Here is a 58,122-nt window from a genome sequence, read left to right as displayed (position 1 = left end):
TCCGTCGAGTGTCCCTAGGACTCCTCGAAGGATCCACGACGTGTCTCATAGCCATACATCAGGATAATATCCGCGATGGGATAATATCAACAAACATTACATTTTTACATACATAATTAAGAGGTACGAGTTATTACAAGACATAAGTTGAGGCAAACTTAGTGGTGCAGTGTTAGACAAACTCTAAGATTAAACATAAATTGTTCAGGAGAAGATGCGTCGATAAACTGTTTTCTAGAGTATTGTGAGACTCAGGTCAATACTCTAGGTCTTCGGGGTCTCCTCCTCGGTAGCCTCCTGTGGAGCTTCTGAAAGATAACCACAAGGGGAAAACCCTGAGTACGGGGTACTCAGCAAGTCTTACCCGACTAACCAATATAATAGTTTTTCTTGGAATGCATGTCAGCCTTTAGGTGTACTAGGTTGACACAATTTTGCCAAAAAAGCTTACTACGAGTGAGGCCTTAGTTTTATCTTTTATTTTAGTTAAGTCATTACCTAATCATTCTAGATGATAACAGGAGTAAAACAATCATAGTTGTTAAATCATACATTACTTGGCAACAGGAGATTTTATATCACATGAGTTTATACTACGATGCTCAACAGTGATCAAGTGCATTCATAACCGAGAATTGCGGCGATCCGGATCAATTTACATCCTGCAGGAGAATACCCCGATCACCAGCATTATACGACTGTCCAGGTCGTACTAACAACCTCTCGATTAGCAAAGTCAATGATTAGGAATACAACTACCCGGACCCAGGGATGCACCCCCACATATATGGGACCCCACGTCTGGCCTGATCTCCATGTGAGTTTCAGGCTACACCCCTGCCAATCTCCAGCACGTCAAGCGTGGGTACGAAGCATTCCTGATCATAGAATTTACTAACCTACTGGGCTTTACTGGTCCCACACCCAGTAAGTGATCAGATGTTTATCACTTGATCAGCGGTTAAGACACGAATCGGGCCTTAACCAGATTAATCTAGCAGACAGAACTACATCTCTAGCTTCTGTCCGTTTTCATATTCCAGACTATCCTTCATAAGCAACATGTATGACTTAAGAGTTTTCCTTAAGGTTGGTAAACCAATCATGTAAGCAAGTAAGCAATTCTAGACTTGGGTAGGTTCTAGGATTTGAACAAGTGGCAAAGATGTCCTTAAATCAAGGTAGGATCATACACAAGCATAGGTTTCATTCAACTCCTAGACTTAGTGCATGCGATAAACAAATAACCTATAACTAGTTACATGAAATAACGACTCCAAAATAGATAGGTATAAATGCACCGGGGCTTGCCTTGATCGTTAAAAAGATTAGTAGAAGCCGACGGATTTGCTTCACAGGGAACAAACTCAAACACTTCGTCGGACTCCAAGGGTCCTTCTGAAAATTCCCAGTAATCTTCTTCCGGTGCTTCTGGATCTACGGCAGATATACATGCAGGGGTTAGAATGCAACTTTTTAAATAACAGACTATACAACTTTCCTTCATGATAAAGTTGCAAGCCAACAAGGACTATACGACTTATCATGATAAAGTTGTAAGCCAAACACATCAAAATCTAAAAAGATTAACCTATATTTTTTTTAATTAACCCTTCCTATAGCTTTTCTTTTAATTTCAGAAAAAGTGGTAAATATTTTCTAACTTGAAAATCTAATTTCCTATGGGTTAAGAATTATTTGTGATTGATAAAGTATTATTCATATTTTTATACATTTTATAAATAATAAGTATTTATTTAATTACCTTAAAAGGAAGGCATTAAATAAATACCCTAATTTTTATTATTTTCCTAGGGTGTAAAAATTTTAATGCATAAAGAAAAATAAAACAAGCCTAACAAAATTGGTTTCACTAATTTTGGACACTCCTACAAATTTCTGTGATTAAAATGATGTAAAACGGATTTAAACTAATTACTTTTCTAAAGGAATCTAATTTTTTTTCCCGAAATCGCCCGGAAATACTTTTCTCACTCAGCCCCTCTCTACCCTCTCTCACGCGCACTGGGCCCCACGGCGCGGACCCTACTTTTCCTATTCATCCTACCCGCCGGCCTCTTTTTCCTCTTAACGGGCCTCGTGGGCCGATTCTCTTCCCCTTCTCTTTTTCGGCCCGACACCGGCCTAACGGCCCGCTTCTCCTTTTCTTTTCTTTCCTTCACGAGTCGGCCTGCTAGCTGCGCCGGGCCTCAGGCCTTTTTCTCTTCCTCTCACCCGCGCGCGCCACTGGGCTTCCAAGCCGCGGCCCAGCAACCGCCCGCGCCCGGCCGGCCTGCTTCCGTTTCCCCCCTTTCTCTTCACTGACGTGCGGGCCCAAGCGCCCAGACTCTTCTTCCTCCTCCCGCCAAAACGCGCCCGCGACAGGGGGCGGCGCGACTCGCCGGCCGGCGCCCCACCGGCGGCGAAGCTCGATCAGGACAGCACCCTTACACCTTCACGCACCCGTGCGCAGCGACAGCTCCCCGGGAGATGGCCGGAGCCATCCCCTCCACGGCGACGGGCGGCGACACCCTCGGCTGGTGGTGACTACTCACGACAACGGCATAACCTACTCAAACATCTACCCCGACACCATCCTAGGACCCTAAGGACTCGACTACGACTACTCAAGAAGGAAGAGAGACAGCACGAGGTGGTTCTCACCGTGAGCGGGCGGCGCGACGACGGCGGACAGAAGTGGCGGCGAGCACGGCTATTCCGGCAAGGATGTAGGACAACGACTGGCTCGGGGTGTAGCTGGGGTGTCTGTGGAGGAGTGGGCGAGAGGAATCGACGGGAGGTGAGACGTGGCGGTGGAATTTTGCTTGGCGGCGGTGCTCGGGCAGAGGAGAGCGGGCGGCGGTAAAAGAAGATGGTGAAACGGCGGCGCGGGAGCAGTAAGTATATGAACGGTTTACCGCGCGGATGGCTGCCACCGTGGTCTACCCCTAGGCTTGCGTGGTGAGGAGGTGGCCTAGTCGTCGTGCTGGCGAGCTATCGGAAGCGGCGGCGGCGACACGTCCTGATGCTCAGTCACCGCTCTTCTGGCGCCCGCGATCTTCAGAAGCAATTGATGGTCGATCCTCAATCCGACGGCCTCCCGTGCTTTAACAGAGTCGGAAGATAATCTCAAGCTTGGCATCTTTTATTTTGACATCGGCTCGAGATAAACACCGAATTGGCTTGAATTTGGAATTGTTTCTTGGTTTCTCCTGAACTTTAACTGAACTGCCATTCAGTTTCGTCAGTATCGACAGTGGTGTCGATCGCACTTGTGAACTTAATTCAGTGGCTTAAACCTTATTTTTCCAATCCAACTTCTCCCCAAACGTGTTCTACTATGTCCCAATGTTCCATTTTGTTTATGAACAAGTACCTTTCTTTAGCTACATTGCTCTGAATTCGGGCTCCAAGTTGATGCATTCCTGATATTCAGACTTAGTCAAAATTCAGAGTTTTCAGTTAACTTGTGGTTTTGTGCTGACTTTGGGCTGGAATTTGACTCCCTTCCTGTTACTGATCCTGGCCAACAACACCCAAATCTTGTAGTCCAAAGTTCACACTTCAATATGGTATAGTTTTCATAGTGCACTTAGTTGAAAAATTCTCCAGAAATGAATTTTGAAAACAGACTCTATGGCTGTTTTTTTTCCTGAATTGCTGTTTTCGGACGGTGAACAGTAAACAACAATTCTTCTTTTTCTTTTTCTTTCTCTAATTCTTTTGTGATGATTAGCACTAATCTGGTTCCAACTTCTTGATCCCCTTAATTCTAAATACTCTTACACTTGTATTCCATATATTCGACAAATTTTGCTGAATTTCAAATTTGAAATTCAAATTTCGGTCAAAATTTGGCCGAATTTGGAATTTTTGCCAATTTCTTTTCTTTTTCTTTTGGATTTCTTTCTGAATTTTCATGGTCACTGTATTACTTCAAACGGCACTTATTACAGAGACAACCGGAGGTAGAGGAAGGGATGGCCGTCGGCGTTCTGGTGGTGGAAGTGGAGGAAGGCAAGGTGCTCGTTGTGAGGGTGTGGAGGTGCAAGGCTCGCCTCCCCCCCTTTTATAGGCGGCGCACGGGCGGGCGAGGGCCGAGGCAATGATGGCGGCCGGACCTTTGGTCGGTGGCGTGCCGGGGTGGTGGAGCTCGTGGATGGCGTGGCGGCGTGGTCGACGAGGCCACAGGAGCGGTGACCGGCGACCGGCGACCGGCGACACGACGCGACGCACCGAGCCAAGCGCTAGACGCCAAGGCGCGAGCGGGCGTGGCACGGGCGACATGACGCGGCGCGGGCGCGCCTCGGCGCGCGTGCCAGGCAGGGGGGGTGGGGTGCAGGCGCAAGTGGGAAGGTGGCAGGGGAAGTAAAGGAGAGAGAGAAGAAAGAGGAAGGGAGAGGAGGAAGAAAGAGAAGGAAAAAGGAGAAGGGAAAGAATAAGGAGAAAAAGAAAGAAGGAAGAGAAGGGAGAAAATTGAGGGGAAAACGATGGCGAAAATTGCGGGATTCGACTGCGCGCGGTGATGGACTTGAAGGGCACGCGGCGAAAATTACGGGGAGCGGAAAATGAGAGTTGACGAACCGGGGTCAGGACGGCGGGTCCGACGGAAGGGAAGGGATTTGACGGAGCTTGGCGGTCGGAAAATTTTTGGAAAGCATTTTTAACGGGTGATTTAACTGGGTGTATTTTACGGGCGTTACATCATGCCACATGAGCTTTATGCTTATCCTTTCGCTCTACGTTTACCTTGGCTTGCAAGTTCCTACTACACACATCGTAGCTCTTGGAGGCCATGCATCGCGCCGCGCGCCCATCGCCGCTGCTGTTGGCAACTTCCTGCCGCTAGATGGCAAGCTCCTGCTGTCGGGCATACATCCCAGGCCTACGAGTAGGTCCTGTGCGGCCCACTAAGGGCCGTACTCGGACACAATCAAGACTAGGGGGCTACGCGGCCAGAAGCGTATCCCACTCGGACTAGTTAGGTGTGCATATGGAAACTACGCGGTCTACACATCGCCCGACCCCTGCCGACGCATCGCCGAAATTGGCCGCCGCCCGCCGCTGTGCACCGCCGAGGGCACGGTTGTAATCGTGAAAGTTGATTTAGGGTTGAAATGTTAAAACCAAGGGTATATGTGTGAAGGCTTAGAACTCTAGGGGTCTCTGTACAGTTTTGTTAAAACCTTTTCACGATTTCTAGAAACCCCGAGGGCCCTACTGCAAGTTTACCCGAGGAAAACAGCGCGAGGACCTATCTGTGACTCACAAGGGTATGGTTGTGATTTCTAAAAGGTTTAGAAGGGCCTCATTGTAAATCTGTTTCGGTTTTATTATTTTAAATCGGTAGAACATAAGATAAACTTTGTAAATGCACCATAAATTGTAGAAAAATCATAAAAATGTCAAACCACTTTTGTTGGACTCAGTGAACTGTCTAGTTTCATGCAAAAACAATCTTGTCCATGTTACTCTTGGAAATAATACCCTATGGTTTTATTTCTTTCTTAGGTTTTTTAAATTGTAGAATCGAAGAAAAATGCTAAAAAGGTAAATCCAACTCTGTGGTGTATGTTTCAGTGAGTAGAAGCTGAGAAAAATACTTAGGGCCCTGGAGTAGAACTTAAAATCACTGTTTTAACCTTATATTTGAAATCTAGTGTTAAATCTCCTTTTTACATAAGTTTTAATCCAGAGCTAAGAAAAATGTAAAACCACTTGGAGTAGCTTGGTTTGGAAGTGTAGTGGGTAGGAAAAATATGGAATATGGTCAGAAATAGAAACAAACCCACCTTCCTTTATAGAACAAGATAAATAGGAGAAAAATATGAAAAATAGATGTCCTTCTCTAAAAATCATGAAAAACTCACCAAAGTCTCTTTTACATGCCTTCCATCTACGGTTAAAATTTCACCCTCAGAATCACTGTAGGTTTTGAGATAAAAATGTTTAAGTGCATGCTACCCTTGGTGGTAAAATACTTTTAATTCTTTTTGTGGTAATCCAATGGATTCCAAATTTTTACAGTAACTCAGTGATGACATAAGTAAGGTACTATAATTTTCTCAGTGCCATATATTACTGTTTGCTTGTGGAACCAAAATTTGGATAAGAAATTGGTTTAAGTAAATAAAGAAATGTAAGTCCTAATAAGCCTAATGGGAAATCTTTGGAAGAGATAAAAAAAACATTCAGAAATAAATAACTCCCCAAATGAACCCCGAACAACCCTAAAAATGACCCCACCTTCCTTATGCAACTCTAAGTTGTAAGAATCTTATATGTACACAATCACCATCAAAGTCAAACTCGAGTTTAAACCACAACCCACCTTACTTTATGAAGTTAATGAAAGTTAGAACCTTGTTTAGGTGAATGTGGCCAAAATACAACTTTCTTTCTAGCAATGAGTCATGCCTTGCATCATTCGTACAAAAGCATGAAAAAAAAATCTAAACTCTTTGCATGTGCATGTCGTGTAGAAGCTAATATCACCGACGGAACCTACGAGCTCCACCCTACGTTGGAAGAGGAAACCGTCGCGGAGCTACATCACGCGGAAGTTGAGCCTGAGATAGATCAAGACCCCGAGGAACCACTAACTTTTCCTGAAGGCAAGCCCCGGTGCATGCTTCCCTGTTTTAAATTATGCAATATGTTGATGCTTATGATTGTGCATTTACGTTTGTAGGAGTTGATTGAAACTGTAAATGCATGAGCTTAGTACCTTTGATCTGAACACTACTTGCTAAGGTCGAGTAGTTGCTATGCTAAATAGGGCTCGATAAAAGTCGAGTGATTGTCTGTCACTCGTGAGTTATAGGAGTTGTTTTTTTACTCATTCTACAACTATAAGGATGACGGACGAGATCGGGAATGGTTCCAATATGGTGGTTTGCCCGTCTGTCTAGTAATGAATTTTGCTAAGGTCGAAATGTGTCGGCGTTTGTGATCAAGTGTTTGAAAGTACTAATCTCATACCTAGTATGGGATGGGGAAGCCTAATACCTGATTGAACTGGGGCGTGGCTTATATTCCTGCTATCCTTGGAACGTCGTTCCCATGGTGCATCATGTGGGTGCAAGTGCGGTCACAGTACAGCAAGAGGCCGGGACTATGAAGCATTGCATGCCAAAGGAAGTTTGGCCCTGACACGTGCCTAAGGGATCGATGGGGACGACTGACAAATGAAGTGAACCTTCGTGGTGCGCGGATGTCGTGAGATTAGGTTCGCCATGCATGGTTAATAAATTCGAATTGATTTGTCTGCCTCTCACAGTTTGGGACTGCTTGATCGATATTCTGCACTGAGTAAAGATGAAACATGAGGATATTAATCTTGATGCTTGTTCTTTAATTGTTTGGAAACAATGCTTGCTTAGTATAAGATGCCAACTTAGACTGGTTAATGAACTTAGAACTTGAGCTAAAATATTGAAAGCAAGGACCCACTCTAGGCGTTTTTGGCAAAAACAAACCCATGGCCAAAAAGCCTTGCATGACTAGGCGTTAGTGACTTAGTTATCACCTGTCGGGTCAGTCTTACTGAGTATTAGTTGCTCAGCCTTGCTTGTGGCTATGTTTTCAGGAAGTGCTGAGCATGAGGAAATGGTTGCCAGCTTGACTTGGCCGACCTGACTTCCTCCGGGTTGGTCGGTTGAGTGGACACCGACCTCAAACAGCGTGGATCGTCGAATGGATATCATGCTCGGTTTCGCCATGGTATTATGTATCATCGTGTAGCTTCCGTTATTTTTTCATCTTTGTTGTTTACAACCTTGCAAACTTGTTTGAATTTCGAAAACTCTGATATAATAAATTGTTGAACTATGTTAATGTGATGGGAATGTTGTAACCTCTGTGCCCCTCACCTTTATGTGAGCAATGCTTCTCGATCCTGAATAAGTGGTTTATCGGATGAAATCCGACGGACGACCAAATTGACTTGCTTAAAGTGCATGATCGCGTATCAGGCGTCTTAAGTGCATTTTAGTCAGGTTAATTTGGGTGGTTCCGCCACAACTGCATGAGACGATCTCTGAGACCGCTTACGTGTAGCAATGTACATATCCTAAATGGTCCAAATTGACATCCTTTTATATTTTTTATGGATATAAGTTATTTACCATTATTTTTATGCTAATTACACTATTTCTTTTGAAACTAGAGTCTTTGTTTCGGGCTATTTGGCTAAGCAAACTTTCCGGACCGAACCATATTTGGCCCAACCTATTAACTCCCTCACACCCGTGTTTCCACCTCCATTGAGGAGCTCCATTGTGACACATTATGATACATTGGGAGGCATTGCTCGCCTCTTAGCTCGACTTAAATCCTAGACATGCAAGGCTTTTTGGCTGAGGGTTTTATTTTGCCAAATGCTTCTAAAGTAGGTCCTTACTTTCAAGTTTTAGCAGCAGGTTCTAGTTGGTTTAACCATTCTAGGTAAGCACCTATTCTAAGCAAGCATGTTGAACAAACAATTTAATCAAGCATCAGTATTAATCATCATCCTTTGTTCCACTTTTTACTTAGTGCAGCATAGTGATCAAGTAGTCTCAAACTGTGAGAAGTAGACGATTCGAATCGAGTTTTTTAAACCTTGCAAGGTGAACCTGACCCCACGACATCCGCGTACCACGACAGGTCCACTTCACTTGTCAGTCATCCCCATCAATCCCCAGGCACGTGGTCGGGCCCACTTCCCTTGGATATAATGCCCCACGGTCCCGAAATATCGTTGTACCGTGATTGCGCTTGTACCTACATGCTGCAGCAGGGGAACTGAGTTCCAGAGACAGTGGGAAGGTACGCCCACATCCCGGTTCGATCAGGTACTAGGCTTTCGTATCCCATACTAGGTATGAGATTAGTACTTTCAAACACTTGACCACAATCACCATCACATTTCGACCTTAGCACATTTATCACTAGACAGATGGGGCAATCCACCAATCCAGAACATATAGCCCAGCCCCGCCCGTCAATCCTTATGATTTCAACATAACTAAACATGCAACTCCTATAACTCGCGAGTGACAGGAAATCACTCGATTTTTACCGAGTCCCTATTTGGCATAGCAACTACATGACTTAACATACTAGTATTCAGCACATAGGTACCTAGGATCATGCAACTCAGGTTTCAGGCAACTCCTATGAACTTAATGCAGAGACATAACTAGCATAAGCAGTGCATAATTTTAGAAACCAGGGTTATGCTCTGGGGCTTGTCCTCTTGCCCTAACTCAGCCTTGGGCTCTTCCGAACTTGGTTCGGGCCTTGATTACCTTCAGCTCAGCAAACACCCTCATGCTTCGCGTTCCAGGCCGAGCTCGTACGTTCCATCAGTGAAGTTAGCTTCTACACGAGATGCAAATGCAAGATTTCAAAAACAAGCTTTTATGTGTAGGTTGCATTTCATTAACGTTGTAAAAGGTTAGGGTGCATTTCGACCATATTTATTTAGATAAGTTTATAAACATTTCTTTTCTTTTAGCCAGATTCACTTAGACAAGGTTATAACAATTTATTTTCTTGTAAAGTAATGTGTGTTGCGATTTCAAACTCGAAGATGACTTTGATGGTGATTGTGTACACAACTAAAGTTTAAATCATTTAAACTTCACAAAAGAAGGGTGGGGTCACTTTAGGGTTGCTTAACACTTATTTGGAAAGTTAACTTGATTTGCTTAACACTTAACAACTTAAATATTGCATTCACTGACTTGTTTACTTAAAAAGCTCTTAGCTTAACTTGCTTCATGTGTTAACTTGTGAACTTTTGGTTGTTGCAATTCCTATACACTACCCAATTCTTGTATCCAACATTACCTATTATGTCCATTTGTTTTAACAACATTAAAGAACCTTATTAGTAAAGGTGTTGATTAACCTATGATCGTTTCTTTTACTAAGTGATCATTTTATCACCCACATGCAAGCTATAGTAACAATTTCATTTTAAAAGTAGGAGGTAACAAACATGCTTATTGGCTTGTCTTGGTTTTCTTCGGACTCAAACTCAACTTTTATGCCAGCCTTGGCTCAAGGGTTCAAGGTCACGTTCTCCGGCAAATTGCTCTCTAAAAGAATGAAATGTGTGCATGCATTAGAGATGATGAGATGAGTGCAAATGTTCATGAAATGCATGGAATGATAAAAGAAACAGTAAGAAATCAACGAGTAATAGAACAACCTTGCTAACAATAACACGAAATCACACAAGAACGATGAGAGAAACTATTTTGCACGATAAGTGAAAAGTAAGAACTAAATTTCAAGATTTAAATCATATGTTAAGAAACAACTATGAAATAAATGGCACAGACAGAAGACAACCAATACAAAATCATGATAGTTGGATTAACATCAAAATTAATTGTTAATGTGGAGAGATAGATTAAACAATTTAAACTACCATTAAGCATATTAAATCTAAAAAGGCTTGTAAATCAACTAGACAAGTATTAACAACACTTTACCTAGATTCTATGTGGAACACAAAGGTTAATAGACGTGGTTTCATCGTTTTATCAATTTTTCCACTATTTATCATGCAGTTAACAAGATTAACACAGCAGGTAAGCATTTAAATCTAAAACAGTAGGAACACCATGGATTCTACTAACACAAGTTCTGGATCTAAAACATGCATGTTAAAAGAATGTTAACAAAAGTAATTTCACAATTTTTAGAGCACTATGTGATTTATAAAGCCTTTAATGGTTTTCACACAAAATAATTCATAGCACAAAATATAAAACAACAATATGCACAAAATTATTTTTTGAAATAAACTAGACTTCACAAGGAATCTAACAAAACAATACTCACATTTTTAGCATTTTCTTACAAGTTTCTATGTATTTTGCACACTTGCAACATTTTAAATCTAGCAAATAAAGCACAACCGAAATAATTTTGCAATCTACCCCCGGAAAAAGATTTCCCTTCTCAGATCTACCCTTTCCTTTTCATCCTACCCCCTGCGTCTAATGTTTAGGCCCCTGGAAAACTTCCTACCTCACACATAACTCCAAATTTTTCCGTAGGACCCCCTGAACTTCTCTCTTCTTCTCCAGCCAGATCCACACACAACGAACAGATTAGAGGCATAGGACTTGGCCGGCCAGGGTCTTGCCGGCGCACGACAGCCAGGAGAAAGGGCAGCGGGGCGCTAGGGGGAGGGCGGGCGGCGCCATGCCCGAAGGCCAAGGGCCTTCCAGCAAGCCGGCGAAGGGGGAAAGGAGCGGCGCATAGGAGGCTCCACGGGTAGCCGACGCACACCGACGACATGCATGGGAAGGTGCACGGAAAGTTGATGAACGTGGAAGATAAATGCGAGCACGAGCACCAGTGAATCACCTAGGTTCCATTTGAGTCGTTGGTCGATGACGAGGGTGGCCGGGAGATATGGCGCCATGTTGGGGTAGACGGTGGTGGGTGGAAAGCTTCTGGTGGTTGGGGGAAAATTTGATTCCCGTCGATTCTGTGGACTGCAGGTGACGAGGAGGAGTTGATGGTGTCACTGGGTGAGTGAGGAAGGTTCAAGTTTGAGCTATTGAAGGGAGGCGGCTAGAGTTGGGAGGAATCGGCCGGCAAACTGTGGTGTCGCAGGAACTAGGTGTTCTGGCCATTGGCACTGGAAAGCTTGGTTTGGAGGGGCAAAAGCTTGGGGTATGGCCGATTTAAGGGTCTGGGCGCAAGAGGATGAGGATGGGCGAGGCGAGGATAAGGATGACACAACACACAGGCCGTGGATTGGCGGCGAGGGGGAGCTCCGGGCATGTCGGTCACGTGGTGTCCATGCCGTGTGGGAGGAGCTGGCCAATGGAGGGCGAGAAGTGGCGTGGAGTAGAAGGGGAGGCACATGGGAGATGCTCGGGCGACCAACCGGGTGAGAAAGAGCCCTGCAGGCGCTAGGGAGCTAGCCAACTGGTGATCTTCAACGTCCATGCCGGCCATCTGACGTGCGTGTGTTGACGGAGGAGGAAGAAGGTGACTGACTTGTGGGCCCTACGAGAAAAGCAAACAAAAACAACTAGCTCAACTTTCTCTCTTCATTTGACCCAACTACACTCATCCAAAAATTACCCAAAAATACTCGTTGGAAAGATAAAATCACAAAGAATACAATGCAATAAAAATCACTGCAAGAGCTTATATGGTTTTTACACAATTGACAAAACAATACAGCCAAAATTGAACTTTAAATGAATTTTTGGAACAATCAAACACTTTTGAAAAATTTGGTAAAAATATTGTAAAATCACTAAAGTGTATCTAGTATTTGAATTAAATAAAAGGAGGCAAAGTTATGTAAAATAAATTGGGGTTGCTTTACAAATTTGTTTTTTCAACAATAAACAATTATTATGTGACTTAAGCAATGCATGGTAAAAATACTTATTTATGCACAAGTGATGCTCATGATGCTTAATGATGCACAAAAGGATGTTCATGATGCTCAATAATTTCCAAAGATGCTTGTGATGCATGTCGCGCAAAGGTGTCGCGTTTAACGTGTGTTTTCTCACCAAGTTTGATCTTTGTGCTTGCATTTCCAAAAATAAAAGTTGGAGTTCAAGGTATGGGCTATAACTTTTATAAAGGCTGACATATGAGGAACTTGATGGATTTGGAATTAGGATTGCGGGAATTTTGGGCGGACGCCGATCAAAGCTGTTTTTGGATTTGACTTGAAATTTGACCGAACTTCTACTCAGTTTTTGGAGTCTTTCCACTTCCAAATCAAGAAAGTGCATATTATTAAAGTTGCTACATTTGAAAAGGTCTATCACTTTTGTATTGGCCAAAATTTTAGTTCTTATATAAAATTTGTTTTTATTGGCCTCGCTAGTGATTATCAACAGAAAGGAGTTTTAACACTTGATCAAAATTCAAGGTGTTTTTTTATCTTAACTCTCAGCAATTTGGAGTTAGTTTTAATTTGCTTCTTAATTACCCTATTAATTATTTGATTTAGATTTTTAATTACTCGGGCTGTTGCAACCACGACCTGCCCGACTGAAGTCGTGCCGCCGGCGACCGTGGGCTCGGTCCACGCCGTGGCCTCCAGCGAGGGGCTGGGCCTTCCCGACGGGCTGGACGAGCGCATGGAGCGCCAGCACCGGCGGAAGGAGCGCGTGTCGCTGGCGGTGCACGTGCGGGTGCACGAGATCACCGGCAGCCGCGGTTCGCCTCTGCTGTTGTGGTGCACGGCGATACTACACGGGCGACCGAAGGGCCCGTTTCTCTGCGAAGTTTTCGGGCTACCACGTCATGACTTTATAATGCCAAGGGTTTAGAAATATGTGCGTGGCATGCACGCACCAATTTCATATATATATATATATATATATATATATATATATATAGTTGCATTTAAATAAGAGATTGCCTACCACTGTTCGAAATTTGTAAAAGGGGCTAAAACTGACATGCTTTTAGAATTTTTTTTTTAAAAGAGAGGCCTTGTTTAGTTCCTAATTTGGGAGTGGCAAAATTGACATTTTGCTATAAATGCGCAACTGTAGCATTTCGTTTGTATTTGTGAATTATTATCCAAACATTGACTAATTAGGCTCAAAAGATTCATCTCGCAAAGTACAACAAAACTGTGCAATTAGTTTTTGATTTCATCTACATTTATTACTCCATGCATGTACCGCAAGTTTGATGTGATAGGGAATCTTCTTTTTGCATAGTGTCAAAGTTGGGATTTTGGAGGGAACTAGACAAGACCTAACTAACTAGTGTTTTTTACTGGAAACGACCTAGAGAAAACGTCTGCAGAGAGGGAAAAATACACTACAGAGGTAGTAGATTTTCCTTGCAATTGATGACTGCAATAACTACTTCGTCGCTGACGATAAGGTCTGGCAACCGCTAGAAGAATTTCGACAGGGGATCCACCCCAAACAACGCAGGCCTGATCAGAACAGAAGCGTATTTCACGGCGCCCCTGTGCATTTTTAGAGGCGTATTTCTAAATACTACATGTGTTTTGTTAGAGGCGGTTAAGCCTTGTGATTGATACACTCGATAGAATTGGATTAGCAAAGATATAAAATTAAACATGGCAGTAATTAACTAATTTGGCAGTCACATAAGTTGTGTTCGACTGTTCGAGGAGTCAGCTGGCCGGTGCAACTAAGACGTCTCAAAAACAAAAACACAAAAAAATACATGCGGCTACTTGATGACCATTGGGCAGATGAATGGCACTTTGGGTCATGTTTTGACACTATGCAAAAAGAAGATTCTCCATCACATCAAACGTGCGGTACATGCATGGAGTACTAAATGTAGATGAAATCAAAAACTAATTGCACAGTTTTGTTGTACTTTGCGAGACGAATCTTTTGAGCCTAATTAGTCAATATTTGGACAATAATTCATAAATACAAACGAAACGCTACAGTTACGTATTTATGGTAAAATGCTAATTTTGCAACTTCCAAATTAGGAACTAAATAAGGCCTTGGTTGCCCACGCAGTACTGTCCATGCAGCACCACAGGCGATCCGACGATGCTGCCGGTCAAGTTGTCTATCCGCACGCGCACCGCCAGCGGCACGCGTTCGCGCCGTTGCCGCTGGCCCTCCATGCGCTCGTACAGCTCGTCGGGCAGCCCCAGCCCGTCGCCGGTGGCGACGACGGGGACCGAGCCGACGGTCCCCGCGGTCACGCAGAACTCGGGGAGGTCGCCGTGCGCGATCGGCACGCCCGCGTACGCCACGTCCACGCGGCCCCCCGTGCCGCAGAGCGGCCAGAGGCCGTGGTTGCCGCGAAGGTCGTAGTTGACCCGGAGGGTGATGTGGAAGGTGGGCGCCGTCACTGCATGGGTGCTCCGGTCGAGCCCCCCTCGACGCCGGGCAGTTTCACCCAGAACTCGGGCGGCGAGAAGTCGTAGAGGTAGGTGCAAACGATTAGTATGTAGCAGGAACGGTATGAATAACGCGAGGGGTAACACAGCCTGGATGTTGTTCTTGTGCCTCTCCACGAAGCCGCGCTCATCGTCGTCTATTAGGCCGGCGCCCACGGATATCGTCGGGAAGATGACTAGATTGAGGACCGAGAAACGAAAACAAGGGGCAAGCTAATGACTGGTGGACCTGGTTTCGGTGGATATATACAACCGCGCGTTTTGAATACGGCCTGATGCAAGTCTTTCTTGCGGACTAGCTAGTAGAGTCTGAAACCAGATTAATAGGAGTCCTAAGTACATTGGTGCCATCTAATAGGCGGTCTCATGCATTGACACGTAATCTCGAGATGATCTAACAGACAATCTGTACAATAAATTATCTTTTAAGTTGTCTTATAACTCCTAAATTTATGTGTGAGCTCAAGTAATGTTGTGATCTACTACACTTTTTCACTTTGTAACTCGTTTGTATCACCATATTGTGTTCTGACGCTATTGTATTTTGGAATAAAATATGTTAACCATATATGACGGCCAATCATATGCAAAGTAGTCACGAGACTGGAGTTATATTCAAACGGAATATTTATTGCATAATACTTTCTACATATTACCAAAAAAATTACATGACAATCTCACTTAAGTAAGTTTTAATAACTATTCTGTCTATTGCGAGAGCGATGCGAGATATGTTCAACTAAGTCATTCCTAAGTTTGGTATGTGTCTCTCGTGATTGCAGCATTTCTTCGAAGTACTTCAGCAAAGCTCATACTGTTTCCTATACTAACTCCTGGTGGTAGAGCATATGATAACCCTGGAGTTGAGTTTAAATCAAATTAAAGAAGTTGCGCCCGGTTGTCTTTGGTCTTCAATAATCATATTGTGAAGAATAATGCAAGCCTGCATGATTTTTCCAATACCTACCTGTTTCCACTTGCGTGCTGGACGATCAACAATGTTAAATTGAGATTGCAATACCCCGAATGCACGCTCGATATCTTTCCTTGCACTTTCTCGTGCTTGTGCGTACAGTTTGTCCTTCTCACTTTGAGGGGCTGCTATTGACTTTACAAAGGCAGCCCACTGCGGATAAATTCCATCGGCGAGATAGTAACCTGCATTATACTGTGTTCCGTTGATAGAATAGTGCACTTCAGGCACTTCACCCTTCAACTCTTGTATGAACAAGAGCGAATGGTTTAATACATTGATATTATTTTTAGCACCAGCAACATCAAAATAACCATGCCATATCCTAAGATCATGTGTAGCAACAGCCTCAAGAATCATCGTAGGAGCACGCTCTTTACCACTGGTGTATTGTCCCCTCCATGGAACTGGATAGTTTTTCCACTACAATCAATGCTTCCTGGCATTCCAGGGAATCCACGATTCTCATTGAATTGTAGTCTGCGCTCTTCCTCAACTGTAGGGAGTTGCAGAAATTCTGGACCAAATGTTTCAATCACTCCTTGCGCAATCATTCCTAAGCACTCCAATGTCGTACTTTTGCCTATTTTTAGGTTCTCATCAAGTGAGTCTGCGGGGGTGCCATATGCTAACATACGCATTGCGGCCATACACTTGATCAACGGTGAAAGTCCTTTTCGGTTAGTGGCATCTGTCCGTTGAGTGAAATATTGCGACCACTTACCTAGGGCATTATAGAAAGAGCGACCTTCTCATCCGAAACCTTGTGCGGAACATGAAGTCGGTGTAGATGGGATCCTCTGAGAAATATTGGGACACAAGATCCTCATGGCATGTTCTTGATCCCTCAATATGTATATCCTAGTGCTGCTCCTTCAACATCGAGCCGATTTCTGCTTCATGTCGTGACTTCAATTTTGACCCAATAGCTTCAACGATAGAGTCAAAAGCTTCTTGCTCGGCCATGAAATCTTTTAGTCGTCGTCTGTCGGTGCAAAATCTGACCCACAAGTAAATATTTGTAGTTTTGCCGTGTGTTAGAACGGATATGACCTAGCACATAATGACACAGGATGTATACTAGTTCGAGCAACACGCCCTCAGTCGGTCGACTTTATTCCTGAGCCCAGGTGCTCAAAGTTTGCAGTGGGGGTACAAATGAGAGGAGGATGAGAAAGGGTGCCTGAGTCCTGGCCTTGTTCTCGTTTCAGTGGAAGAGAGTGGCAGGAGCTCAGACATGCGCTAAGTGTATGAGAATGTGAAAGCGTAAGAGTGAGTACGTGGGTGTGAACATTCGAGTCTATAGAAGTGGAGGGTCCATCCCCTTTTATTGTACAAGGGAACGGCCTTACAAGTTGGAGAGGATAAGAGAGTAAGTGTACAGGTGCTGCCTAGTCTTGTCAAAGCCCACGTCATCTGGTGCGGTATGGCCTCCGTCCTCGGTCCCTGTTCTCCTCGCTAGGCCATTCCGTCGTAGCGAGTAGGTTTATGGTGGCATTGTGCAAGGAGCCGACTAGGCTTCCTGGTCGAAGGAATTGGCCGGTGGCTAGATCGGGGCCTCGGCCTGGCTACGCGTAGCCGGGCCAGCCCAGGTGTTCATCGTTGTTGTGCCCTTCGTTAGGCCAACTGCTGTAGGAAAGCAGTCCTGTTAGACCCGTCATCGTCTAAATCCAACGACTCAAGCGACTCATCAGAATCATCGGAGCAGCTTATTAGATGAACCTGATTGATGCGACATACTGGATTATGACTAGGCTTACGGTTGTGCTTTGTGCTTTTGTTCGTCGCACCGGATTATGTGAATAATACGTGGCAACAGCCGTAAATTATAGGATAGTAGCTAGCGGAGCTTAATCGACTCGGATGCTAAAGTTGTATTGCAAAGTGAAAATCCAACGTGTATGCTAGAGTCCAAAGCCGGCAATCAATCCTGACTCAACTTGGACCTGACGTAAGTGCACAAGGCACGGTAGTCCGACTTGGACTTGACTAACAAATAATGCAGCAACATTGCTCCTAGGCCAATCAGATTAGTACTGAACTTGTACTGAACCAAAACAATTGAATTGTCGATAGCTGATAATTTTTTAAAAAAAATATCAAATGGCCCAACAGTGATAAAACAAAACATATGTAAGCTCATAGCTGCAACAATAACCTAACCTTATACGAGGCTGCCTAAATGTGCAGCTTTATTTTTAACTCGTACCAAAAAAAAAAGTAAAATAAGCCCTCCAAGGCACTAGCAATGCTGGACCATCCTCTCAAACAACCTGAAAAAAAGAAGGCCTGCTTACATAAGACTTCAAGCAAATTGGTTTCTTAGCCATAAATTTCAGTTCGAAAAAGAAAACATACCTCCTATCATGAAGCAAAATTAGTAAAAATCCTCTCCCTCGTACTCTTCACAGCAATCATATGCTCAGCTTTCAAGTCCTCAAGCATATGCCTTGTGTCAAAAGTAAGAAGTGATTTATAGGTTTCCAGCAATTTGGATTCCTTATCATGCATTTTCCCTTCCTTTTCAAGTAACTTTGCCTCCTCCTTCTCTTGTGCTGCAAGGTGGTTCGGTCTTGCTGATTCCTTCTTATCCGCGGCAATTTGTTGGTATCTCTCCAGCACCTCAATGCGATCTTCCTTAGATTTGGCTTGACCTTCTCTCAGCTTGTCAATCTCATCCAAAGTTGATGATGAACCCTTCCCCTTTCCTTTCCCTTTGCTTTCATCTTTAGCTTTCTTACACTCTACTGGACGCAGCAGATCATTGAGAACATCAGGAGATGATGTCAGGTCCACAACCTCTGACTCGGAATTCTTTGTTTTGTTAGATCCATTAAGGTCCTCATTGTAGGCATGCCACTTTGGTTGATCTCGAAGAACCTTCCAACAAGCTATGAGTTTGAACTGACCTTCTTCGAAATCCTCTTCATAGAAAGCCATGGCTTTGTCCATTACCTGCTCATCAGACTCTCCACTAGCACGAAGATGTTGTGCTTTTATCCAAGAACTTTGAAAGGCATTCACAGTTCTGTTCACACAATGCCATTGTTCTTTCAATTGCTTAACTTCTCTAATACGATCAATTGGGGTCGTGCTATTAAACATGTCAGTTACTGCTCCCCAATATTGATCATTTCTCTTCCAATTCCCTTTAATTGGATCATTTGAATTTTTCAACCAAGCACTGACCTGCATTGTATATATAGAAACTTAGATAATGTATAAACATTAATAATATTGGATAATAATTTAGAGAGATAATTATAGAACTAAATGGAAGCACAAAGATAATTTACCAATCTCATGGTCTCATCAGATGTCCATATCATCCTCCTCCCAGTCCTACTTCCACCAGCATCTTTTTCGATAACGTGCTTGATTGACTCCATTACCATCAAAGTTTTCAACATCGATAACAGGAGCAGCTTGTGAGCCAAGTGATGAATGTGTAGTGACTTGTTTGGGGGCTGATTGCGATGTCCTAGCTTTGGCCATCCATGGTTTTGGTGCCTGGAATGGAGCATATGGAGTAGGGCCACTAGCATAAACAAAATTAGGTGACATGGATGTCTCACGTTGAACTTCTTGAAGATGAGAGTAGTCTGATGGTTGAAAGTAACTTAGGAAACCACCAGGTGGGTGAGAACCTAGTTCAGCGTTAGTGGCATTCGGATCCGATTTGACGATTGGGGAAGAACAGTTAGGTACAAAAGCAGGAGGCATGGACAACCATGTAGGGTTAGTGGCGATTGAACTTGCAGTTGCCTTCGATGCTTGTGCCGATGATGGAGATGCCCCCTGGGGTGCTGCAGCCCTCTTTGCTTGAAGAGGCATGATCGTGGGCAGGGACGACGAGGGGTGTGCTACGTTCGACAGTCGGGGACGCGCTATTTGGAGCAGCAGACATCGACGGCACCAAACCTCACCGGTCACCATCGGCGGCACCGTGGCCTGGGGCGTCAGAGAGCCGGAGAGGGACGATGTGGGTTGAGAGGAAAGGAGGAGATTCAGATGATTCTTTTTATATGTCAGGGAGAGGCGGCAGATGGATAAGCCAAGAATGAACAACATAAAAAAATAGCGCGCAACTTCACGTTATGAAATCGATTTCACGCGTGGAGGGAAAAAGGATTAGCGCAGGGAAGAGGAAACCGCGCGGGAGATCCGACGAGGAGAAAAAAATCAGCTTCCCTTGCAACGACGCGGTTGTGGCCATGTCATCCCATCGAGCGAAAACTTTGTCAATGAGCCTGTTGTTTCCCGAGACAACAACTTTTCTCTCTCTTCTTTATCTCTGTCCTCCACATCAGCAAAAATCCTACGTGATTTTACATGAGACAACCTACGAGACTGTCTACGTGTAGCAATGTGCTTGCCCTTAACAAATCAAGCAAATTCCCAACGTACAGCTAGGAGATTACACATGCATGATGCATGTCGGAATCCAAAATGACATGTATTATACGCGGCAAATCTGGCAAAATCAAAACTTTTCCCTTCTTTCTCTGGTGATCCATCACCTCGCCTGCTGTTCTGACGAGTAGTGCAGAGATACTCGGGAATGCGGGGCACGGTGCCAGCGCGGAACTCGCGGTCGACGACGACTGGACGACCATACCTTCTCCAAATCTCCAGGCAGTGGCCGCCTCCATCTATCCCTGCCCCCACGTCGCCATGGGAAGTTCTGGAAGCTAAGCTTCTGGAACGAGGCTACCACGTCGTCAACGCAAGAGCGAGCTAGCGCGGCGATGTCTAGCATCTTCTTGTCTCACTGTCCTCTCCAGTCAACCGTTGAAATGAAAACTACTAGATGGGATGCACGGCTGCAAGACAACGACGCAGGGACAGCCGCAGGAGGGAGACGTGAAGGGAACGACGCGCTGCCCTATGATGTCCACCCAGCTCTCTAGCTGCTGCGTGCCGGCATGCACGAGCATGTGCCATGTGCACCGCCTGGCCTAGATCCAACCGGCACGAGCGGTGTGCTTGTATGCGCCACGGCAAGGCTGCGCGGGAGGCAACCAGTGGGATCGAGGGGCCAAATCATCGTCCAGCGTTGCGTGGGGTAGGAGGCGATGGGGAGCGCCACGACAATCTGTCGCATATGCAGAGCCCACCTACCAGCTCTCTCTTCCTCCTCTGCCTCCGTCTGATAGCCTCCTGCCTTCCTCCTCTCCTGTTAGGGCTTCAGGCTGCCGCCTCCGCCGGCGAGGTTAGGGCTTCAGGCTTGGGGTTTGGGGCTACCAGGGGAACCCTAATTGCCGCCAACCTTAGAAAGGAGGGTTGGGGCAGCAGGTAGGCCTGGCGACAAAGGCGGGTCGCGGGGCAGTGCGGCACAGCAGCGGGGACGCTGCCAGACAGGGTCAGGACAACCGGTGGGCCATGGACGGGCGGGGGTAAGGGTTGGAGGTGAGCTCCTTGACAAAGCTGGATTAGGGTGGTGGATACAGCGGCGGGAGCTGCCGGAGCCAAAGAAGGAAGGCGGCGTGGGGGCGTGCTGGGAGGAAGGTGGTGGCGGCGGTCTTGGGTTGCGTGCTCATTGTCGCCTTTAGCGGCGTGTCTGCGACGCACAATTGCGCCTGTTGGGGAGGCATTGTGGGATTGGGATTGGCGAGGTGGATCAAGGGTGTGGGGTGTCATCGTGCGGATCAGATTGAACGAGGTCATTTGCAAAGATGCTACTGTAACATCCCTACTGTCGAGACCACCACCACCTCCCCGGTCCATGTTTTTGTGCCCCCTCGTGGCTTACCTCGCCCATTGCTTGCTTTGCCAGCCATTAGGGTGATGTCATTCGGCATTGATGCCTTCACCTCGGTGTACTGCCACCACGTTGCCATTTTGCAATGCCTTTGATGCATCTACTTTCTTTCTCCATCTCTCTCCCTTTTCCTTTCTATTCATCTCGTTGATCACCTGCCGTTGGGAAATGACAAGGATCATAAGAGGAAGGGTCGTAGCCAGAGAAGTGGGGAACAATCATGCTAATGAAGAGGATTGAGGTGGCAAGCAACAGCTCTCAGATAGGATGTCCCAGCCTCCCAGGTGCCGACTACGGCAAGTAAATTTCTTTTATGCGCGTAAGGCTTCGGATGGTGGCGTGAGAAGACACGGGGTTAGACTGGTTCGGGCAAGGAAAGCCCTACATCCAGTATGAGGAGCAGCTCGTCTTACTCACGCGTGGTCTGTAGTAGGGGTTACAAACAGGCGAGAGAGGGAGCCGGTCCCAAGTCTCTTGGGTGTGCACTGATGCTCGTGAGGTGAGTGTGTGGGTTCTGTTGGCTTCAGAGTCCTCCTGTCTCGGGGCCCCTGATTCTCCTTTTATAGCGCAAGGAGGGTTCAGGGTTAGAGGTGAGCCGGGTGTGTGGAGAAGTAAAAGAGATAAGCTAAGTAAAATATAATACAAGGAGAAGGACCAAGTCCCCGGATCGCTGCCTCCTGCTCCGGCCTTTGGCTCCTGTCAGCGTGGCCACCGGAGGAGGGCGGCTGTCATCGGATCCTGTCGCTGATCCTCCGAACGACCGTTGCCGCCGAGCATGATGATGATGTCCGGCTGCCATAACCGTGCACGTTGGGGGAGGCGACTGACCCCTGTAGTCCTGCTTACCGCCCGTGGAACACGGACGTCGCATCCCTGTCGCCGGATAGGCCGAGCACGAGAACGAGCGGCGCTCCCTCCTGTGCCAGGCGACGCATGCAATGAGTGCCCTACGGCGAATTAGGGGGAGCCGCGGCCACTGTAGCCTGTGCGGTCGTGGCTACAGTGTTCCGCCCGGGTACTTGTGGCAGGTCACATCGAGGGGCGCGGGCGTCTTTCTACGTGCCAGAGCCGCGGTGCATTTATGGCAAGATCGGTGGGGGGCCCACGAGATCCACGCCCTTGTTTGTCAGTCTACGCCCAAGGCGGACCCTTGTCTTATGGGCCCGGATGAGTCCGACCCCCTATGCCCAGGGTCGGGCGAGGTGGAGTTTTGCCAACGAGGGGTCGGGCGTGTCCGACCCCGGGGCCCTGGGTCGGGCGAGACGGAGTGGGATGCTCCCTGCCCATGCCGGGTCGGCGGTGGTCGTCATTACCGCAGGTGGGCCTGGGCCTTCATGACCGTTGTTTTAAGGGGCATAAGGAGGTCGTTAATATTTTCCCCGAACAGTAGCCCCCGAGCCTGTGGTGGAGCGAGGATGCTCCTCCAGAGGTTGCTTTCGTTGTTCATCGGGGATCTCTGCTCGCCCTGCAGGCTGCGGTTGATCACGGATAGGGAGTGCTGTTTGTTCGGCTTGGCCGGGGAGTTTGATCAGGCGAGGTGTCCTGTGGATGTCTTGGCGCGGGAGGATTCCTCATTGTTCCGTGGGGCACTCCCGCCTCGAGACCTCAAATCGTGACCACACGCGTGGTCATTGGTTGCGATGCTAGCCTTCGAGCCCCCACGCATTGCAGGAGACGATCAGGAGGCTAGATCAGCTTTTGATCGTTTTCCCTCAAGCGTCCGTTCGCTGAAACGGAGGGGGTGAGCCGTGCCACGCTATCCTCGCTGGACGAATCGTGGTGCTCGTTGAGCTGCAAACGGGTCGGTTCGAGTGGAGTCCCGGTCCCCGTTCGGGGGGGGGGGGGGGTCCGGCTCGGGCCAAGCTGGTGGCGTACTCCAGATTCCGGCTGACCAGTTAATATAGTTCTCGAGTCCGTTCGATCAGATTCGGGGGCTCGTTGCCTTTCTTCGGGGAAAAACCATGAACTTAGACGCCAGCTCGGACTCGAACGTGAGGTCGAGACGCCCTTGGCTTTCGCTCGCCTAAGTGGTGGCCATTAGCGGACCCGTCCCTTCTCACCCCTTGCTCGGGGGATGTCCTGGGGCGGTTTTCGAACCCTCTTGAGGGCCAGCCTTCGAACCCCTGGACCGTAATGGGGTGTAAGAGCGTTTTCAGCTCTGTATCCTTTTTTACCTAAAGTGGGCCCTGGTCCGCTTGCAGAGGAAGTTGTGCGTATGACCTCCGGGAGGCGCGGTGTTCCCTACGGTCAAAAAGACATCATGCGTACGGTTTCCGGAGAAAGGCGGAGGTGATGGGATGTACCTGACGTCGCAATAGATGCGGTTTGTTCGTATTTCGTTTGCCGCGCGCTCCTTATAAAGCGAAAGAGCTCTCTTCATCATCATCCTCATCACCATCGTCATCGTTTTCGTCCGTTGTCGTGCTTGAGCCCCTCCGCAGCCTTCGGGGTTCCGCCGCGGCCTTTTTCTTCTTCTGGCGATTGGAGGCGCCTTTGTCGGCATCCTCCTCCCGCTTTGCCTTGCCCTTGGAGCGATCGAATATCGCCCCGACGGCCTCCTCGCCCGAGGCAAAGTAAGCGGTGATGTCGAGGAGCTCCTTGGTGGTCCGTGGGCCTACACGTCCTAGTTCGTGGACCAGAGACCTACAGGAGGTCCCCGCCAAGAAGGCCCCGATGATGTCGGCATCGGCGACGTTGGAGAGCTCAGTGCGCTTCCTGGAGAAGCGCCGGATGTACTCTCGGAGAGTCTCTCCCGACCCCTGGCGGCAGCTCCGGAGGTCCCAGGAGTTCCCGGGGCGCATGTACGTGCCCTGGAAGTTCCCTACAAAGATTTCTTTCAGGTCATTCCAGTTACGGATCTGACCTGACGGAACATGTTCCAGCCAGGCTCGCATCGAGTCGGCCAAGAACAGCGGGAGGTTGCGAATGATGAACATGTCGTCATCCGCTCCGCCGGCTTGACAGGCAAGCCGGTAGTCGCTGAGCCAAAGCCAGGGGTTCGTCTCCCAGAGTATTTGGCCACGTTGGTGGGCTATCTGAAGCGCGCTGGGAACAGCGCGTTCAGGATGCGCGCGGAGAAGGCACTGGGCCCTGCTGGGTCGGGGCTTGGGCTCCGATCTTCTCCACCGTCGTGGCGACCACCACAGTGTACGTGGTAGCCGCGGTCGGCTCTGTCCTCCCTGCTCGCATAGGAGCACCTCCACGCATCCAAGGCGTCACGGATGTCACGGATGGGGCCGATGCGGCGGTGGACGGACGAAGCCCCACCGCCCGTGCGTGGTGTAGTCCGTCGAATGGGCGAGGCCCGGTTTCCCCCGTGGGAGGAAGGTTGGTGGACAGACCCTCCGCGCCTCTTGAGAGGCGCGGAGGGTGTGACTGTGCTGGTGCCGTGTCTGCGTCGCCGGGACACGGAGCTCTCTGCCTGCTGGACTGCTGCACACTCAAGCAGGTCGCGTACCTCTTGGTAGGCCTGTCGCTCCTCAGGCGTTGCCGGCTCGGGAAGTCGTCGGAGTAGGGCTACTGCTGCAGCGATGTTATGGCTGGCGCGGGCGAAGAGCTGAGGGCGATCTTCATCCGTGCAAATGCATCGCTGGACGTCACGCGCCCGTTGTCGTGCCCTGCCTTTGTTGCGGGGGCGCTCGACCTCCTGGTACAGCGCCGCGCGCGCCTCCGGTTGTCGTGGCCGCACCGGGACCCTGGCAAGGGCCCCAGTCGTAGCTGCGGCGCGCGGTGGAGGAGTGCGCTGCCTTCCCTCGGCGCCGTCATCTTTGGACCCCTCGGAGTGTACATCGGCCATGAAGCACTTGCGCGAGGGGTGGTGGCTCCCGTTGTCGGAGCTGGCGTCGGAGGCTGTGCTCGCCACGCCTAGGAGCTTGTTGCTCGTGGGTGGCACGGTCATGGCCCGTGCCAGGAGGCGACCGTGGGTCGCCGCGGCATTGCGCAGCCCGAAGGGCCACTCCTCCGAAGAGGGCCCCGTGGAGCGCCCCCGGCCGCTCACCACTATCCCGGCGGCGGAGCCAGGGACGACGGGGCGAGCAGGTAGGACAAGGAGAGGGATCAGCTCAATTCCCTCCCCCGTGGCGAGGAAATCCGAGCTCCCGAAGCGGACGAGGGAGCCGGGAGCAAAGCTGGCGTCGCGGCTGGCCATCTGAAGCCGGTGATGTACGCGCAAAGGTCCCCTACTTGGTGCGCCAACTGTCGTTGTCGAGATTAGCGGATCAAGACTACGGCAAGTAAATTTCTTTTATGCGCGTAAGGCTTCGGATGGTGACGTTAGAAGACACGGGGTTAGACTAGTTCGGGCAAGGAAAGCCCTACGTCCAGTATGAGGAGCAGCTCGTGTTACTCACGCGTGGTCTGTAGTAGGGGTTACAAACAGGCGAGAGAGGGAGCCGGTCCCAAGTCTCTTGGGTGTGCACTGATGCTCGTGAGGTGAGTGTGTGGGTTCTTTTGGCTTCAGAGTCCTCCTGTCTCGGGGCCCCTGATTCTCCTTTTATAGCGCAATGAGGGCTCAGGGTTAGAGGTGAGCCGGGTGTGTGGAGAAGTAAAAGAGATAAGCTAAGTAAAATATAGTACAAGGAGAAGGACCAAGTCCCCAGATCGCCGCCTCCTGCTCCGGCCTTCGGCTCCTATCAGCGTGGCCACCGGAGGATTGCGGCTGTCGTCGAATCCTATCGCCGATCCTCCGGGCGACCGTTGCCGCCAAGCATGATGATGATATCCAGTCGCCATAACTGTGCACGTTGGGGGAAGCGGTTGACCCCTGTAGTCCTGCTTACCGCCTTGTCTGTCGGTCTACGCCTAAGGCGGACCCTTGTCTTGTGGGCCCGGATGAGTTCGACCCCCTACACCCGGGGTCGGGCGAGGCGGAGTTTTGCCACCGAGGGTCGGGCGTGTCCTACCCCGGGGTCCTGGGTCGGGCGAGACGGAGTGGGATGCTCCCTGCCCATGCTAGGTCAGCGGTGGTCGTCATTACCGCAGGTGAGCTTGGGCCTTCATGACTGTTGTTTTAAGGGGTATAAGGAGGTCGTTAATATTTCCCCACAATAGTTTGGGTCTATGGAGAGATTATAATGGTATGAATCTAGTCAATCTTTTATAAAAATAATATTTTATATATCATGACACATCTCTCATCCCTTCTTAAAGAAGTGGAGAGCCAATCAAATATCATATAATTAAAGGCAGATTTTCATTTCACATCTCTTACTTGGGGGCTGGTTGGGAGGGCTTCTCCCAATGATTTCACCCGTCAAGCCAAAGCTAGTGAAGTAAAAAAAACTAACTTCACCCAATTCCTAGTTTATTTTAACCCTGACTAACAAAACGACTTCACGATATATAATATCTCGATTTTGCGGAAAACATGTGGAGCCGAAGCCAAAATAAAAGCCTTATATCCACTCTCTCATCGTAGGTTTCAAAGTTTGGGAAAAGAAGATTTATTTCCCATGTCCAAACACACTTCCTATCCCTAACCTAAAATCCAAACGAGAAAATAAATTTTAAGCTCAGTTTACTAGAACTCCTACTTTTGATCTATTGAAGTGATTTCTAAGAGAAGTGATTATTTGAATGAAAGAAATTCCCTGCTTGGTTGATTACCAGAACAAGTCATTCTGAGCTTCGCAGACCTTTAACCATTTTTATCTCACAAACTTTTAAAAATTTAGTCCAACATTCTTAAATTTCTACTAAGCTAATTTTTTGCCCTTTACCACTCGCACTTCATTTTCCCTCTCGTTTCTAACAATACAAGAAGCAGGGTGCCAGAAACTTCCTTTTCATACGCTTATTAGGCGCACAAAACAAATAGCGACCAAATGGTAGGAGCTGCTGTTTTTTTTTTCCTCTCCAGCAACCATGCTCCGCTCGTAAGGAGGACCAAGCAAGCCGGTCAAGACTCAAGAGGCAAACTGCAAACCGTTCTTGGAAAAAGCCGCATCCGCAGCCTTTATAGCGAAAACCCTTTTTAATTTTTTCCCCTACTGCTCTTCCTTCTCCCCTCCGCTTCCTCTTCTCTTCTCCTCTCCCCTAAACCCTAGCAAAATCCGCTTGGTCCAGAGCGATCGCCGCCGCGATCTGACGCTCCGTCGGTCCATCGGCGCCGGAGCCGCCGCGCTGCACCATGGTTGTACCGCGCGCCCCCGAGGTAAAAGCTCCAGACTCAGTTTGCCTTTGCCCACTGTAACGCGCAGATTACCGTGTCGGGGGCGTTTCGGTGGAAGGAATTCGCGACCTTTGATCGATTCGAGGTGCTGCGGTTGGGGGTTGCAGTTTTTTTTTCTTCTTTGTGTCCTGAACTGTCCGGCTGCTTCTTGTGCAGGACCAGGATGAGGAGATGCTGGTTCCGCATCAAGATGTTATCGAGGGCGCGCAGCAGGCCGTCGTCGAAGGTCCGCAGCAGGATGTCGTCGAGGGTCCGCAGCAGGATGTTGTGGAGGGTCCGCAGCCGATGGAAGGTGAGATTTTTTGGTTGGCCTTTCGGGGTTTTCTCAGGCATAGTTTGATGTAGGCTACATTATTGGATTTTTTTTGCTAATGCATTGTCTTTGCAGTGCCCTTTTCTTGTTTTCCACGGTGAGACATGATTAGGGACATAGCAGTATAGCACTGCTCTTTGATGGCTGTTGTTTTTTATACCTGTTGGCTGCCACTCTCAGAAGCTTTGCACTTGTATCTGTTTAATCATGATATTGAGATAGTTGTCAACTTGGTTGGAAGTAAACCCTATATATAGAAGGATTAATCATTTTGTAAAGTTTTTTTCATCATCTTTTGTGATGACTTCCAGTATTCGTGTCTATTGTGGAGTAGATATAACCTATATGTTTGGTGTTGTCGTGCTACTGTTTTTTAGATGAATGTAAATTATTGAACCACGAAATGTTCAAGAGAATATAAAAATTCTACATCACAAGATCACAATTCGTGCTCGTTTGTGATCTTCGCTGATTATTTTAAAATGGTGGATATGGAATTTCGGACTGAATATCGTGAAGTGTATGCTCAAATGCTACAGTTATTCTCACGTGTCTGAAACTAAGATGATAATTGATAGGGTCATTTAACTAGAGCCTCTGATGGAGATCAGACATTCTATGTAAGCCTTGCACGCATTCTGTTCATTATGCAACCTGTGGTAGTTAGTGTTTTACCTATGTTCACTAAGTGAACTTTCATGGGTTTGTTAGGTTAGTTCTGGTTGTCACTAGTGTCTACTGTTTGGTAAATAGGTCATGATGTCTTGACAGTGCAGAGTGACTATCAAAATGCTAGGTGTGTGCATAGTTGGTACAATGGTTGTAGTTTCTTTGACAATTGATACTGTGGGTGAAGTACAATGAAGCCTGAAGTATGGAAAGGCATATTACTTATTGTTTTCTACTCCATTATATCACTTATTTCTTTTGTTGTCTTGCAGAATCTGCATCAACTGTTGAGAACCAAACTGTGCCAGATCCCTGTACATCCAGATTTACATGGACCATTGAAAATTTCTTCAAACGCAATGTTAGAAAGCATTACTCTGATGATTTTGTCGTCGGAGGATACAAATGGTGAGCAAAATGCAGCTGCTCATCACTTCTAATTGTGCACTAGTCAGTTATAGAGTTTGTCTCAGTGCTTTATATTACCTCCTCGCAGGCGAGTGCTGGTTTTCCCCAAAGGAAATAACGTAGATAACCTTTCAATGTACCTGGATGTTGCTGATGCAAATTTTCTGCCTCCTGGATGGAGTAGGTATGCACAATTCAGCCTTGCTGTGGTAAACCAAATAGACAGCAAAATGTCGTTAAGAAAAGGTATTTCCTGTTACCTCTCACCCTCATTATACATCTGATGTAAAATGTATAGTACTTTCTTTGTTCCTAGCAATATTACTGCTTGCTTTTGGGTTTTTGGATGAGTGCAATTGTACATTCATCTAGTCAGCAACTCAGCATGAATTTGACTCTGATTATTTGTGAGGATAGGCACTTAACTTTTTTTTTATGTTTCCAATGTTTCTTTATTCTATGACATCTCTAGAGTAAATGATGGTCTTTTTCATCGGTAATTACACAAAAGTGTGCTATATGCTTCATTATCCCTTGGCATTTCTTAATATGGTTGATATATATTGCTCGGTTCTTCTCTGCTGTGAAGTAGGTAATTCTTACACTTTCTATGTTGGTTGGTAGAGCAAATTTCCCAAGAAAAGGATGGGTAGTAGTAACACATCAATGTTTTGTGCTATGGTTGTGTTATGCCCTGAGCCCCTGACATGCTTGATGTGTAATTCAACTGAAAATTGGGAAGCTGAATTATTCCAACTGCTAAACATAAGGGTGGGAGTGTTCAAGGCGGAATGAGAGCAAAGGAAGATAAAGGTCTGAATTAACACAATAAAAAGGAGAAAGAAATTGACCTGCTAAACAAAAATTTGCACAATGCAGAGTAACTAACATCTTTCCTTGCTTTCCTTTTCACTCTAGTTTGACTGAAAGAACATCGTTTTCATTTATTAGGAATCAAGTTGCAGTCTGTTCTGAAATTTAGTTCTTCGTTTTTATGCCATTAAATAGGTTTTAGGAAGCATGTAAATTTGCCATTGTTTGATGTGCTCTCTATTTTTCCCCACAGAAGCAACACATCAATTCAATGCCCGAGAAAGTGATTGGGGCTTCACATCTTTTATGCCTTTGATGGATCTATATGATTCAAGTAAAGGATATGTTGTGAATGATAAATGCATTATTGAAGCTGAGGTTGCTGTGCGTAAAATTGTTGATTTCTGGAACTATGACTCCAAAAAGATGACCGGTTATGTCGGCCTGAAGAATCAAGGAGCTACATGTTACATGAACTCTCTCCTTCAGACTTTGTATCACATTCCCTACTTTCGGAAGGTAGGAATATTTCTACTTTTGTCTATTATAGTTGATCCTTCAGTGTGGTGCTGATACTGAAATTAATGTTTTAGGCTGTATATCATATGCCTACTTCAGAGAATGATACACCTTCAGGGAGCATTCCGCTCGCTTTGCAAAGTCTTTTCTACAAACTTCAGCATAATGACAATAGTGTTGCTACAAAAGAGCTCACCAAATCCTTTGGATGGGATAGCTATGATTCATTCATGCAGCATGATGTTCAAGAATTGAATAGGGTTCTCTGTGAAAAGCTGGAGAACAAGATGAAGGTTTGTCATCTAACTTTGTTGAACCCCCCCCCCCCCCCCCCCCCCCCCCCCCCAACTCTTCCAAGGATCTGCAGCTGTTCTTCTCTCTCAGGGGACCACTGTGGAAGGAGCAATACAAAAGTTATTTGAGGGTCACCATATGAATTATATCGAGTGCATTAATGTTGACCACAAATCTACCAGGAAAGAGTCATTCTATGGTAGGTAGCCAGGGGAAATATGCTTTCTTTTTAGTGTTTTGGTTGACAAGAGTCAATAGAGTATTTTGTGTACCTTTTTTTTTCTTCACAGATCTTGCACTTGATGTCAAGGGGTGTTCTGATGTCTACGCATCATTTGATAAGTATGTTGCAGTGGAGAGGTTAGAAGGCGATAATAAGTATCAATCTGAGGAACATGGTCTGCAGGTGAGCGACTTGGCATTGATATCTACAACTTTCAAATTCCGTGTCAAAGTTTAGAAGACTTTCTATTTTCTTTTTAAATTTTGTCTGTGCAGCTGAATTAGATGATACAGGTATAGCATGGTAATCTAGGTTTAAATTACTGAACTTTATCTAATTGTTATTTGGGTCATTGTGGGGTGAGTGCTAATCTAGATGCAGTAGCGAACTGATGTAAAAGAGTTATACTGAAGATAATGGTTAGATTATTTCTGCTGTTTGAAAGGAGATTCCTATCTTTTTTTTTCAGGATGCCAAGAAAGGAATGCTTTTTGTTGACTTCCCTCCAGTCTTGCAACTTCAGTTAAAACGGTTCGAATACGATTTTGTGCGGGATACAATGGTCAAGGTCTGTGCTTGGCCTCTTATTTTTATCTTACCCTATCTGTGGATTTCCCTTTTCCATGTTTTGTACTTACATTGTGGTTCTTACAATCACATAGATAAGTTTTTGAACATGTTAGGATATGGTTAAATTAGAGCTGTCAATGCTATATTTTATATCGTAGGAGCCTTGAACTACCCTTGACCTTTCAGCTGTCATATTTCATGTTTGAGGCTTAGTTTTCATTGGCTTGAACTTTTGAAACATAAAAAGGTCAACAATGCAAATGCTACACACAGTTTTTTCTGGATGATTTGAGTAGGCAAAAGGTTCGTTGCATTAATTGTCACTGTAAAGATAATCTAATATAGTCCTCGGATGGAAATATTTATCATCTGAGGCACACATTCAAGATGCTTTTTTTTGTTTACTTATAGGTTATTTGCATTTTTGCTCGGTTTAATTCAATTTATTGCGTGATGTAGATAAACGACCGCTATGAGTTCCCACTTCAATTGGATCTTGATAGAGATGATGGAAAATATCTTTCTCCAGAAGCGGATAGAAGTGTGCGTAACCTATATACTCTTCACAGGTAATGGTTACCATGTTCTTTTGTCACTTGAAAATGATGAATACTATAAGTATGTTATAATTTACATGTTATATATATATTAATTATGCTCACCTTACTTTAGATAACTCTTTATATTTCCCGTTTGTAAACTGTAATAGTAGACAAACTCACATGTTGAAGGCATGCAAAAAATTTAAAATACCTGCCCGTGAGATTAACACTTTTGCAATTCTGTAGTTGCTGGCTAGATGCAGACTAGTGGTTTTTATTTTGTGAGCAGTTTGGATCCTTATAGTAATATTTATAGCCTCTCTTCGATGCAGTGTACTAGTTCATAGTGGTGGAGTTCATGGAGGACACTACTATGCCTTCATTCGCCCGACGTTGTCTGACCAATGGTACTGTTCAGTTTGATATTTGAGTCAAACTCTTCTTATTTCTCTACTTACCATAGATATTTCACTGATAGTACTAAATTGTGTTTTTGTTTTAATCTGATCTGATTAAGGTTAATTCAAGCAATAGCTGTACAATCAACATTGTATGATGTCCATACACATTCAATTTTAAGTGGACACAAACAAATCTTTTCAATACTCTTATGCAAATTATACTTCCTTTTTTAAGAATATTCTGCACTACATTGTACAATCTCTGCAGGGATATTTTACATTTGTAATTCATTTACTTTACAAATTGGAAATTTAGGTACAAGTTTGATGATGAACGGGTAACAAAAGAAGACACGAAGCGGGCTTTAGAGGAGCAATATGGTGGTGAAGAAGAGGTAATACATGCAAACACTAAAACTGCTTCAATTGGCCTTAAGTGCATGATGTTCTGCTGAGAATTCCTTTTTGCAGCTCCCCCATACCAACCCTGGGCTGAATACAACCCCCCTCAGATTTACTAAGCATTCAAATGCCTACATGCTTGTTTACATTCGAGAAAGTGACAAAGAGAAAATTATCTGTGATTTGGACGAGGAAGACATATCAGAACACCTTAAGGTAATACTTGTTTATTCAATTTCATTTATTTAATAAAGTCCATAGAGTTTGTTTTAATATTATTTAAATCTTCCCAGGTTAGGTTAAGAAAGGAACAGGAAGAAAAGGAATACAAGAAAAGGGAGAAAGCTGAGGCTCACATGTTCACTGCGTTGAAGGTTTAACTTGATTTTGTCCGTTTCAATGTCTGATGGGGGCTATTTCTCAGTTTTCACTAATTTAAACAATTACTTAGGTGGCCTGGGATTCTGATTTGAAAGAGCAAATTGGAAGACATGTGCACTTTGATCTCGTGGACTTTGACAAAGTTCATAGCTTCCGTGCACCTAAGAACATGTCAATCAACGAGGTCAAGGTAATTCGCTGGGCCTTATGGTTTGTTTTGATTATAGTTACTAATCTTGTATGTGTAGTTACTTCCTCCGAGTCGAATAATTCTGTGATGTACTTAACTATCGATTATCCTTCCTTTTACCTTTTACTATAATACTGAGTATTGGCTGCAACATTAGGAGTTCCCCTCTTGTTTCAAGTGTTCACAGTATTTACACTTAAATAATCAAATGTTAGTTTTTATATTCAAATTTACTCTTCAGCAGGGAACTGAAATCTTGCTTATCCATAAGTTACCAACATTTTTAAATAACTGAACATTAGTTTTATATTTGAATTTACTTGTGCCGATGGCTGTAGAGGGATCCTGGGGAGGTTTGCCAGCCAGCAGTGGTTGCGGCACTGAGCTGGGATGCCGAGGTACCTGCAGTGCCACCAGCCGCGGTGATGGGAAGCCACTGGTGGGCGGTGGGGGCTGGAAAGGGTGTCAGGTGCTGAGTGGTTAGTGGATGGTATAGCTCCGCAGGAGCTGAGTGTGTGGCGATGTGGGAGCTTGGTCGGAATTGAAGAATATGGTGCCAGGCGAGTAGGGGAGGAGAGAGGAGGCACGTGGGTGATGAAGGAGACCGCTGGCGGCAATGACAGCTGGCGGCAATGGCAGCGCAGTGGGTGGAGTCAGGGTGAGAGAAGAAACAAAGGAGAGTGGAGGTAGGGAGGCTAAGGCTAGAGAAGTTGAGTAGGGAGGCTGGGAGGGTGATGAGAGCCATTGGTTTTTTATCTGATGGCAAAAAAACACCAACATAAGTCACCTGATGAGGAGAAGGCTTTTATATTAGAGTTATAATAGTTTGTGACCAGAGGATTAGGGCATTAAGCATGAAGGGCGCGTTTGGATGAGTTCCTGCGACAGCCCTACCAAAATTTTGGTCGTTGACGACGTGCGAGGTTCGCACTTGGATACCGACCAATTTTTGGCATGCTTTGGCCTGCCTGCCCATCCATAGTTCATTTGAGCCCCGCGCCGGCCGATTCCTGGGCAGCCAAATCGGTTGCCAAGATTTGGCCGGCCGATGTCTTTGGCAGGGCAGACGGCGGCAGCAAACCAAACCTACCCGAAAACACAGTAATTTGATGACTCGACTGAGTATCAACTACCGTAATAATAATATAATTAACAAATTATTATGGATTGGCATTAGGCATGGAAACACAATGATTTGATGACTAGACTGATTGTTGACAGCTGTAATAATAATTAACAAATTATTATGAATCTTAAATCATATTTTATAATTCAATCATTCCAGGAGTTTCATGCTGAGCTTCTTAAGTATTCTTTCAGAAGGTGTGCAGTGGGACCTTTTTAATTTAAACACTAATATATCGATGAGTTGCTTAGGTTTGTCACATGAAAATAAAATTGGTAAGACTATGGCTGGCCAACTGGTGCAAGTGTAAACTAATTTATTGGTGTTGTTAGTATATACTCCCTCCGTTTCAAATTGTAGGTCGTTTTGGCTTTTCTAGATACATGATTTTTGCTATGTACCTAGATATAGGTTATGTCTAGATACATAGCAGAATCTATGTATATAGAAAAGCCAAAACGACCTACATTTTGAAATGGAGGGAGTAGCAAATAAGAAAAATATTTTTACTGAACTGCCAGCGGCGTAACCAGGTGGGTGTCCTGGTGTACCTTAGCACAGCTTGATTTTGCAAATGTCTATGGAGATAAGCTATTTATGACCTAAAATCTTGTACGGTCTATTACCCTGGACACCAGGGCACGCCCTATTGAAAATTTCTTGCTACGCCACCCTGGACTGCTGTTAGAACAATTGCATTTGTTTGAGATACACTTCGTAATTGTTAAGATCAGAATATTATCATATTTCTTATCTTTTGTATTGGCAAGAAAGCTTTTTTTTTAAATTTCATGATGCTCTCTTGGCAGATGGAGCTTTCAAAAGAATTTGGCATCCCGGTGGAATCCCAACGATTTTGGGTGTGGGCTAAGCGGAAGAACAGTACCTACAGGCCCAGTCGGCCGTTGACCCTTCAGGAGGAAAAAACTGCTGTAAGTGGAATGCCCATTCTCAATGTTGTGATGATGTTTGATGCTGTTAGAATAACATTCAAATTATTCTTTTAAAAGAACAAGTTGGGTAACTGCCTCTACAAGCTTTCATTTATTTTTATATCTGTCAATTTTGTCGATTTTCAACTAATGTATGTTTTTCTTTTGGGCAGATTGGGCTGCTTAAAGATGCAACTGTAACAAAATTTCAGACTTCTGAAGTAAGGCTATTCTTGGAGGTTCATTTTGGCCAGGTTAAATGATTAAATACCTTTTCGATTGCATTTGGTCCCTTAGTTTTTTTATTAATGCAATCATTCATCTATGTAACCTTGCTATGTCTTGGTTGTTCCGTTACCATTCTAAACATAGCTTATAAAACATACAGGAAAATCAACCGATTGCTCCTCCTGTGAAGACCAAAGAAGATATATTACTTTTCTTCAAGCTCTACGATCCTGAAAAGGAAGACCTAAGGTTATCTTTCTCTCTCTGCTTTCTTTATGTATTGTTCAACCAATCAAACTGATTAGGTTTGTTATCATTGTTATAATGAAACAGATATGTTGGAAAAATTTTTGTGAAAGCATCGGGGAAACCATTTGATATAGTAGAAAGGCTGAATCAGATCGCCGGATTTCCGTCTGATGAAGATATTGATCTCTATGAGGTTAGAAATGGTTTTGCTGGAGCATCAGACCTTATTTTCCTCAAATTTGGATGAGCTTTAGGAAGTATCTGTGCTCCCTACTTATTTTTCTTAAATCTCTTATTAGGAAATAATGTATGATCCAAGTGTGATGTGCGAACCAATTGAGAGTAATGTATCTTTCCATTCAAGCCAGGTTTGTACCCTTTTTTATATTGATGTTTTGTTCTTGTTGATATTATCTTTGCTTTACTTATGCTCTGTTCTGGCAGATTGAGAATGGTGATATAATATGCTACCAAAAACGCTGTTTGCCAGATAAAATGGATCAATATCGCTATCCTACTGTATCTTCTTTCTTCGAATATATTCATAATAAACAGGTAATTCACATGGCGCGAGGCTGAGCGGTATATGCGTATTATTTCATTCGATTTCCTTGAATTACTTCATGTCTCATACTTCCTGCATCCTGTTAACAATGTATGAGCCTTTCATGTGCCATCTATCAATAACATTGACAAGTGAAGGTTGTTCTGCATATTCTGCCCTTCTGTTTATCTTTTGCTCGTTGAAAACAAGTGCTCATTTCAACTAGGATGTGTGTTTTGGTGGTTGGTTAGACATCTTGCTTTGTTGGAATTGTGGGGCTTGCAAATTCGGAAACGCATCCTTCGGCATTGACCATATTATCTGTAGTTTTTTGAAAATAATATACAAGGAACCAACTTCATTGGTTAGGTCAACTGTCAGTACTGCATAATTGAGTTGAATGTCGCTGTAAATAGTTGCTGATTGATTGCATTATGGATAAAAGTTTCAGTTTGGTGTTAGTGTTATATGTTACAGATAGAATGATTGACGAGATAAATTTACTGGGCAAGTTTTAATGTTACCGAAAGGCAAGATTGCGACAGAAAATCTCTAGAAAAGAACTGAGGAAGAAAATAATACATGCAAATTGATTTTAAATTTATGTGCAACCAATTCCCTCTGATCCGAAAATTGTAAAAGGCTATATATAACAGAGGATATAATATATGTATAAGATTGTATATTTGTATGTTCATAGTTTTCATGTAGCCAGGTTTAGCTGTTTTGTATGTCAGAATGTATGTAAAATGTCAAGATTTCTTACAACGGAACATATTGCAAGATAGTTCCCTTGTCTTCAAAGTAGTTCTTCCATTCTAGATTGTAACAGCAATGCCAGTTTATAGATTGATAATTCTTTTTGGGCCACTGCTCTCGTTTCATCCACACGCGATACCTTTATTTGTTTCTCTTGCTTTTTTCCTAATTGAGTTAAATCGATTAGTTCCTGTTTTTGAAGCTCCGACCTAACTAGCACGTTGGTATGCTCATGTGTACCAAGACCATGCCCATATATTAGGCACTTTTTGTCCGTTTGAAAGGGATTTTTTTATGAATGCCACTGAAATACATTATTTGTAGTTTGAGAAATTTTATTGGAGGTCTGTTTGCATGCAGATCTAAGCTATTGTATTTTCTAACTGGTTTCTAATTTTTCGAGAAACAGAATGGGTCAAATTTGCTCCAAAATAATGTATTGCATCTTTGGCACAACAAAAATAGGGGGAGAACTTTGTTGACTGTGCACAGTTCAACGCTGACCTCTTGAGTGAGCTCAATTTGGTCGTAAAAATGAAATTACATTAATTAGTTTCTAGTCAGGCAACCTGACATAGTTGTGTAGGAGATAACTGTACTCTGGCTGTTAAATTCTGATTAAAACGTACCATCAATTTTCTTATCTGGGAGTGTTTGTTTGCCTGTGCAATGATTGATTTACTTTGTTAGTTTGAATGGTTAGTTGATTTATCTTTTTTTCTTCTGATAATTGGTTAATATTATTTGTAGATTGTTCGCTTCAGATTGCTGGAGAAGCCAAAAGAAGACTACTTCTCTCTGGAGCTGTACGTGTTATTATGTTTTGGTGAGCCTGCATCCATTTATTGACAGTATTGCACCAATAATAACATGTAATTTTTTCTGGTGAAGTTCAAAGCGTTCCACATATGATGATGTTGTTGAGAAGGTTGCTCATCAACTTGGTCTGGATGAACCTTCTAAAATTCGGCTTACTCAACACCATCCACTTTCTCACCAACCCAAACCTTACTACATCAAATACAGAGGTCTTGATTATCTTTCGGACATGCTACAGCATCACAATCAGGTTTGAACTCCTTTTTTCGAGTGTTAACTATATTCCTCTTCAGATTACACAAGCTTCGTTTGATTTAGCAGATGTGTGACATATTATATTATGAGACACTGGACATTCCGTTGCCTGAGCTGGAAGGTCTGAAAACACTGAAAGTTGCTTTTCAAAATGCGAAAAACTGTGAGGTTAGTTTCTACACATTCTTTGCAGGTTCATATATTTTGCTGACCATGTTCTAAGGCAGTGTTTTCTTGTCAGGCGTCATTTCACATTATGAGGTCACCAAAAAGTAATGCTCTTTTTGATTTGATCGAAGACTTAAAGTCAAAGGTGTGTTGGCTGCAACAATTGCTAAATTTCTTTGAATGTGGTATTGGCATAGCTATTTCATTTTGCATACTTTTGTTCCTTGTATTAGGTTGAACTTTCTTGTAATGATGCTGAATTTCGGTTTTTCAATGTCCACCTTCACAAGATATGCAAGGTACTGAATGGAAGATATCCTTCTCTATTTATTTATTTATTTATTTTTAGTATTGTTTTAGTGAATGAATGGTTTCAGCACCACTATCTGGGTAATTCATTTAATTTGGATGTCGTTTGAGTTAACTGTTCATACTTATTCTGGCTTGGATCAAACTGGGAATTTGTATGGTGGGATCCAGATATTGTACTATATAATTCTATTTCAGGACAGCAGCCATACCTCATCATATTAGTAGAATTTCAAATCCTTGTCTAGCCTCCTTTTGCTCAAGCCAATTGCTTATGAGTTATCTCAGGATCTAAACTGTAGATCTCGGTGGGAGGTTAGATAATTGTGCACTCTAGATGTGAGTATTGTAGCTCAGGAGGCGGTGCTTGAGGCTGATTAGATGTATCAAAGGTATCAGGGGGCTTGGATGAGATCAGAGTATGTTTAACTCGCATATTACTCCCTCCATCCTTTAACATATGACGTTGGCTAGCTAAAAAATGAACTAACCAACGTCATATATTAGCGGATGGAGGTAGTGTTTCTGAAGGCATTGCACAAGTTATGGAAAGATCCCACTAGATGTTTTTGAGGACTTACTGTCTGGGATAGGGAGGGAGGCTGGTGAGCAGATAAGATTAAATGTTATGTTCCTTTGAGTTTGAGGGGACGTAGCTGCGTAAACCTTTGTTTGTAGTTTGTCCATCACATACCTAGGAGGTACAAAAGCTAAGTAATCCTTTTTTTTCTGATCGGATAATTTTTTATCTTGTATTCCTGTTAGATAGTAAAATTTTACTGAAATGTTGCCTCCTAGGTGTGTCGACCAGGCAATTATCACGAAATGGAGGGAGTTAAATTCCATGTCCCTGCATTGCCCCCTTTTCCCACCACCATCTCTTGTGCATTATACCACTCTCTCAACTATAGATACTGGTGGGTATGCTGATAGGGAAAGGTGCACCTGCTATGTGGTGTCACAGAAGATGTAGATATCTTTTGCTGACAGATTGGGATGTGGGGCTTGAGGCCCTATTAATGGTGCCAAATATTTGGTGCATCTGAGGTTGAGGGGCATGCATGTGGGTGAACTAGAATGGGATTTGGGAGTTTCCTTTCGTTTGATTTGGAAGAACGTGATGCATTATGGCTGTACAACTTTTAAATTTTACCCTTGGCTTTATTTATAGAAAGTTGCCTTTTTTCCTTTGATATTTGATCAAGATGATGTTCATATTTACCATGTCGATCTCTTATATTGATCAATTGACGGCCTTGTATAATTTTAGGTTTATCAACCAGGAGATAAGATAGATTCAGTTAGTGACCAATCTGGACCCCTTCGTATTGAAGAGGTATGCACCACTATGCTAGCGTGGTTTTCCACTGGACTTTTGATGGGGTCATTTTCCATAAACTATTTTTACAGTTACAGTGTTTCTGAAAGTAAATTTGACCCCCCTCACACTTTTTTCTTATTTGTTTTACCAGGTTCCTGAGGAAGAGAAAAATGCTGGGCCTAATGACCGTTTGGTTCATGTCTATCACTTCTTCAAAGATATTCATGTATGTATCTTTAAGCATTTTGAGATTCAAGGATCCTTGTAGTAATTTGATCCTTTCAAGCTCATTTGAAAGAAGTTAGGAGCACATTTTTCTTAAAATACTTGTTATAAATGGGTCATATCAATGGAGAATATTAGAAATTGGTGAGGATTGGCAGTTCATTTTTGCTAATAACAAACTTACGCTGGTGAAGAGTGCTCACAAAATGGAGTGTTACCTTCACCAAAGTTGGTGATTGAAATGCCTAATGAACATAGGTCGTCATAGAGATGCATACTCATGTTAGTATCACACACGTCATCCTACAAACTGATTAATATTCACCAGGTGCATTTTGGGCAGATTGAAATTTTAAATAGTTATAAAATTGGTGAGTTACCAGATCACACAATTTTACTGCTGCAGTCAAAATTACTGGGGACTAACTGTTAGCTTTGTGAAACACTATGTAAGGTTCTGGCTACCTGCAGGTATCTGACCTGCCAAAACCTTTTCATTTGGGGTTGTGATTCAATTATGAAATGTCTTCTGTACCTAGTTCCCCCCCTTAGGAAATCCTCTTTCTCTGATGTTTTACAGTGCTACTTTTGTGCTTGCTTACACTTTTTGAGAAGGCATCATGATTCAACAGTTGTTACTTTCATTGACTTAACCGCTTTATCCCTTCAGCATATTCAATATTTTGGAGAACCTTTCTTCTTTTTAATTCGTGATGGTGAGGCTTTGTCGGATATCAAAGTACGGATTCAGAAGAGACTTCAAGTTCCTGATGAGCAGTTTCTAAAGGTACTCGTTTCAACCTTGTTATATGATCGACCTCTGAATTATATCATGTATGTTTTTTGTCATTTAAGCACCTTTGGACCATCTATTCTATCAACTGCTATTTACTGTTTATTTTAAGTCATTCCTTTCCCCCCCCCCCCCTACTTTCTGCAGTCTTTTTACGTGGATAGCGTTGCTGCATTCACATGGTTCACTTTCTGATTTTAATCGTCTCATCTAAATTTAATTTGAACGGGCATCTTGGTTTGGCTCAATTAATATTTGCTGTGGTGTAGTGTAACATTGATGTTTCATTTCTTTTTTTTTACTTGGGTTTTCTCTTATATTGGATAATATATATGATGCTACATCTCTTTCATCAGTGGAAATTTGCTTATGTTACATACGGTCGGCCAGAATACCTCCAAGATTCAGATATTGTATTGAGCCGATTCCAGGTTAGTTAAATTTTCCTTTTGGGGGACAGAATCCTTTTTGCAAGGCTTTCATCAAAATATAAAGACTTATACAGTCTTTTTCCTTCTATGTTTTTAGAAACAGAAACCTATTTATGGGGCGTGGGAACATATTCTTGGATTGGAGCATACAGCTACTACCCCAAAAAGGTCCTTCTTAGCCAGTCAGGTATTACACTGAAGAATGCTAACATTAAGGCTCACTGTTAAATATTGTTGGGCATATTCTGATAGTGGATTGAAGCAATTGCAGAACCGTCATTCTTTTGAGAAGCCAGTGAAGATTTACAACTAAAAGTGGCAATATGTTGTTGTGCGAGGAATTGTGAGTGCCTCCTTGTTTCAATTGTGAAAATGAGTGGTTAGAATTATCTTTAGTTGAACTGGATGTTCTGAAGTATGTCTCACTACATGTTTTGGTGTGCTGCTTTGCAAACACAGGAGAACTGGATATGAGGGCGCTGTCTTGTTCCAAAAGCAATCTCATTATGTTTTTGGTCATGTACAGGGTGGAAGGCTTTGCATAGAGTAGATCCGTGGCAGTTTATCTAAAGAATTTTCATTTGGTGGATGTACAGGGTTCTATAGCAACCTTTCCTTGTAGAAAGTTTCTGGAAGCTGTAAATCGGGGTCCGACCACCGTGTTCTTTTGCGTTCCCCAGCACTGTTCTGTGGGAAGTTGTTAACATTAGCCTCGGAGAACCTGTTACAGGTCTAAATACAATTGATTCAGTGTTCTGTTGTTTTTATCGTTTCTTAAGGCTGTGACCTTTTTTATCCGTTTGGTGGTACCTAGCGGTAGAATTGATCAAGTTTACAGTTGTGGCTGGCTGTCGTTTGAAATGTCGAAGCCGATTCATTTGGCAAAGTATTTGCCTGTTTGGTGAGCAGCTGAACTTGAATAGAAAAACAGGTTTCCGTCGCTTGTTATTGGTACTACGGCTATAGTTGGCAGAAATGTTGAAGCTGGATTAAGGCTCTGATCTCTAGATACAAAGGGCAAGGGTGGTCGGATCTGCTGAAATGAAGCTTCTACCTAGTGCGGCGGCTATTGGTGATCTTAAACGGATTACAGAGTGTTACATTCCCATGATCCGTGCCTTCATGCGATTCGTCGATGTCACATTAATTAACACTAATGAACCATTATATAATGAATAAAGATTCAAAAAATTTGACAGAAGAGGGAGTATGGCTTGGGAAATATTCACCCGTTCACTTCTCCAAAATCGGCTCCTCTTCTCCTTCCCCGCGGTGACTTGAATGTTGAAGCGTTGTGAATCAATTGGAAAGAAAGCGGGGGCTTGGAAAGAAAAAAAATTATCCGAATAACGCCCTCCTATCGCTCCCACGTCACCGCATTGTCCTACAGCTCTCCTCCCCACATCCCATGGCTTCCCTTCTCTGCCCCGCCTCCTCCTGCCGCTCCGCCTCCTTTCCCCGCCGCGCCTCCTCTCCCGCTCCGCCGTCCTTCCCCTACAGGCAGCACCACGGCGGCGCACCATCAGTCCCGCTTGCGCCCCCAGTCGCCTCTCCTCCGCCGCCGCGGGCCCTCGCCGCGGCCTCCTACGGCTACGGCGGCGGCGACCTGCTCAGGCCTATCGACACGCAGACAATCATCATAGCCGCCGCCGTCGTATCCGCGGTCTCCCTCTCCCTCGTGCTCGGCCTCAAGGTCTCCGCCGCTGGCTTTTCTCTCTTCTTGCCTGAATGGCAGGCTGCTGGTCTTGGTCTCGGGTTGTGATGCTCTTTGCTGCCTCGTTGCAGGGGGACCCGGTGCCGTGCGACAGGTGCGCTGGAAACGGTATTTTGCAGCCTCTCCTCCATTATGTGTGATATATCTAGTAATTAGCCAGCTGATACGCATAACACATTGCTGCATGATTTTGTTTATATGTAAAGCATTGCTGTATGATTGTTCCAAAGCCTACAGCTAACAGTATATATCCGTTTGCGTTGGTAACTCATCTAGTCATCTGGAATGTGGTGTATGTCTGTTCCATGGTGCATGTTAGGATATATGCGTAGTAAGTTCCTTTTGCCGCATCATCTAAGTGGGAGTTCAGAGTTCACCATTAGCTAGCTTGAGTGCCATACTTATATATAGACACTTGCTTTTGTGAATGACCTCAATTTGTGAGTCATTCGGTTTAGTCTGCTAAGACAATATCTAGATGATTGCATAGTTCAAATGTGGATCAGCGCTTTAATTTGTTTGGTTGTTTTCATAGTAGTTTCGATGCCCCCTTACAAATTCTTGGAAACTATCAATTTACATCTAATTCTTTGTATACATTGAAAGATTATGGTTATCAATTTTCTTAGTATTTTGGTTTGGTATTATACCATTGTAAGATGTGACTAATGTTTGGGCTAGTTGTGTCCTTCAATTTGCTGGCAAAGTCCATCCAGCATTTTATTGGCAGAGTACATTAACCTATCTATATTGGTATGCCCATGCACATTTGCTACATCACTGCTTTACTGATGGATACAGAAGACATGTTTGAGCATTTCCACAATATAGGCTTTTTTAAGAGAGGAACTCATAAAGATGTTACTGAGACAAATGACCCTTTTGCGTTATTCAGTAAATGTGGATGTGGTTCGCCAACAGCACCTTCCAGTACATGCGTATAGTGTTCCGTACATGTATGATGTACTAAAACCTTTTCCTTGTTGCTAACTAGGGGGCACGAAGTGTGTGTTCTGCAACGATGGCAAAATGAAGGTGGAAAATGGAGTCGTGGAGTGCCGTGTATGCAGAGGAGCAGGTTGTCACGTTCCCTTATTCTCATAACCTTTCGATCAGCACATAGCACAAAGAGAACAAATCTGGAACTGAAGTTGGGGTCACAGTGGTTATCCTTTCCGTATCTATTCTGACTCTTTGCATTTTCCCGTGCAGGGCTGATACTTTGCAAGAAGTGTGCTGGTTCTGGATACTCCAAGCGGTTGTAGCGGAGCCCCAGTTAGCTGACATCCTGTGCAGTTTTACATCTGAAAACTGGACTTTTGTACAGATATACGAACTCTTCTCCGTCAGGGAATATGTTCAGGTAGAGAGGGGTTTGAAGGGGAGATGATTTAATTACAGCCTGCAGATGTATTACCAGTTGCAGTTCACTGACGACGCTTTTCTTCTCTGTGATCAAACTGTTGAATACACACGACGAGATTTCGTGTTTGTGTGGGAGATTGACTGAGCACGCGTCATCATAGCCATACCATTGACGGCCTCACACAGGTGGAAAGCTTCTTCAGGATCAATTCTCGCAAAAGGCACGAGCCGCTAGTTATCAGCGTTCTGCTATCTTCGGCAAAAGCTAGCAGGCATCCGAGGTAAAACTGCCGATGCGCGGCCGCGCGGGGCTGCGGTGTGTACCAGGCTCGGAGCTGCCTCCTGCGTGGCCGAGTTCGGGCTGGTTTTGATCACAGAAGCGGATAACGCATGATAGTGTGCGCTGTGGTAGGATCGAGCCATGTTTCGGCCAACATTTGAAACAAGAAGCATGTCGCTGCATCAGCAACCCAACATTTGAAACAACCGAGCTAGACATTAGAGCACGAACAATGTTCTACAGACCGCTGTGCCTGCCTGTGAACATGTTGCAGCTTGTCGATCAACCCAAGCGCAGCTGAATGCCAATAAGGGGGCAAAAAGCAGCAATACATCATACCACGGAGGAGGAAAAATTCAGGACAAACTTTCAGCTCAAAACACAGTTCAATTGCAGGGTTTGCAACCTGCGCTATACAAAATAGCCTTGCAAATGACAGAGTCAGGTAAATTGCTTCATCATCTACCATTACGGTTACCATACTAAGCAAGGCTGAACTGCACCTGCAAGTCGCAAGTAACGCAATTTGTTCCAAAAAGATACACATAAGAGACCTAAGATTGTAAAGCACACCTCTCACTTCACAGGTGTCAGCTCTGAAGACACATGCCAGCTAACTGCAGCTGCTTACACATCCGAAATCTGGCTGCTGAATTCCGAGTAGTCACCCTCCTTCGCCTTCTTTGTAGTAGTACCTTCCTCAATATGCCTCTCTGCAGGTTGTCTTGGAAATGGGCTTGATTCCCTGTCGTGGGTAGAGGGAAAACCAAAAGATTTGAAGAAATCATTGGTCATCCGCTCAGCTTCATTTAGGACACTACCAAGGCTCCCAAACAAGCCTTTCTCGAGGGCTTCGATGTCACTGCGAAGTCCTGGGAATGCAAAGGGCTCGTTTGTTGGAAAGCCAAGAGAGAGCGAACCACTTTTCATTTCTTCTGTAACATCTTCTTCAGTGTTCTCAGTTTTGGATTCAACCAGTTCAGAGGGCCTAAACAGAGATAAAGCATTCCATGGGTACTCAGTAAGAAATTTGTGCCAATAACAAAATTGGGAAAGTGGTACAAAGAAGTTTGTAATGCCATACAAAATAGGAAAAAGAAGTATTCCCTCCGTTTCAAAATGTAGGTCGTTTTGACTTTTCTAGGTACATAAATTTTGCAATGTATCTAAACATAACCCTAGATTTAGGTGCATAGCAAAGTCCATGTATCTAGAAAACCCAAAACGACCTACATTTTGGAACGGAGGGAGTAGGTCTTTAATGAAAGGGGTCAATACAAGAAACTGGAATCCATTCAGTCACTGTTTTTCAAATGAGATGTTTATATATTTGATGAGTTAAAACAGCATTGACTGTCCCTTCTGACACACCAACGCAAGCATATACAGGAAGAACAGTTCAAGCAGTTCCTAAAATTTCACTAATAAGAACAGACTAAAATATAGCACTGAAAAATTCTCCATTGCCGATAACACATAACAGGATGAAAATGTGTTAGCATCAAGTTACCAACAACAACTTATAGGTCTCAAAAGTAATAGTACCACCTTTACCTAGAAAAATTGCCGATTACTTGGAAATGGAAGTAGAGCACAGTTAAATTAGCCGCAAGCAGAAAAAAAATTAACCCTATAAGCCATTAGAGTTGGCATGCATAGCCATCCCCTGTTGTAAACCTAAAAGGTATTGGTTCCATAGAAGAAGTCCCCACAAATTTACCAACTCATCAGGACAACCGTACTGGGAAAAAGTTGATCAGCGTGCTCCGGCAAATAATTTCACTTTCTTAATGAAATCAATCATCCCCTGATCCCCGTATGACCTCATTCGATCTCGCATCTCACGCAAATCAATTCACACAACCTAAGATCACAGTCGCCACCGATTAAACCCCAGAGAACGGGGCATCAATAGTTCAATACTATTGAAACATAATAACCTGAAGACTGGACTCGTGCCGGGATGGCAGAACGGATCGAGGGGAAGAGCGACGCGCAGGCTAACGTACCTGCCGACGCAGTCGCGGAGGAGCTGCTCCGTCTTCTCGCACTTGCGGACGAATCGGCCGGGCTCGACCTCCTCCGTGTGGCAGCGGGACTGCACCACCCGGCGCGTGGCGCACTGCGCCCCCTCGCCCCCGCCGCCGGCGAGGCCCCGGCCGCTGTCGCCGTCGTCGTCGTGCCAACGCCAACCCATGGGAACGAATCGAATTGGCGAATCGAGTCTGATCTGGGTTTGGGCTGCTCCCGCTCGGCTGCGGTTTATTTCTGGACACGGATTTGGGCTTTGCTTGTCTTGGGGAGCAATCCAGTGTGCGGAAGCCGGCGTGGGCTGGGTGGCTCTAGAAGGATGTGGAAGGCGCCTTGTTTGTCTGTCCCACGCGTGTATCTCACTGGGCGAAGGCTTTCCATCTAAAAATGGATAGCATTTTCTTTCTCCAAGAAAAAATAATTAATTAATAATGCCATTTTAGGCTCAGATGAGGGGAATCAAAATAATTGAAATAACGAAATAGTTTACATATTCTTTTAGTTTACATTATATTCTGCAGTGGTAAGCGTTGTTCCACACTTTGGTGGAGTTCATACAGGTTTGGTGGAGTTCATATAGGTAGCAGGATTTTGTGGCTAGGAATTTATCGAAAAATATATTTAGTGAGAAAACTCATTTGGAAATGGAGAGCCTCCTCTACGATCAACGCCGAAATTAGTACATGTAAATAATCACAGGGAAAAACACATATCGGTGCAGTGGGACCCACATGTCACCCGCAGCGCCGAAATCCCCTCCACCGTAGTGAAAACCAAAACAACCAATTTTGATCGTTCCTCGTTCCTTCCCCACGACCCCACCCCTAAACCCTCGCTTCTCCCCCGCCTTGCTCACCAAGATGCTCCGCCGCGCCGCCCCCACCGCGGCCGCCCTCTGCCGCCGGGCGGTCTCCACCTCGGCATCCCCCTCCCCAACCGCAGAGGCCACGGCGGCCGCCTCCTCCTCCGCCGTGAACTCCATCCTCCTCCGCTCGCTCAAGGAGCACTACCTCGAGGTCTCCAAGATGGCGCCGCCGCCCAAGACCAGCCCGCCCAAGCCCTTCACCATCGTCAAGGGAGCCCTGGATCAGCAATCGGGCCCCGTGCTGCGCCGAGAGTACGGCGACGCGGGGGAGGAGATCTCCATCTCCGTCGCAAGGCTCGCCAACATCCTGCCCGCCGGCGCCGACTCCGACTCCGACGCCGCCGGCGGGGACGGCGGTCTGAGCGCGTCCATCAGCCAGCTCTTCCTCCACGTCGACATCTCCAAGCCCGGGACGGGCAAGTCGCTGCAGTTCCTCTGCGGGCTGTACCCGGACGCCGTCGGGATCCACTCGGTCTGCCTCCGGTCAAAGAGCGCCGAGTCGTGGGAGGGGAATATGGCTTCGAAGGGTGGTGGGGAGTACCGGGGCCGCATCTTCCAGTAAGTTGTTCTTCCTAATGCATGAGAAATTTAGGTGTTTCCTTAATTTTCTACAAGAGTTTGTATACAATGCATTGGTTTTCTAGGAATTTGATTTACTGCTTGAGTAGGATTAGTTAGGAGGGGATTAATTATGGTGCAATGCAGGTGTGAAAATATAGATGGCAGAATGGGTGTGCTAAGGACAAATTTTGTAGCTTGTTTCCAGCAATCAGAATTAATTTAAGAGTATTTTCTGCGATCTCTAGCTATTGGTTGACTTTAAAGGCTTGAGCTCGAAGATGGTAGTTTTGATCTTAAGATGGACCATGGTTGATATTCCGGTAGCCACTGGCCAGTGGCTTTTTTGGAAGTTTGAAATTGATAGGAAGAATGAACTATCCTGCAGTGGTTTGAGATATTCTGTTTGCATATCCCCTGTCCAAATGTGGTTCAAGTTAACTTGTCAGTACTTTAAAGCTTTTTATTATGATTCTAATAGCTGTTCCTCTGAGCATGAAAGAATTTTAGGTACTAGCATGAGCATGTGCATTCTGCTTCTTGCCAATTCCACTTTTCAGTGACTACTTGCTAGACCATCAATTGAGACAATTCCCAATCACAAACATTTCTTGTGAACTTTACTTGTCGAGTTAAACTTAAGAAAATTAAATCCTTATGCTTAACGAAATAGCAAGTTGTGACACTACGGAAATTTTAGATATAATAATAACCATGAAAATTGTGTTATGTAATATAATGGCTGCTTCCATTATTGCTCTAAATGTTATACGACGAATAATGAGCCACTTGGTAAAGTTATTGATGTCTTCAGGGAAATGGTGCAAAATATTGTGAAAAGCTATTTTGACTTTGTTTTGATTGATTATTAGTTGTAAAACAATGGATTATTTGAATGATTTAGGATATGGCACTCTTCACTGGCAATTCAAAATTTTGTGACGTTATGGCTCAATGACATGTGGGGTTCAGGGGCTGCAGGTGAATGCGAGACATTGGATCACAAATTCTGAATTGCAATTTGATTTGAGTGTCATATCCTGAATTCCCCCATTGTGACCGACTGTAGCTGACAACTCAGATAGAATATTTGAAACTTATAAAAGGATACTAACCTAACCTCTAAGAATAACTCGTACGCAAAGGTGTTGAAAAGACATATTGGGGCTGCCCCATGTAAATTCATTTTGGCCTTTTTGAATATAGAAGAATCTAAGGTGTACTAGCATGCCCGTAATTTGATTCTTCCCTTGTAACCTATTCCTTTTTTCAGTCACTAACATCATTTAGCAAGGAATATTCCAGCATTTCTGGAATATTTAGATAAAACAAATCCTTGTGACTAAAATAGCAATTTATGCTATGGATATTCAGTTGTCACAAACAAGGGTCTTGTGGTTGTGACTGCTCTGGTTACTTGGCTGAAATGTTTGTTGATGGGCCAATTGGTGAAGTTACTGATGCCATAAGAGTTTGAGGCAGATAAATGCATGTCTTCCCTTTGCTCCTTCTATTCAATGTGCAATGCATAAAAAATACTAAAAGTAATATTGATGGTCCAGTGTGTAATTCTTCTTTACCATTGTCCATCTAACTTTTGATTCACTAAATCTGGCTCATGTGGTGGTCTGAAGTTTGGTCGATACAGTACAAATACATGACTGATAATACCAACAAAGGATTAGTGAACAGACCACATGAGTGTTAACAGACAACTTTGAACTGATATCTTTTTTCTTCTTCTTGTGAATGGACAGAGAATTAGATGAGAAGGTTCGGGATGCACTCCATCTTTACATTGAAGCCCGTGGCATAAATGAGAAGCTCTTCCCTTTTCTACAAGCTTGGCTTTATGTAAAGGATCACCGCAACCTCATACGTTGGTTCAAGAGTGTGGCCACATTCATCAGTGAGCCAAAGCCATAGTAAGGCACATTGCCATCGTTGCTCCTGTGCTGATTAATATGTCATTTCAATGTGGAATATCTCTGTTTATCTGTAACTCAGTGCCACACTAAAATTGCGCCCACTGTAGAAGTACGTATGTGAATGTTACTTAGCATAAAGTTATCCGAGTAGGCTTGCAGGTTCACAAAGCAAGACATTATGTTTTGCAGTCAAGCTGCCATGGTGGAATTTCATGGAACTGTAATACCATACTCACTATTGGCACCAGATAGAAATGTGGTGGTCTGACTGCTGTTTTTTTCTTCTCACAGATGTGAAGAACCCCATGTTGAAGATCATCTGAAATGCGGTTGCAGAACAGTTTTAGCCAGGATGGAGAATAGTGCTAGGATAAGGGAATCAAGTGCAAAGTATCGCCAGCGAGGAGTTTTTGCTTCTCTTCAGTTTTTGTGCCCTGGGGGATTAGGGGTTGATAATGCCACTGGTGTGCTTAATGTGTTTGGGGGCAGTGGTTGCATGAGTTGTCATTATTCCTTTGCTTTGCTGCCTGACCTTGCTAGGTTGTCAGACTCTCAATCATTCAGACTCCACACATGTCCACTGCAACATGTCGTCCTGCAAAGACGCACGTGTATACATTTTTCTTCATAAATATCGCCGTTGTAACTTCCAAATGGCGGGGAGCATATGCGATGGGTATGTCTTAGTGCATATGCCGGTTTGCTTCGTTTATATGCAGTTCTCCTATAAAAAAGTTGGATGCCTTTATATGGGCTTGCCAATCGTGGCATCCCAAAATATGCTGCTGGCCCAATATTTTTCCATTATAAACAAAAGCAACTGTAGACTGCTTTATGCTGCAAATATTCCTGAATTTGTGTTTCTCATCAGAAATGCGAATGGGAAATGTTCCTGAATCAGCTGCGCTCGACCTCAATAATTGCACCACTTGCGCTGAAACATCTAGTAGCGGTTGTCGGTGATCTATCCTAATCTTCTCTTTTTACCTGCTGCGCTTGTGCAAGGTGCTTCTACTGCTCGGCATCCGTATCGCGGCACATCCAAGAGCTCGAATCGAACCGAGCGTTCGTTGAGGCTGCCTTTTGTTTCTCGCTGGCGTATAGTCCTACGCTCCTACGGGCTACTGACTCTGCTCTGCTCCCCGCGGTCCACCGGAGCACGAGGGCCGGCGGCGGCGGGGCCCAAGGATCCGGCGCGCATGCCTCCGTGTCCCCGCGCCGGCGCGTCACGGCAGCGACGTGGCGCGCGGCCGAGCGGGAAAGCTCGCGTGCGGACGCCGCCTCGCGTCACCCCCGAATCTAACCTAACCTGCCCTCCTGCCCAAAAGAGATAGACTCCGTGGGAGAGTGGCCGAGCCCCCATGCCCGGGATATTTCCCAAATTGCACGTCGCCCGAGTCTGCAGCTGACGCGGGCGTGCTTTGACTTGATACACATGCGGAAAAGGGCAACTGGATGGGGGTCCTCGAGTGATGCTGGTGTCGCCGCAACGGGGAGCAGAAAGTTTGGTGGACCAAACCCTGATTAATTTAACTTGTTGCAAAAGTTACTGTTTTGTGGTTAGTATTAACCCATGCTATCATTGCTCCTGGATTATTCTTACTGCCCCGTCGCTTCGAAGTTCCTTGCATCGGAGAAGGAACGCCGCGCGGTTCACGCATTTGGTAATTTGGTGAACGAAGAAACGGTGAGCAACTGAGCAAGGAAGCGTGAAAGCGTCCTGCCTGAGCTCAGGTAGCTCGAAGCGCCTCGAGTCGATGCGCGCGACGCCACTTGCAGAAGTAAACGCACAGCGACAAGTCTTTTGGCGTGCGAGATTACCATCTTCCGTTCCCCGCACAACGACGTCTCGCTTGGGTCGGTGCCAACCAGGCCCGGGTGTGGTAGTAAACCACCGGGATCTCTACTTCCTCAATCCTAAATTACTATTCATTCATTTTGAGTTTTATTCATTTTGAGTTTTCTATGTACCTTCTGTTATGCATCTAGATATATATTATTCTAAAGTTGTGTATCTAAGAAAGTCAAAGTGAATTGTAATTTTGGACGAAGGGATAGTAATAGTAATACCAATAATTCAACATACATATACAATATATTTATATCAAATATTTTGTACATATTACCTTAAAATTTCTTTAAACACTTCTAAATACAAAGTCTTTGTTGATTATGAATATGCTGAAAAAGTAATAATAGTTACTAAATGAAAGCTAGCTAGCGTGCATGTTGCAAGTGTATTATATCAACTTACAAAAATATTACTAATTACTACGAAGAAAACTCAAATCCAAATATCATCTATAGATAAATGTCCAAATCAATCGATTATCAACAGCCTACTGCAATGAGCACATAATATCGATCTGATCGTCATTTATATATATCAAATATGAAATATCAACTCTTCTAATTATCTTAATCCGGTGAGGATTTACGGTCTTAGGGCGAAATTAAAAATTCCTACCCTCTCTATCCCGGTTGCTGCATTGATAGTTGGCTTGCTTTGTAGATGTGCCTGCTTGCCAGCGGGTCCTGGCTGGTGCTGGTTTGTTATTTACTTGTGCTTAAATCCTTTTTTTTAAAACTTTACTTGTGCTTAAATCAGGATGGCAAGACTGAAAGATGGATACGGACTGACGACTGCTGTACATACATACGTGGGGGCCCTATGATTTTGGGGCCCGGGCGCCCCTCTCCGAAAATCCTATCCAAAGATTTAAATCAAACGTATCTTTCGTTGTTTGAGATCAGTGCAAGTCTTAATAAACGTGTGGGATTAATCTGCACCAGGGAGCAGCATGTGAAGCGCGTACCGCTGCATGGGTGGAGCAAGTACAGCACACGTGTCGTCATGGGAGAGGTGGGGGCGGATGGGATGTCAAATGAGTTTCAAATTTCAAATATTTTTTTCTCTTAAACCATGAATCCGATTTGAAACCCGTTTAAACCATAATATTCTTTGGAATTGTTGCAACACAATGAGCTCCAATATGTTATTTTAAATTTTTTATTTTAATGTTTCAACTTTTTTAATGTACTACATCAACATTTTTTTAATAAGTACTCAACATTTTCTAAGTATTGTTTCAACATTTTTTTTAACATTTCAACATTTGTAATGTACTATTTCAACATTTTTGTGTATTGTTTCAACATTTTTAATAACTACTTCAACATTTTTACGTACTGTTTCAACTTTTTAATGTAGTACTTCAACATTTTTTAATAACTACCTCACCATTTGTAAAAAAGTTGAAGAAAAATGTTGGTGTGTACAAAAAATATTGATTAATATCACAAAATGTTGGTAACAATTAAGCTCGGCTTTAAAGAAAATGTTGATGAATATTAATGAAATGTTGGTGAATGTAAAAAAATATTATTACATTAAAAAATTTAAAGAAAAAGTGTTAAAAAGAAAAATATTGACCAACATCAATAAAATGTTGTTATATTCGAAAAATGTTCAAAAATAATTTGATTCAAAATATGGTCAATTGTGATCTCATTTTGCAGATCTCGTCGTAAGTAACGTCATGGTTCAATCCAAATTTGATTTGGACACTTGTCTGGAAACTACGTTTTTTTTCCCCTTCGAATCTTCATTTTGCACGAAAATCAAGGTGCACGTAAGAAGGTGCCGTCCTCCGGCCGGTTTCAACGCTAGAAAAAAATAAGACCAGCTGATTTGGTGGATTAACAGGGCGTTAACAGGAGCCCCCTCAGGGCCGGGCCTGGTGCCAGCGGCCGAGGTGCAGTGAACCGAAACGTCAACCCGTTTTACATCTTCGAGGCCGACTGGCCGAGGTCGGCGACCTCGCGCCACCCACCCACGGCCACACGCTTCATCCAGACGACGCGGCACGCCCCGCAACCGCCGGCTCGCGTTGGGGGGACGGGAGACTCTGCTGCCGCTTCGACCCAACCGTCTAGCGTAAGCCGTCGGCGCTCGGCGGCGGCCTCCGCCCTGCGCACACGCCACGGCGGGATGGCTCAGCCCCGTCAGGGAAGGGGTACGGCGTGGCCTAAGCATGGCTCCTTCCCCAACCCCATCCTATCCTACGTAGTACGTGTTGCCCGTGTGCGGTGAGGTGGCAGTGTGTCCATGCTACCGCTTCACGGGAGGATCTTGGCCATGACTTCGCCACGGGATATTTCCGGAGATCCGGAGATGCATACGAGGATGCAGGTCCGCGGCGTTGGGAACGAAGCTTCTTCTTCCTCTGATGCCGACGGGGGCTGACGTGCACCGGCTGCTGAGTCAGCGGCCGGAAATAAAGGGTCCACACGTACGTGGACGGAACAGTGGACAGAGGTTGGTGACTAGGCAAGATATGATGCGCACGTAACCACTTTTTCCTTTCTGAACTCTGCTTCATTTTGTGGCGGTGATGGTGTTAACATTGCCATATTGGCTGTACTTTGAGCGTAAACATTGCCAGCTTTTGGTCTTTGCTGTAGTTTCACGTCGAACTGCCATGAGTATGACATCTGCGCTTGGCAATCAGATGAAGAAACAAACGAGGCTGTCCGACATTTTGAAATTACTATCGAACTTCTAGACTACTATGACGCCCTTCCTTTTTCTTTTTGTCAATGTTGATTATGTGCCGACGAATCTAGAAGAAAGATAATCCGATAGTAATCCCCAGACAGGTTTTTTTTTATCAACTGTGTCAATTTGTCATTGGCAATTATTTCTAAAGAAAAAATAAACTGTACCGATGCTACATTGTTGTGACCAATAATACTTTTGTTAAGTGCTCATGAACTTCAGGTTAAGTGGAAAACCATATTGATGTTAGCACTCGACTGGGCTACGCCCAAAGCAAACGTCTTTATGGCGTGAAGATCATTTTTTTGGGGGTTAAAAAAGAAATACCAATAATCAATTTCCCACGTTAGAGGGACCTTTTTCACTCGGATGTCATATCCACTCGTTTCGCCACGAGGCGGCCCTATCTTGATCTTCCGCCCAAACCCACCCAGCGTCACACGTTCCCATCGCCTGGCGACTTGCTGCGACCCGACAGGAACGAATCGGACAGCCACCGACCGATAGACGCTTCAGTTTCTGTCCCTGTTGACGAAGCGCGCACGAGCACCCACCAGCGAGGGCGCGCGCACGAGCACCCACCAGCGAGGGCGCGCGCGCGTGGTTGATCAGTCGATGAGAACATGAAACCGAGTGCGCCGGCGCCCTTGCCCCTGCCTAGGTAGCTTTCGGCTAACTCGTCGGCGCGCCGCGCCGCGGCGGCGGGCCGTCGGGTGTGGCCTCCGTTCCGCTCCGTGGGGCGCCTCCCGCTCGCACCTCGTACGTCTCGTCGATGTGCACCCTATCTCAATCGAGCCGGCGAGAGCTCGCCATGTTTGCGCGCGTACCGTGCGCATGGACCAGCAGAGCAGGCTGTGGCGTCGGTCGCTTCGATTAGCAATCAATTCGTAATCTTAGCAATTTTCTTCAGTACATCCAGGTCAACAACGCCAGATTTATGCGATCGATACGCTAAAGTTGTAAGAAACCATGATGATTCCCGATTCTTAATCCACTAGTGTGTTTCTTAAGCCACTAGCGTGTTTTTCTGCGCACTTCTTAATCCACCATTGATCGGAATTATTAGGGAGTATATGCCTATTTTAGGATATATTTATCCTTTTCTTATACACTTGATGTATTTCTTATACTCCAAGCCATATTGGTTATATATAGAAAGGTTACCTCCCTCATTAGGGGATGTGATGTTTCTCATCTACTTCTCTACATGGTATCACGAGATTAGATCGTGGGCCTCCTCTCCTCTCCCTAGCACACGTAACCCTAGAGCGGCACCCCTCCTGCTACGCCGCCACCACCCCCTCCGCTGCACCTTCTGTCGCGTGCCCCCCTCCCTGCTACACGCCATGGCCACCCTCTCCTCCATCGATTCTTCCGTGTCCGACAATGCCACCGCTCCTACTGATGGCTCTGTGCCGCCGTCTGGTGCGCCTATTGGCGCCGGTGGTGGTGCCCCTGTGCCACCCCAGGACCCCCTCCTGGCACCGGCAGTGGCGCTTCCCCTGGTGGCAGTTTGCATCTTATTCATGCTCCGCCACCCGTCATCCATCCCTACGTCACCGTCTCCGTCAAGTCTCACGTTCCCATGACGTTGACGATGAAGTACTCCGCCTACACCAACTGGGCGTCTTTCTTCAAGTCCATGTGCGGCAAGTTCGGCCTCAAGTTGCACATTGATGGTATGGTGGCGCCCCCCAGGACCCCGACTGGGATCAAGCGGATTTGCTATGTCCGCTCCTAGTTTTTCGGCTCCGTCGATGACTCCGTCCTCCACCTCGCCATAACCGACGACGATCAGACCGCCCGGGATCTTTGGCTCGCCATCGAGAGCTTCTTCCGCACCAACAAGCAGTCCCGAGCGATCATCCTTAGCCATGACTTTCACTCCATGACACAGGACGACTCCTCCATCACCGAGTACTGCAGCTGCATGAAGATCCTCGCCAACGCCCTCCACGACGTCAGCCATCCCGTTTAGAACTCCTAGCTTATCCTGAACTTCCTCCGCAACCTCAACCCGCGCTTCTCCAACACCGTCGACGATATCGCCAACTTCACCACCGGCTTCTTGTCCTTCGCCCAGGCGCGGGACATGCTCGCCCTGAAGGAACTTTCCCTCACCAACGAGGAGAAGATCTCCAACTCCACCGCCCTCCTCGCTGGGAACTCTTTGTCGTCTTCATCCTCCGGCTGTACGGGCGGGTGTCCCCCGCTGCCTGGTTCTGTCCAGACTGGCGGTAGCAGCACCAATAGCGGCGGCCGTAGCGGCGGCAATGGCGGCTGTACCGGCGGCGGTGGCAAGAAGAAGTAGCAGCATAAGAAGGGCAGCGGCAGCTTCCACGGCGGCAGGCCCCCACGGCCCACCCGCCCATGGTTCTGCTTTAGTCCGAGACTAGCTCCTACGGCGCCCTGGGTTTCAAGCCGGCTATCAGTCAGGACGGTAGGGGCTGGCGCGCCAGCGCCCCTGGCCTCCTTGGCCCTCCTCTGTAGGCCCACGCCGCCTACGCCCTTATTCAGGCGCCCCCTCAGGCGCCAACCTGGGACCAGGCGGGCCTGGTTGCCGCCTTGAACCAGATGACGCTGCAGAACAGCGGCTGGGTCGTTGACTTGGATGCATCCGGCCACATGTCGTCCTTGGATGGTATTCTTCTTTCCCGCCTCCCTCGCTCTCACTCCCATACTATGACAACTCCACACATACTATGGCAACTCCACCCTCACCACCCCCTCCTCCCACTTTTGCCTTAACAATATCTTTGTTGTCCCTTCTTTAATTCGTAATTTGATTTCTGTTCATCAGTTTACAAAGGACAATAACTGCACCATAGAGTTTGATGCTTTTGGTTTTATGTCAAGGATTTTCTAACCAGACACGTGATTCTTCGTTGCAATAGCGTCGGCGATCTTTACACCATGCCTCCAGCATCCAGCTTTGCAGCGCCCTACGCCGGCCTTGCCATCTCCTCCAGTTTGTGGCATCTCCATCTTAGTCATCCTAGTCCTACCGCCATCACTACCCTTAGACAAACTTCATCTATTGCCTGTAATAAAGACAATTACACTCTATGTCATTCATGTCAATTAGGGAAACATGTGCGGTTACCTTTCTCACATTCTAGCTCTCGCAGCTCTGCTCCTTTTGAGTT

At 45.1% G+C, this 58,122-nt stretch overlaps 4 protein-coding genes across 5 annotated transcripts; 3 read left to right on the top strand and 1 right to left on the bottom strand.

Annotated features, from left to right (window-relative positions):
- Positions 1-27,507: 27,507 nt before the first annotated feature.
- Positions 27,508-42,444, top strand: LOC117858810 (ubiquitin C-terminal hydrolase 12). Its single transcript, XM_034741943.2, has 33 exons — positions 27,508-27,775; positions 27,950-28,085; positions 29,048-29,183; positions 29,272-29,429; positions 30,250-30,515; positions 30,590-30,808; positions 30,900-31,008; positions 31,100-31,215; positions 31,502-31,600; positions 32,062-32,171; positions 32,477-32,551; positions 32,862-32,940; positions 33,017-33,163; positions 33,241-33,321; positions 33,399-33,518; positions 35,454-35,576; positions 35,750-35,830; positions 35,965-36,053; positions 36,138-36,246; positions 36,353-36,421; positions 36,498-36,608; positions 38,107-38,162; positions 38,248-38,425; positions 38,497-38,598; positions 38,672-38,743; positions 38,832-38,897; positions 40,178-40,243; positions 40,380-40,454; positions 41,124-41,240; positions 41,603-41,677; positions 41,775-41,864; positions 41,949-42,020; positions 42,137-42,444. Exons 1-32 carry the CDS (start codon positions 27,752-27,754, stop codon positions 41,988-41,990), a joined length of 3,396 nt encoding a protein of 1,131 aa, XP_034597834.1. The 5' UTR covers positions 27,508-27,751; the 3' UTR covers positions 41,991-42,020; positions 42,137-42,444.
- Positions 42,445-42,580: 136 nt separating this feature from the next.
- On the top strand, positions 42,581-44,891 carry LOC117858813 (protein BUNDLE SHEATH DEFECTIVE 2, chloroplastic). 2 transcript variants are annotated; one of them, XM_072293731.1, is made up of 4 exons: positions 42,581-43,370; positions 43,463-43,485; positions 44,386-44,469; positions 44,604-44,891. In XM_072293731.1, exons 1-4 carry the CDS (start codon positions 43,086-43,088, stop codon positions 44,779-44,781), a joined length of 570 nt encoding a protein of 189 aa, XP_072149832.1. In that variant the 5' UTR covers positions 42,581-43,085; the 3' UTR covers positions 44,782-44,891. The 2 variants fall into 2 exon arrangements, with proteins under 2 accessions (XP_072149832.1, XP_034597838.1); XM_034741947.2 differs by having other exon boundaries at positions 42,993-43,370; positions 43,463-43,499.
- A 500-nt stretch (positions 44,892-45,391) lies between these two features.
- Positions 45,392-47,410, bottom strand: LOC117858812 (fra a 1-associated protein). Its single transcript, XM_034741946.2, has 2 exons — positions 47,046-47,410; positions 45,392-46,024 (listed from the first exon to the last, which is right to left on the bottom strand). The coding sequence occupies exons 1-2, from the start codon at positions 47,231-47,233 to the stop codon at positions 45,664-45,666; spliced, it is 549 nt and encodes a 182-aa protein (XP_034597837.1). The 5' UTR covers positions 47,234-47,410; the 3' UTR covers positions 45,392-45,663.
- A 444-nt stretch (positions 47,411-47,854) lies between these two features.
- On the top strand, positions 47,855-51,130 carry LOC117858811 (mitochondrial acidic protein MAM33). Its single transcript, XM_034741945.2, has 3 exons — positions 47,855-48,490; positions 50,248-50,415; positions 50,710-51,130. Coding segments are annotated over exons 1-3 (732 nt in total). The 5' UTR covers positions 47,855-47,927; the 3' UTR covers positions 50,711-51,130.
- Positions 51,131-58,122: the final 6,992 nt, after the last annotated feature.

The sequence above is a fragment of the Setaria viridis genome, chromosome 5 (assembly GCF_005286985.2).
Source record: "Setaria viridis chromosome 5, Setaria_viridis_v4.0, whole genome shotgun sequence".
Taxonomy (NCBI): domain Eukaryota; kingdom Viridiplantae; phylum Streptophyta; class Magnoliopsida; order Poales; family Poaceae; genus Setaria; species Setaria viridis.
The sequence above is the reverse complement of the archived record's forward strand: the minus strand, read 5'-3'. Positions and strand labels throughout refer to the sequence as shown.

Coding starts and splice junctions, on each gene's coding strand:
- LOC117858810 (XM_034741943.2), top strand. CDS start 27,752: ATGGTTGTACCGCGCGCCCCCGAG. Junction 31,009..31,099: donor CAGGAAAGAGTCATTCTATG/GTAGGTAGCCAG, acceptor TTTTCTTCACAG/ATCTTGCACTTGATGTCAAG. Junction 38,426..38,496: donor TGCTACAGCATCACAATCAG/GTTTGAACTCCT, acceptor TTGATTTAGCAG/ATGTGTGACATATTATATTA.
- LOC117858813 (XM_072293731.1), top strand. CDS start 43,086: ATGGCTTCCCTTCTCTGCCCCGCCTCCTCCTGCCGCTCCGCCTCCTTT. Junction 43,371..43,462: donor CCCTCGTGCTCGGCCTCAAG/GTCTCCGCCGCT, acceptor GCCTCGTTGCAG/GGGGACCCGGTGCCGTGCGA. Junction 43,486..44,385: donor GACCCGGTGCCGTGCGACAG/GTGCGCTGGAAA, acceptor GTTGCTAACTAG/GGGGCACGAAGTGTGTGTTC.
- LOC117858812 (XM_034741946.2), bottom strand. CDS start 47,233: ATGGGTTGGCGTTGGCACGACGACGACGGCGACAGCGGCCGGGGCCTC. Junction 46,025..47,045: donor CTCCGCGACTGCGTCGGCAG/GTACGTTAGCCT, acceptor ATCTCTGTTTAG/GCCCTCTGAACTGGTTGAAT.
- LOC117858811 (XM_034741945.2), top strand. CDS start 47,928: ATGCTCCGCCGCGCCGCCCCCACCGCGGCCGCCCTCTGCCGCCGGGCG. Junction 48,491..50,247: donor TACCGGGGCCGCATCTTCCA/GTAAGTTGTTCT, acceptor GTGAATGGACAG/AGAATTAGATGAGAAGGTTC.